The 69,402-nt window shown below is 58.1% G+C and overlaps 2 protein-coding genes across 2 annotated transcripts; both read left to right on the plus strand.

Moving 5' to 3' along the window:
- The first annotated feature begins 20,580 nt into the window (after positions 1 to 20,580).
- On the plus strand, positions 20,581 to 26,643 carry FGF3 (fibroblast growth factor 3). Its single transcript, XM_008147008.3, has 3 exons — positions 20,581 to 20,797; positions 22,853 to 22,956; positions 26,281 to 26,643. Exons 1-3 carry the CDS (start codon positions 20,581 to 20,583, stop codon positions 26,641 to 26,643), a joined length of 684 nt encoding a protein of 227 aa, XP_008145230.3.
- Positions 26,644 to 45,877: 19,234 nt separating this feature from the next.
- FGF4 (fibroblast growth factor 4) lies at positions 45,878 to 47,611 on the plus strand. Its single transcript, XM_008147010.3, has 3 exons — positions 45,878 to 46,217; positions 46,801 to 46,904; positions 47,435 to 47,611. Exons 1-3 carry the CDS (start codon positions 45,878 to 45,880, stop codon positions 47,609 to 47,611), a joined length of 621 nt encoding a protein of 206 aa, XP_008145232.2.
- The last annotated feature ends 21,791 nt before the right edge of the window (positions 47,612 to 69,402 follow it).

Here is a 69,402-nt window from a genome sequence, read left to right on the forward strand (position 1 = left end):
TCTGCTGGCTGTTTGCAATTCTTGGTTCCAATCCCTGCCTCCCTGGTCATGTGGCTTCCTACTCCTCTCCGTCTCTCCTCCGTGTGTCTCTCTTCTAAGAACGTGTGTGATTGCACTTAGGGCACACCCAGAAAACCCAGGATAAACGCCTCATCACAAGATCCTTAACTGCATCATACTTTTACCATATAAGGTAATTCTCACATTCCAGGAACATAAGCATATATTTTGGGAGGTCATATTCAACTCCATGCACACTCCAATTTTCACACACAACCTTAGTTCCCTGACTCCTGGTTGTTCCTCAAACATATGAAGCACATTTTTGAGGCCCTTCTCCCCTCCAATAGACTGCCCTTCTCCAACCCCACCTCTAGTGGCTTGCTCTAGCCCTTTTTGCAGGACTTAGAACTCACCTCTACTACTTCATCCTTTTTTATGTCTTTATCACCTCCTGACTTGAACACATTTGCATGTTTACTGTTTTATTTCCTGTCTCCCTCAACCAGCATGAATGCTCCACAGGACTGGGGCACAGGTGAGCATTTTTTGCAGCACAGGTGGGCATTTGGCACTGATGTGATGGTCTGTGGTCATCAGCAACCCTGGTCCTTTCTACCTTTCTGCTCCTCCCTCCCCAGCATGTGAATTCCTTTCTTGTGGCCTCATGATCCAAGATGGCTGCTCTAGCTCCAGCCATCCTATTGGCATCCCAGGCAGGGGAAGGAAGACAAAGGGAAGGGCAAGAAGGGTTTTCTTAAAAACCCCATCCAATAACTTCTGCTTGTGTCCCATTGGCTGCATCAACCTACAGGACTTCTGTTACTAAAGAAATGGAAAAGGGATTGAGGAGGTAACTGGCTGACTCTACACATCTGGGCATCTAAGCGCAAGTCATCTAATTCTGGATACCCATGAATCTCAGGAATCTATTTAAGAATTAGAGCAGTTCCTTCACTTCAAGGTGGTATCAAGGGGTGTGCAGTCATTGGAAAGAGCACTAGAATGGGAGTCAGGAGCCTGGGCTGCTCCGTCTGGCTCCACTACTAATTACTTTGTGACTTTGGGTTATTCCTTCCCCTTTCTGTGCCTTTAAAGAGGAAATTGGAATAGATATATTCAGCAGGAGTAGCCTCTTAATCTTCACCATCTTCATCATTGTCTTCACTATCTTCTTCTTCTCCTCCTCCTCCACCTTTATTATCATTATCATCTTCACTATTATCATCATCACCATTATCATATCAACTTCTCTATCTTTATCATCATCATCACCACCACTATCATCTTCACCATTATTGCATCTTTACCATCTTCACTGATATCATTATCTTCTTCCTCATCATAATATCCATCACCGCCATCATCATCTTCACATCGCCAGCATCATTTGTGTCACGGCTGTCATAGCTTCATCACCATCTTCACCACCACCATCCTCCCAGCTCCTCCGGAGCAGCTAGTGTAGATCAGGCATCATACTTCATATGCATCATCTCATTTCATCCTCACTGCAATGGTGTCAGGAGGCATGATTTTCTACCACCACTTCCACTTTTAAAATGAGGAAACTGAGACTCATGAAGGGTAAGTGACCTGCCACAGGAATACGGCCGGAAAGTGCCGGAGCCAACATGCAAACCAGATCTCTCTCTCTCCAAAGGCCCAATGCTGGTTTTCTCTGTGAGGCTCCATCCTCAGCCACCACCCACCCTGTGACCCGTGACCTCGAAGCCCTGACCTCGCCCAAGTGCTGACAGAGCCTCTATGCCAATTGCTTCATAGCCAATTAGCCCTTCCCCAGGCCCACTCCTTTGCTCCCCAAAGCTTGAGACAGGAGCCCCTTCCTTTCTTTCAGTTGGGATGGGAGGGCTCCCTGCTTCAAAGTCAGCCTCCTCATGCAGGGCCTGCCTATTGATGATGCCAAATTATCAAAGGGCCGCATCAAAGCCTGCCAAGGTGGCTTTCAGACGGGCAATTTACAAAACAAAAAGGGAGGCCTGGGCTGCGGTAAGTGGTGGGGGCCGGGTTGGTTGGCGAAGCCCTGCTTGAAAGTGTTGGCTAAGTTGGTTTTTGCTGCTAAAAGTGAGAGGTCACAGAACCACTCCCTCTGGCCCCGCTCAGCATAATCAACACCTTCGGACATTGGCTCCAGGCTGCTCCTGCCCAGGCAGGACTCTGGGTACCAGAAGGGGAAGCCTCTAGTTCCATGGGAGCAGGGAAACCATGTAAGGTGCAAAGCCTGCATCTCCTCTGGACCCAGAAAGGCGGCTGCAACTCCCTTGGCTCAGCTGCAAGTGCCTTGGGTGCAAGGGGCCCAGGAGTCACTAGGATAAAGGCCCTCGGCCTGTGGCTCTTTGCAGTGGTCATCAGGGTGCTACGAGGCAGCTCCTAAACTTTCTATCTCCTCTGAGCTCACAGCCGGGCCTACCACGTTCACTTGGCCCCTCCTGAACGAGGAGCCAACTGCTGCTAAGTGTAGCACCTGCACTGGGCTCCTCGTGGTGGTCCCCACCCTGAAAGTCAGGTTTGTCTTGTAGCCTGCTTTCTACTTGCATTGACAACAGCTATGATTTTCTGATAACATAAAATAGGCTGAACGCTTGAGTCATCACCTTCATCACTATCACCATCACCACTACACCTTCATCACCATCGCCATTATCACTACACCATCATCACCATCATCACATCATCATCACCATCGCCATCATCTCCATCATCAGTCTGTTATTCTTGTTATTGTTATCAACTAAGATCATGCTTGCTCTCTACCAACACTACTCTAGAGCCTTTGTATGGGTTAAGTCATTGATCCTGACTTAACGGGCCCTGGTGAGCGGCAGGGTCAGGACTGGGACTCAGGTCTGTCTGACTCCAAGCATCTGCTCTGTGGCTTTTGGACTCAAACTGATGCAGGGACTCCATGGCAGACTCGACTCTGGGTGGAAAGTTGGTAGAATGAGCAAGACGATGAAGGCTTCTATAGAACCATCCTCTTTCATCTTGAAAGTCTCAGTAGAGACTTAGCACATTGAGGACACATGGACCTGGGCTTCCTGGGACATTATGGGGGCTGCCTCTTGATGGGTCTGAGAAGTGCTGCAAAGCAGCAAAAGCATGTGTTTTTCACCAGGCTGGGAGCTGCAAGCTGGACTGTGGGAACCTGTCAGTCCAGGGGTTGTGTGCTGATCGTTCAGAAAAAATGATTGTGCTAATTAATAACCTATATAGAAATGTCAGACTATGTATAGATATAGATGAGGAAGTAGATGTAGAAGTAGATGTAGATGTAGATGTAGATGTAGAAGTAGATGAGGAAGTAGATGTAGATGTAGATGTAGATGTAGATGAGGAAGTAGATGTAGAAGTAGATGTAGATGTAGAAGTAGAAGTAGATGTAGAAGTAGATGTAGAAGTAGATGAGGAAGTAGATGTAGATGTAGATGTAGATGTAGATGTAGATGTAGAAGTAGATGAGGAAGTAGATATAGATGAGGAAGTAGATGTAGATGTAGAAGTAGATGTAGATGTAGATGTAGAAGTAGATGTAGATGAGGAAGTAGATGAGGAAGTAGATGAGGAAGTAGATGTAGAAGTAGATGTAGATGAGGAAGTAGATGTAGAAGTAGATGTAGATGAGGAAGTAGATGTAGAAGTAGATGTAGATGTAGATGTAGATGTAGATGTAGATGTAGATGTGGATGTAGATGTAGATGTAGAAGTAGATATAGAAGTAGATGTAGATGTAGAAGTAGATGTAGATGTAGAAGTAGATGAGGAAGTAGATGTAGAAGTAGATGTAGATGTAGATGAGGAAGTAGATGTAGAAGTAGATGTAGATGTAGAAGTAGATGAGGAAGTAGATGAGGAAGTAGATGTAGATGAGGAAGTAGATGAGGAAGTAGATGTAGAAGTAGATGTAGAAGTAGATGTAGATGTAGAAGTAGATGAGGAAGTAGATGTAGATGTAGATGTAGAAGTAGATGTAGATGTAGATGAGGAAGTAGATGTAGAAGTAGATGTAGATGTAGAAGTAGATGTAGATGTAGAAGTAGATGTAGATGTAGATGTAGATGTAGATGTAGATGTAGATGTAGAAGTAGATGAGGAAGTAGATGAGGAAGTAGATGTAGATGTAGATGTAGATGTAGAAGTAGATGTGGATGTAGATGTAGATGTAGATATAGATATAGAAGTAGATGTAGATGTAGATGTAGAAGTAGATGTAGATGTAGAAGTAGAAGTAGATGTAGAAGTAGATGTAGATGTAGAAGTAGATGAGGAAGTAGATGTAGATGTAGAAGTAGATGAGTAAGTAGATGTAGATGTAGATGTAGATGTAGATGTAGATACTAGAATATCCTTGATTTAGCCAAGGAACCGGCTCCTGTGATTGTGAGGCTGGCTAGCTGAGTGCCACAGGGCAGGCCACAGCTGGAGATCCCTGACTGCTTCTGCATGGGAGCCCACGGTTGGAGCACTTCTTAATGAGTCCATTTCCTGGACAGATACTTCCTGTTGGCCCTGGAGTTCAGTGATGAATGGGCACCAGATGGAGGCTCAGGGTCAGCTCTGCCCAGGACATGGCCTCCTTTGCATCCTGGACCCACCTGGCTCACCCACTTGGGAGATAGCCTGGCATCCTGGTTTGGGCACAAGCTCTGGAATCAGGTCACCTGTGTTCAAATGCCAGGTGCCCTGCATCGCAGCTGAGGGCAAGCTCCTCATCCTCTTCCGGTCTCAGTGTCCTCATCTGTGAAACAGGAAATACGGTGACAATACCACACTTTGGAGGGAATGCCTCGAGCCGAGTGTTTACAGTGAGTCTGGTATTGGGCAGATCTTTCTCGATGTTGGCCACCCTCTGCCCACACTATTCCAAGGACTTCACTTGGATCCACTCAGTGATCCTGACAACAGCCCTGCAAGGCAGGCACCTTAGCATCGCCCCTCTTACAGCTGAGGGATGGGGCTGCGGTGGCTCCTGCTGCTGCTGGCCGTGCTGCTGCTGCTGCTGCTGTTTCCCGTGCTGCTGTTGGTGTCGCTTCAGGTGTTGATGGTGTCAACATTGTTGCTGGTCGGAGGCCCGTGGCCATGTCATTTGCCTGTGGTGCCCACCCCAGAGGGGGCTGCCTCTGGGCTCTGTGTGTGACCCCACCAGCCGGCTCTTCCTCCCACTTCAGGGCTTCAGGAAAAGCCCAGGGCTGCCAGGGAGGGGCTGCCCCTGCCAGCGGGCGCTGCGGGCCGGCCTGGCACACCGTGCCGCTCAAGGTGCGCCAGACTGCAGCTGGCCCCCGCCCCCGGCCTTTCTTCTCTCCTTTTTGTTCGGGCCCTTTTGATTTGGGAACAAGGCCCCTTTATGTGGCTCCGGGCCTGGCCAGGCCTCCCCGTCCCACCCAGGGCTGGGGATTTCCTTTTCATCTGGCACGAGGAGCCCCGGGCTCGGAGCGAGATAGCAGGAGGGATTTGGTGGTGTCACAAAACCTGGGTGACTCAGCTTTCAGTGGGCATTGTGGCCTCGCGGCTTTGATATTTTAAGTGGGAATCGCAACAAAGGGGAGCCAGGACGGCTGGGCGGTAAGGCTGCTCGCAGGGGATCTTAATGGCGTGGCCCTCTCAGGCTCGCCCGCTGAAAGGAGGCCCCTCTCCCAGGAGGACTATTTCATTTCGGTGGGATGACTGGCCTGTGACCCCAGCCTCCTGAGGGTGACATTGAGCAGGGCTGTCATCTCGGGGTGGGGGGGGGTCGACTGCCAGCTCCTTGCCCCCACCCAGCCGCCTCCTCACCTGCCCTTAGTCCCTGGAGTTTCCCACGGGGAGCAGCAGGCTGCTCTGGCCAGGCGTTTTCAGGCAGAGGGCCTCTTGGCGGGCCTCTGGCCTGGTTCAGGGACCCCCTGGCCCGGTTCAGTGAGCCCCTGGCCCAGTTCACTGAGCCTCTGGCCCGGTTCAGGGACCCCCTGGCCCGGTTCAGTGAGCCCCTGGCCCAGTTCACTGAGCCTCTGGCCTGGTTCAGGGAGCCCCTGGCCCGGTTCACTGAGCCAGCCTGGAGGGCCTGGAGTCCAGGGGAGCCTGACCAGGAGGGAGGAGCCTGGTGGGAGGCGGCCAGCATGGACTCAGAGACTTACCGAGCAGACAAGACAGACAGCACAGAGGACAGCTCTTCCCCTTTGCTGTCACCCTGGCCTATGAGTAGTGCCGGGTGCGGCAGAAACAAACATAGATGGGCCTTTAGATTTTCTGTGCCTCAGTTTCCTCATCTGTAGAATGGTCTCCCAGGGCTCTGTGAGGGTGAATAGATAAGGCCCACTCGGTGTTTTACCAGACTCACGATGAGTCCGCACAGATGGACTCGTTTGGGGCTGGTCGGTTATTCCCATCCATCTTCCTGGCAGACGCCATGCCGGATGGCCTAAGGACGAAGGACCCGAGACCAGGCATCCAGGTGCAAACCCCGCCGGGGAGCCTGGGGCTTCAGAGCCGGCTCTGCTTCAGGCCCCTCCTCTGCCGGGCGGGGTGGTGATCGTACCCACCCAAGGTGGTGTGGAAGGACCACCTTGGATTCTGGGAGGAGAGTCTGGTGCGGGGCCTGGCCCCTTCGGGGCCCTTGACTAAGGTGACCAGACGTCCCGCTTTTGGCGGGACAGTCCTGATTTTTAACAATTTGTCCCGCGGCCATGTGGCTATTTAGCCAGGATATGAGTTTTACATTATTTTTGTTAATTTTATAATGTTAAACTTTAATAATAACAAATAATTGTTGAGAACTGATTATCGAGAACTGCTTGTCAAAGTTCGCATTGTTGATCAGTTGTTAGAATTCGACCACCATTGTTTGGACTTAATGAACAATGGCATTTTTTGGGATTGGCAACGACGAAGACATTTTGTAACTGTCTCTCAGACGAAACACATCGTACTGCGTGCTAGTAAGCTAGTTAAACAAGTGATGTCATTACAAATCAGCTATTCAGATAATTTAGGTAAGTAATTTATTTATTTCATAAATACAAAAATTTTCTTGAATTTAGCAGACAGTACTCGTATTATTTATATTTTATAGTGGCGGCAAAAAGTCTTGCACCGGCCTTGAAAGTGACACTTACGACTTACGTTACGGCAAATTCAGAGGAAAAATAATACAAGTTAGTATTGTTATTATTTAGAAAGAAATATAGGATTAAAATAATTTTTAAAATATAGTTACTTTATAACAATCTAATTTATAAACTAACAATAAAATATGTTCATGTAATTATGTACCTACTTACTGTGTTTTTAAGCAATATGTATATAATAATTTATAATATAATTTTAAATTATTTTTTTTAGATTTTTAACATAATGAGTAAGAAAAGAGGATGCAAATTCAACGATGATCTAAGAAGTGAATTTCCTTTTATTAAAAAAACCAAAAGCGACTACAATATAGACCAAATTTTTAATCAAGAACCCCCCCCCCCCCCCGCCCCGGGGCCGAAACCGGTTTGGCTCAGTGGATAGAGCGTCAGCCTTCGGACTCAAGGGTCCCAGGTTCGATTCCGGTCAAGGGCATATATCTTGGTTGCGGGCACATCCCCAGTAGGGGGTGTGTAAGAGGCAGCTGATCGATGTTTCTCTCTCATCGATGTTTCTAACTCTCTATCCCTCTCTCTTCCTCTCTGTAAAAAAATCAATAAAATATATTAAAAAAAAAAAAAGAACCCCCACCCCTCCCCCCGGTCAATGGTGTCCCAATTTACCAATGTTAAAATCTGGTCACCTTACCCTTGACCCACAGGGCTATTTCAATGATGATAGTTTTGACGGCCTGTCCAGAGGGCTGTGGGCTGACGTGTGGTTGGTTGGAGGCCACGAGTTGGTAGGCAGGACCGCCCGGGGCCATGCAGCTAGCAAGCACAGAACGGAACTGGAACTCTGGCTGTGGGGCTCCTAGAGACCTCCCCCATCCCCTGCCCCCCCCTCCCGTGCCACAACGTAACGGGGAGAGGGCAATGGGCTTGCCTCACTCCAGGCCAGGCAGCTAGGGTGTCCTTTCCTCTCGCCCATGGCTGCCCCCTGACAGGGAGGCACCGGGGAGTGGGCAGCTGTGTGTTTGGTGTTTGGGAGGAACACGGTTCCCCGGAGCTGGGACCCAGTCTGTGCTGTTCACCTTCGTGAATGCACAGCGCAAATGGGGCGCCGTGTGATGTGGTAGGCAGCACCGGGTCATGGGAGCAGACAGCCGTGGGCTGCCAGGGCGCAGGGTGTGTCCCCTCTGGGGAGGGGGTCACAGTCCCTTCTCATGTGGTCCAGGTGCCAGGACTAGCGAGCACCGGCAGGGCTCTAGGCCTCGATTTCTCCATCTGAAAAATGGGAACGACGGAGACAATGATGGTGTGCCTCCCTCACCGGGGACTGCTTGGGACTAGCCGCCGTGGACATCATGTGAGAGTGTAGGAACTGTACCCCCCAAAAGATGTCTCTAAGCCCCAATCCCAGAACCTGTGAATGGGATCTTACTTGGAAATAGGGCCAGAATGGTTCAGTGGTTGACCATTGATTGACCTATGAATCAGGAGGTCACGGTTTGATTCCCCAATCAGGGCACATGCCCGGATTGCAGGTTCGACCCCCAGGAGGGGGCGTGCAGAAGGCAGCCAATCAGTGATTGTCTCTCACCATTGATATTTCTATCTCTCCCTCTCCATTCCTCTCTGAAATCAATACAAATATTTTTTAAAAGAAAAAGAAATAGGGTCTTTGCAGATGCAATCAAATTAAGATGAGGTCACGCTGGAGAAGGGTGGCCCTAATCCGATGACTGGTGTCCTTTATTTAAACTACTGACACTATTACATATGCTCCCCATTTCCCTTCCTTTGCCCCCCTTCCACCCAGCCTGCCCCGGCCCCCCATCCTTTGGCCATCACCACACTGTTGTCTAAGTCCATGGTTATGCATATGTTCTTTGGCTAATCCCTTCACCTTCTTTCATCCCCCCAATTCCCCACCTTCGACTGGTGTCCTTAGGAAAAGAGATCATAGAGGTCTAGACCCACACGGGACAGAAGGCCATGTGATGATGGGGACAGGGACTGGAGGGATGTGGCCATGAGCCAAGGAACACCGGAGCCCCAGATGCTGAGAGAGACAAGGAGGGCTCCTCCCCCAGAGCCTTCTGACACCTTGATTTCAGACATCAGCCTCTGGAACTGTGAGAGAATGAATTCCTGTCGTTTTAAGTCCCCGGTCTGTGGAGCTTTGTTACAGCCGCCCCAGACACTATGACCAACAGTTACTAGCAGCCGTCACTAGTCCAGGCCCCAGGTGCAGGCCCAGGAGCAGCCCCACAGGTCGATCCACACCTGAGGGTCGGATGTAGGCAGTGGACGCTGCTGAGCTGAGCTGTTGGGAGGGGACACAGTTCCAGGTGCCGCCTGCCTGCCCAGTCCCTCCACCCCCTACCCTACCCACCCCCCCACCCCCAGACTGGATCAGCTCCTCCAGTTACGGTGTCCCAGTGCCACCAACTCCTTGAAAGTGGTCACAGGGCTGCTATTAGTCATCATTTCAGGTACCTACACAAAGTCCTCCCAGCCACTCACTGTGCCTGCTCTGCCCTTCCACAGCCTTTTCTTTTCCCGACTTTGAACATGAATGAATTTTAAAGACTACAGTGTCCCTTTAAAACCAGACGAATGGGAGTGGGGATGGTTGGGGGTCCAGAATGCTCTGAAGGAGGAGTGTCCTCTACCTGCCCTGATCTCCCAGGACTGGAGGGCAGGCCCGGGGAGGACAGCAGCTTGGGACCTGGGCCTGGGTTCCAGGGTTCCAGTGCCAGGAAGAAAAGTCCCCACAACTTATGGCTATAAAAACCAGTAGGAATTGAGGCCGAGGGAGATGGAGGCTGCTGGAGTTCCAGGCAGTTCCTCTTAAAGGGCCCATGCACCGACTTCCTCAGATTCACTCCTTCTGAGTTCTAGCGCTGGTGCAGCAGCTCGAAAGGCACCAGGGACACACGGAGGGGAACTGAATTGTGCGGCACCAGGCTGAGGGCTGGAGGGACAGCTTTCTCCAGACAGAAGTGCAGTCAGAGGCCATTGTTTCTCTTCTGAGCCTCCTCCCCACAGAGCCAGCAGGATCTCAGTCTCCATCAACCTGGCTCATGCAAATAGCATGGGATACCCTAGGGATACCCTGAGACCCCGCCCCATGCAACGTTCCCACCCACCCAAGCTGTTTCCAGTGTCTCCTCAGGAGGGACCTCACAGGGGAGACATTTTTCACAATTTTTGTCCGCCACAAGTGGGTATGAGACCAGCCAATTCTGCATTTCTGCCCCTCCTACCAGTCTCCATGCGGCTTCTTCTTGATATCCTTAATCGTAGAACTTCTATTCAGCTCGATTTCAGGTGGTTCTGAATAATGGCTGTTCTGTAGCTTCGTCGTAATTTTGACGTGGTCGTGGGGCGATGCGAGGACTGCATTTACATACACCGCCACTTAACTGGAACGCCCTTGCTGAGTTTATTTTTAAAGTTACATTGTAATTAGGGCGAGTGATGCTGCTCTCTATTCTTGATAAAGGTGTAAAGTTTCCTTTGAAATAAATTTAAGTAAAAAATAAAAATCAATTATTTTGTTCTTTTCATTGTCTCGGGGTCTGGTGGGACTCTCAGCTGCTTCGAGTCCCACGGGGATGAGCCTGCCGCACCCCCCGGACCTGGGATCCAAGGATGACGGTTCTTGAGGGAGGCGGTGTTAATCCAGGAACGGGCCCAAACAAATATGAAGCCGCCGCCCCACGACCCTGGGCCTCTTACTTCCCTTCTCACCTGCAAAGGAGGACCAGAAGGCCCCTCACAGGGCTGCTGTCAGGGGTGAAGAGTCATAGCTCATGACATCGTTCCCATACTCAGTACCTGTGGGGCCATACTAAGGGGTTTGTCGTCCCAAAAACCCTATGACACATAGTGTTACTATGTGTCCATTTTATAGATATAGAAACTGAGGCACAGAGCAGTCAGGTCACAGAATGGGCTGGTCTGAGGGCAGAGGCTGACTGCACTGAGCACACTGTGTCAAGACCCACATGGCAGGTGGGCACTCGTCCGTGGGAGCAAGTAGCTTTCCGTGAGCGAGCCCACGCCATGCACCTCCGCTGTGACAGAAGTGGCCCCAAACTCTGCAAACCCATGTCAACAGCACCAGTGGCTGCAGAATGTCTGCAGGTTTCCAATCTATAGAGACCGAGCCTCAGCCCCCCACCCCCCTCGAACCACAGCTGCTGGCCCGACCCCTCGACAAAGCCAGTGCCTGGTAGGTTTGGAGTTGGAGAAATGTCCGCAGAGCTGGAGCCTGCGGAGCCGCCGAGCGTCTGGCCTCGCACACGGAGCGGCGTACCTGGGGTCTGGTTACCTGGGACGCTCCCGTGTGCCTAGTGAAATGCCATTTTTCTTTCAGGCCCTGCCCTCTGAGCCTCAAAGCCCAGCGCAGGCAGGTGGGACTCCTGTCCCTCTGTCCTGAGCCCGGATGATGGACCCCCTTCCTCTCATTCTAGGCACCTGAGCGAGCCCGGAGAATCCAAATGGAATTCTAAGGTGACACTTGAAAGAAACCCATTCACCGGCACGTGAGTTATTTTTGTTGTGAAGACAATGGCGAGTGGCAGGAGAGGAAACAGAGGGAGGCCCCTCCCACCCCATTCCTCCACGCTAGTCACTCTGGTGTCTGGTGTTTTGTGTCTGCCCCCTGCCAGGACCTGGCCTCCGGTAACAGACCCAGAGCAGGTTTTTCAAAATATAAAATACGTCTATATTTTTCTCCTGTTTGCAAACAAGATAGTATGTGTGCAATGTTGAATGCTGCTTTTCACTCTTTTTTTTTATCATGAGCTTTCCCCACAGAGCACTTCATCTTCATCGTCTCCTTAAAGCTGCAGGGTGGACACCGGAGGGGAGGAGGAGCCGGCGGTTCAGTGCAGACTACGGAGCTGGAGCCCTGCCCCTGAATCCCGGCCCTGCCCCTGAATCACCGCTCTGCCCCTGGGCCGCTGAACACCTATAGGCCAGTTGCTTGGCCTCTCTGTGCCTTTGTGGGTTGTTGGTTTTTTTAGAAATCTTTGAAATTAGGCTACTCATAGCCCATACCCACTAGGGCTGTGAAGAGGATTAAATGAATTAATACTTAGAAGATGCTTAGAAGGACACATTGTGTGTAGGGAACGCTATATCGGTCCTATCTGATAAGTAGATTTTCACCTATTGTCAGTGTCTGGGTGTGTTCATCCCCTGTTGGCTACAAATCACAACCTGAGGACTAGCACTGTCTGGCTCTCTCTTGTTTTGTTGTTGTTGACAGTATTACAGATGCCCCCTAATTCCACCCCCCTTTACTCCCCTCTTCCCAGCCCCTCTCCCCCCAGGCCCTCACCACACCACCATCTGTGCCCATTGGCTCTTTCTCGGTGCTGGATTCATCCGCTCCTGAGCCCAGGGCTTCCTTTCTGGGCCTCAGTGTCCTCATCTGTGAAATGGAACATAGTCTCCACCTTGTCTGTGCACAGAACTCAGGTGTGATACAGCGGAGAGTGTGCGTGAAAGGGAAGGTTTGGCCCAAACCTGGGGCAGTTTGGGGGGATAAAATTTGAGAGACTTGGAGCAGAGGAGGAGCCCACGATGCTTGCTGAGCGGTTAAGTGAGGGTCCAAAGGAAGCCAGCATCGGGGGGCAGGGGACTGCTCCCCGGCCCCACCCAGGCAGAGTTTGTGCCCCCTGCCCGTGCCCAGATAGCCTACAGGTGCCACTCACCTTTGTCACCCACCTTCTCCCTGGCGGTAATGGTTGCTGCCTGCCCTCCCGGCCTCCCCCAAGAAAACAATGTGTTCGTCTGTGTCCTTAGCTCCCGGCCTGGCACGAAGCTGGAACTCAGGACACTGGTGGATGAATGAGTGAGTATTTGAAGGAGCAGGTGAGTGAAGGACAACATGTGAATGGAGGAGCTGGCTGTCTTTTCATCTCACAGGTGGTCTCAGACAGCGATTCCCGTGCAGGTGGGCGTCCGATCGGCCTGGAGAATCGAGTCAGATATTGGAAGCAGCCGAAGCCTGGGGTGCTCATCATGAAGACGGCAGCGGCTCCTCAGTGCTCTCACCGTACCCCTTCAGAGGGCCCTGCAGGAAGTGGGGTCTCCAGGTGGGTTCAGTGGCCTCTGGGGGAGGTGGGCAGGGGGCGGGCAGTGGCCTCCGGGTGTGGTCTGTCTGCTCTCAATCACACAGGTGAGCCACCGGCGTTTGAACAAACACTCCCGCGCCCACCTGGACAGGCGGCCCCTGCAGAGTCATCCCAGTGGAGACGCAGAGACACAAACTCACTTGCTCTCCACACACTCCCTGTTGGGAAGGAATGACAGCCGGTTCTGAGGACACCTTTGCAGAGAGTGCGTGATGAGAAAGCCACTTCCTTTCCCGGTGTCTAGCCTTGCACCTCTGGTCCCTCGGGGGGGCAGGTCCCGGGAACTGGGTCTCCCCTGGCTTCTGTGGCTTTCCCGTCCTTCCCCCGCCCCAGGGCCAGCGATGGGCTACATCCCAGGCCAGAGATGGCGGTCAGAGGCTCAGGCCACTCCCGGCATTCACAATGCAGGTGAGCCAATCCAAGTTTGGCGAATGCGGCCGCAGAGCCCCCAGAAAGGACAGCAGCCATGGGAGGGGTGCCCCTCTTCTACCTTTTATCAGGGGCTCTGTTTTAGGGGACCCATGCTCCCCAAACTCTTCAGCAGGCCCCACATTCATAGTGGGGGGTGGGGTGGGGAGAGGCCTAGCACTCTGGGCAGAGTTCGTTCCTAGTCCTGGTTTGATTGGGCCCAGAGCCCCCCACCCAGTGCCCTGGCTCCTGCACCCTGGAGCAGCGATGGGGCGGGCCTGCCGGAAAGGGGTAAGAGCCGTGCAGGCGTGCCTTGGGGGACAATGGCTGCTGATTTGTACACTGGTGGGGACAGGCAGGTGAAATCAAAAGCTTCAGGGACAAGAGGGACCAAAGGCAGGAGCTGGAAGAGAAGCAGCTATCGTCGCCCGTCCCCCTCACCCCCCACAGGAGCCCTGGAGGCCGGGACCGCAGGGCAGAGGGCAGAGGGCAGAGGTGTGGGACCTGGGCTGGGGTGCCTCTTTTCACCCCGAGCAAGAGCAAGGAGCGAGCTAGGGACCTCAGGAGTGTGGGCGCCAACCCAGCTGTCATCGTGGCTCAGAGGCACTCTTTCCATCTGCGGCATGTCCCCAGGAGAGACACAGGGCACCCCAATAACCCAGGCAGCGCTTCCCTAGCCTAATGATGGCCCCTGAACTCAGCCCATTGTCCCACATAATCTGCTGCTAAAAGGATTTAAAATTCAAGAGAGAAAACTGTTGAAGCCAATTAGCTCCATTGTGCAGGCTTCAAACAGCCAGAGGCCACGGCTCCTGGGCCCCAACTTCCCCTCTGAGTCAAGCGGAGCAGCTCCACTCAAGCCCGTCCCTCAGTCCGTCAGTCTGTCTCGCAGCCAGAGTTGGACCTGCTTTCATCTTGTTGAGTCAGTGTTTTGAGTGTAAGCTGGGAGAGCGGGTCTAGGGCCCAAGGCCTACCCATGAGGTCATTACTTCCCGGGCTGGGCTGGGCTGGGGAGCAAAGGCACTTGTCTGAGCTGCGCTGTCCACCTGAGGTCACCTGTAGGGGACACTGAGACGCGCTGACTCTGCTCACAGGTCTCGTTGATGAGTAGCGTCTGAATCCAGCCCCAGGGCGCACACCTGATGTGATCGAGCCACCTGGCTCCCACCAGCTGCTCGCAGGAAAGAGCCGGTGACCAGGGCGCAGGGTAGGAACCCGCTGCCCCTGCCCGCTTCCTTCCCTCTCACCTGCAGATGTGAGTCCTGATCCTCACACCTGTCCCAGCTGGAGGGCCCCCCAATGACTCCCCAGCACAATACCCAGGCAGTGAAAATCAAAACAAGAGCGAAATCAACACGAAGGGCAGAGCAGAACAGTCCTCCTCCCTCTCCTCCCTTACATGCCTCCTCCTCTCCCAGACATCACTACCAACCCTACAGTTTCTCCGCTTTTTTCACTCAAACGACCAACATTATCAGGTCAAGGGATGCTGGGGACCTACCTTCCTTCCTTCCTTTCTCTCTCTCTCTCTTTCTCTCTCTCTCTCTCTCTCTCTCTCTTTCCCTCTCTCTCTCTCTCTCTCTCTCTCTCTCTCTCTTTCATGATCTAGGAATGATGATTGACTCAGGCCAAGCTCCGGGAGTGGGCACTGAGAAACCAGAGAAAAGCAGAGATGGATGGAGGGACCCCTCCCCCCGCCAAGGAGTCTCGGAGGGAATGGCATGCAGAGACACCCCCTTCCAGGAGGGACTCTCTCAGCTGGATCACCAAGAACAAGAAGAATCTAAACAAGCCCAAAATGGGCGCAGGGGAGGGGAGGGGGTGCTGCCAGGGTGGGGACAAGCAGCACAGAGACCCTGAGGTGAGCGGAGCTCCAGGAGGACCCGGACTGGTCAAGGCCCTGGGTGGGGGAGGAGGAGACGGAGACGGAGACGGAGAGGTAGCCGGAACCAGACCAAGTCCAAGTCCAAGTGAGGGATGTGGCCTTCACCCCAAAGGTGAGGGGGTGCCGCACAGGCAAAGAACTGGGGGGAGGGGAGGGGGTGCACAGCAGGTTTGAGGACGACAGTGGCAGTTGGCCTGGCAGCTGGCAGTGACAGAGACGGAGGCCCCGAGCCCTGGGACCTGCCGGGTGGGTGAGGGGGCCATCAGCTCGGGCCGTGGGCGGTGAGCGTCTCTCTGGCCTCTTGAAGTGGGGGGATGAGAAACGCTTCTCATGAACAGAAGCAAGCGTGCACCCTGCCAGCTGCTTCCTGGCTCGGCCCCTCACTGTCTTGGCTGGACCGGGGCTCAGGAAGGGAGGGGGACCCGCTCTGTGAGGAGGTGGGAGCGTCCAGGTGTGCTGCACAGGGTCTTGCAGGAACAGCAGCTGTTTCTAGAAGGGAAGGGCAACCTGTGCCCCAGGTGGAGTGAGCAGCATGTGCAAAGGCCAGGCAGGCTGGGGGCAGGGGGCGATCTCGCCGCTGGGGCTCACTTCGATAGTCCTCATCAGGACTGCCAGGCCCTAATCCGGGGGTGCTCCTGGTCGGCGACCCCATTCTGGAGCTGGACGCAGCCCAAGGTTCTGCTGACATCAAGGAGGGGGGTCCTTGTTCCTCTCTGCACCCAGCAGCCCTCACTGTCCTTGGGCACAGGCAGTGGTCAAGCCCTGGGTTCCTGAGACATTGGGCACTAAAGGAGCCCCTCACTGGTGCCATCTGGGAGCCTAAGAGAGAGCTGTGCCCCCCTAACCGGTCGGCTCCTGTCGGCGCTGGGACTAGGCTCTGCCCTTGGGAGTGGGTGGCCTTGCTGGGGAGGGCAGCCAGCTGGTCTACCCACAGGCAGAGAACTAGGCCGGCTGTGTGTGGAGATGCTGCTTCCAGTCCCACACCTGGTGCTCATGGCTTCTCACTTCGCCAGAAGCAAAGGCAGAGACAGAAAAAAGCCTGCTGCGCGGCCCGGGCCCATCCACGGCCTGTTGGGGATGAAGTTATCAGGTGGCAGAGGTGAGCCGACAGGTGGAGGTCCCCGCGGCCTTGCCTCACCTCCCAGCTGGGGAGCCCTGGACAAGTCTCATCAGGTCTCTGAGCCTTCGTTTCTCATCCGAAAGGCAGGGCTGCCTCAGGGTTTCAGGGCCGGCTGGCTCCAGGTGGCGCTAGAGGCCGGGGCTCTCTCCCACTGCTCTGGGGGGCACAATTAGACAGAGTTTGGGGCCTGAAGCCAGCACCCCATCTGGCAGTCACCCTGTGGGCAGGCTGGGGCCCGGTCACAGGACACTGCTCTGTTCCGTCCCCTCCCTTGGCTCCCTTTCCAGGGGAAGGCTCTGGAGAGCTGAAGTCTGAACCCGAGGGTGGGGTCACAGGATGTCACACAAGTACCAGATAGGCTGGGAGGGGGTTTGGGGGTGGGGGCCCCCAGAGCAGAGATCTAGGGAATCCTGGTGAGGTGGGCTGGGGCCAGGCCTGGGGGTGTCCAGGCCGGGGTCTGGAAGAGACCAATTAGTCAAATGGCTACAGTGACCATTTGGAAGCAATTAGCAGGGTCGCTATTACCACATTACACCCCCCACCTGGTTCCGCATTGGAGGGGAGGGGCGGAGGTCGCCGTGGGGCGGGTTGCGTGGTGCCTCAGCCCAGCCAGCCCAGCAGGGCTTTGTGAATGAGATCCATGCCCGGCCAGGAAGATGCCCCGAAACCAGGTGCCCCTCCCTTGGCTGCGCCTCAGCCCTGTGATGTCCGGAGCCCAGCCAAGGCCCTCGGGGGTGCCGGGGGCTTCCTGGGCCAGGAAAGACAGGGGTCAGGGAGATTGAGATCAAGAGGAAGGTGAGCAAAGCCTGGAGCCAGAGGGAGAGGCTATGGGCAGTGGGTTGGGGGTGCAGGCAGGTGGGCGAGTGCCCCCCAATGCTAGCCCAGGATGGGGTTGCTGCAGGGCCTCAGACAGCACCCTCTGACCTCAGGGTGCTCCAGAGCAGAGGAGCCAACACGGTCCAGCGAGCTTGGCTGTCTTGGCAAAGTCACACTGGAAGGGACCGCAAGCCGTGGGTGCCCACTGTCCCCGCAGAACCGTGACTAGTGCTCTGTTCCTCTCTCAAAGGCGTCACGGTTCCATGGGAAACTGGTCCCCTGGAGACGGGCCTGCTCTGTGCCGATCTTTCTACGGAGTCTCTCGCTGTCTCTGAGGCATTTTATGCCCGAGGAACCAGCATCTCAGAGGAGCTACATGGCCAAGTCCACTCGGCAAGGAAGTGGCTGCTGGGCCATTCGTTCTTTTGTTCCTTCCTTCCTTCTCCCCTTCATTCAGGGAGTAGGCACTGAGGGGCTGCCACCCAGGAACTGTGGGCACAACAGTGAACCAAGGCAGCAGACCTCCCGGCCTCCCGCCACCCTGCTCCACAGAAGCCCCTCTCCCAGTTCCGGGGGTCCACACGGCTGACCACAACGGGCAGGGCGCCACTGGGGCGGCGTGAAGAGGAGCGAAGCTGCAAACCCTGAGCTTCTTCCATAGAATTTTTCTGGCTCCTCCCCATCTTCCCGAGGGGAGTCCAGGGGAGGAGGCTGAGGCCTATACAGCAAAGGGGGTCGGGAATCCTGCCCTCCCCCTGACCCAGCAGGCCTTGCCTGCTTCACCCTCTGAAATTGATTCTCTCTCTGGATCCCAGGCCCATTCTCCCTCTCTTCTCGCTTCTTGACACCGCCACCGCCTCAGGAGGTACCTGCCTGACTCCGGAGCAGAGCAGAGCTGATGGCCTGGAGGGCGCCCCCAGCCCTCACCGTGTCCCTCGGTGCTCTCACAGGAAATCCAGGCTCAGGCCAGCTCTGTGGGTGGATGGGCAAGTCCCCTGCCAGCTCTGTCCCCAGGGGCTGTCCTCTGTCCCCAGTAAAACAGGCTCCTGGAGTCTGGGGCTCTAGCGATCGGTGGCCTGGTCTTTAGACTCTTCTGGTGGCAGACAGAGCCTGGCCTGGAACAACCTCCCCAGGAACTGAGGTACCGGGTGGCACCCCCAGGGCCCTTGGCACTGACCATCCAGGGTGGGCTCACTGAGGGCACATTGTGTGAGGCCACACTGTGAGAAATGTGGGGTGTGGCAGCTCCTGCAGCTCAGGGGGTCCCCTTGCCCTGCATGCCTGCCCCTCCCTTGGGCAGGGCCAAGATCCCAAATCCTGATGCAGGTGGATGAGATGGGTCATTCCAGAAGCCCTGAACCGGGAGCTAAGACTGTGGCTAGACCACGAGATCTCACAGGGTCTGTCCCCATCCCTGCCTGTCCCGTCCCCCTTGCCATGGAACAAGCCCCTTGCTTGAGCTTCTGTGTCAGTATCTGCTGTCCGCTGGCCAGGGCCTATGGGGGAACAGAGGCCAGGGAGCTGTGGGGGGACAGAGACCAGGGGATTATGGGGGGACAGAGGCCAGGGGGCTGTGGGGGGACAGAGGCCAGGGGGCTGTGGGGGGACAGAGGCCAGGGCCTATGGGGGAACAGAGGCCAGGGGACTGTGGGGGACAGAGGCCAGGGCGCTATGGAGGGACAGAGGCCAAGGGGTTGAGTGAGGACAGAGGCCAGGGAGCTGTGTGGGGGGGGGGGGTGGGGGGGGGGGAGAGGCCAGGGGAACTGAGAAGGGTGTGAGGTGTGGCTTTGCCCAGCACTCTATCCACAGCCCCTCCTCACTGGGGTCCCAAGGGGCGAGAGTCCCACACGCAGTCTAAGGGCCATCCAGGGGCATCTACCCTGCTGCCCCTGACACACCAGGCAGGGGCTTCCATACCCCCTCCTCTGGCCACCCCTCTCTCCTCTCCTCTCCCTTCTCTGAGGCCACTGCACCTCCCCTGCTTTTCTCTGGGGATCACGCCCTGGTCTCAGTCTCCATTTCTGCTTCTTGGTCTCGGTCACTCTCTCCTGTTCTCTCTGTCTTTCTCTCTGTGCCTGTCTCTCTTGCTCTCTGCCTCCTTGCCCCTTTCTCTGGCTCTCCGCTCTCCTTCCCAGCCCCCTCTCTGGCCCGTCACTGGGACCAGACCCTCTGAGACCCCCCACCCCCACCCCCACCCCACGTGTGAAAACCTTCGCTTCCGGATCTGACGGTTGGGGTGCGAGACAGGATAAAGCATTTCTCCGCCGGTCCGCCTCCCGTGGGCCGCCTAAGACAGCGCCGCGGCTCCAGCAGGGACTCCCGGACGCAGACACCAGCCCGGGGTTCCCCACGCGCGCCCCAGCCCCCCGCCCTCCCCCGCACCGTTCTCCGCGGCCCCCTCATTATGCGCCGCCTCTAATGGGCGTTTGTCAGCGCGACTTCCCCGCAAGTTGTTTTCGCGGACATCAGTCATAGGCGGCGTCCCCATTGTGCCCGGGATTGATGGGGGACGGGAGGGGGTGACAGGGCCTGGGGCGGCCGCCTCGAGGCCTCGGTCTATAATTTTCGGAGGCATAATTGGTCTGGGGGCGGGGGCGGGGGAGGGACCTTTCAGAGCCCAGAGGGCGCAGCGGGGGCGCGGGGCGCGCGGCGAAGCGGAGCCGAGGCTCGACGGCGGTGCGCGGGGGCGAGTGTGCGCGGGCGGCGCTGGCCCGAACCCCGCGCCCGCCGGGCTCCCCACCCGCCCGGTCTCCCGCCCCTCCCGCGCCTCCGCCGGGGGACCACGTCGCCCTTTTGTTGCCGAACCGTCTTTTCTTACAGCGTTTTGCGCAGCAACGGAAATTTCACCCGATCCTGGGTGAAAATTAAAGGAGATTCATTCTCTCTCCCTCCCTCCTCCCTCCCTCCCTCTCTCCCTCTCTCTCTCCCTCTCTCTCTCCCTCTCCCCCACGACCCCCCCCCCTCTCTCACCACCCCTCCCGCTTCTCCTCTCCCCTCCCTCCCCTTGCTGCGGAGCCCGAGTCCGCAGCGCCGGGCGCGGGAGCCGGCTCCGCGCGCCCAGCCCGGCTCCGTCGCCGCCCCTTCCATGGGAGCCGCGCTCGCCTGCAGCCGCCGCCGCGGGGCGGGCGCGATGCCACGATGGGCCTGATCTGGCTCCTGCTGCTCAGCCTGCTGGAGCCCAGCTGGCCGGCGGGTCCCGGCGCGCGGCTGCGGCGCGATGCGGGCGGCCGCGGCGGCGTCTACGAGCACCTCGGCGGGGCCCCCCGGCGCCGCAAGCTCTACTGCGCCACGAAGTACCACCTCCAGCTGCACCCGAGCGGCCGCGTCAACGGCAGCCTGGAGAACAGCGCCTACAGTGAGTGGCGGGCCCGCGGGGCCGCGGCCCGGCCCCGGGGAGGAGCGGCGCGCCGCAGGGTCGGCGCTCGAAGGGTGCCGGAAAGGGACCGCTCCTCGCGGCCGGAGCCCCCCCACCCCCACCCCCGCCGCCGGGCCCGGAAGAAGGGCGTGAGGGGCGCTGGGGGTGGGGTGGGGCTCGCGACCTCCGAGGACGAGGGCGGCTGCCGTTCGCTGACCAGCTCTGTCGCCCGGCCCGCCCGCTGGTCGGAGGGGCGCGCGGGGGGCGGCCCAGGGCTCCCCGCTTGGCTGAATTCGGTGGCCCGGGCAAGTTTGAGCTCTTTGAGTTTTTCGGAGAAAATGCGCTGGACAAGACATTTCTGTCCTCTGTATGATTTTGACGACTTCTCCTCCTCCTGCCGAACCCGGGGCGCGCATCCTCCCCTCCGCCCTACGGGAGGCTCGCGGCCGCCCAGGTAGCGGGTTCCCGGGCCGCCCCTGCTGGACCATTTCCCCGGTGGAACCTGCAGCCTTCGAGCCTCCATCCTTGACCACCGAGCGGCCGCCAGGGTGGGGGCCTCGGGATCCGGGTTAGGAGCCCCGAGGGTCATCCGCCTGGGTCTGGAGGCGCTGGACCGCAGCCGGAACCCGCGGCCCGGGCTGCGCTGGAGCCGCAGCGGGCGAGGCTGCCGTGCTGGGCCCCTCGGGCCGCCGGGACCGAGCCCGTGCGGAGCCCCTCCCGCGAGGAGCGCAAAGCCACGGACTCGCCGCGGCCCGCCCGGTGGGGAGCCTGAGACCCCAGCCCGGGGCCTAGTCGGGCCGCAGTGGGGAGCGTGGGAGTGTGGCCAAGGCCTCGGGCTCCTCCGAGGCGACGCGCGCGCTCGGCCTCCTGCCGGGCGTGGGGGGCGGAGGGAGCGGTTCCGTGGATTCGGGCGGCGGCGGAAAACCGCTGCTTCCTCGGGAAAGCCGCAGCCCTGCGAGGGCGTTTTCGGGGGGACGCCTCGCCCCCGGAGCCGCGCGGTGGAGACCAACTGTCGCGTCGCCTGTCCTGTGCGCAGGGCCCCGCCACGGGGGTGCCGTGCTCGCCTCGCAGGGACACCCCAGTTCTCGCTAAGCCCAGGCTCCCCTTCCGAGTCTCAGAGCATCCAACTTCTTGGGGTACCTAAGCGGGCAGCGCTCCTGTCCGGCATCCAGGCGTGCGTTTCTCTGGTCCCAGCGCAGCCTGCACAGCGGAGCGCTCCCACTCATGGCTCCGGCGGCCCAGGGCTGCTCTGGGATCCCTGCTGGGGGCCGGGCGCGGAGCCAGGAGCTGGGCCCCCTGGAGAGGGTACCCTCTGCACCCCAGCCCCCTTGGAGCCGTTCGGGACAATGTACCCCCCACCCCCTCCCCCGCCTTTGCTGCCCCTCCCCCCAAGGAAAAGCGCTCTTGTGTCCAGAAGAGCGCTCAGGAGAGATTTAAACTTCCTTACACACCGTGGGCAGTGGGGAGCCAGCCTGGGTCCCTTTGTCAGCTCCCGGGTCTAACCCGGCCTCGGTGTCCCTCTGACCACATGGGACAGTTACTGCCGCCGGGTCCAAGGCCAGCGGGTTTAGGCGACACCCTTACTGTGCTGTCGGGATTATATGATGAACCAGCTTCACCCAAGGCCCCCGCTTTCCCACTTCGGGACCTCACGGCACTGCGGTCCAGGCAGGGGAGCTGCGTCTGCAGCCCCAGTTTGAATTCGGGCTCAGACACGTGTGTGCGTCTTGGGCAGGTCACCGGGCTCAGCAGTCCTAGGGAACCAGCTGGCAGGGTTGTTCCGCCGCCTTGGAGGCCTGGAGTCAGTGTGTAGCGATGGTAGCTTTTGTTCTCCCCCCAGGTCCCCTCTCCAGGTTTGAATTCTTCTCCTTGGAGCCTCTTCCCTGGTGCGCTCCCCTTTCACCTCCTGCCCAGTCATTTCTCTCCCCTGAACTTCCAAAGTCACCCTCCTTGGGGGGGCTGCTTCAGCTTCGGGCAAGGCTAGCGACCCTCGCCCCTCACCTCTGGGCTCCGTGGGAGGCGGTGGGAGTGCTGAGCCTTCCCAACTCCTCCCAGGCATCCTGGAGATCACGGCGGTGGAGGTGGGCATCGTGGCCATCAAGGGGCTCTTCTCCGGACGGTACCTGGCCATGAACAAGAGGGGACGGCTCTACGCATCGGTGAGTCCGATCACCCCCGGCGGGGGGGGGGGGCGGGGTGGGTCCGGAGGGAGCTGCCGTCCACTGGTGTGGAGGCCAGTTCTCCCCAAAGGTGGAAGGCTGAGCTGCTAGCTCTTCGGAGGGAGCCCAGAGGAAGGGAGACGGGACCCATGTCCCAGGCACACCTGCTGGGACCCCGTCTGTCCACCGCCTGGGACTCTGGGCCTCGGCGTGCCCTCCCCAAGGGCGGGGGCGGGGGGTACATGGAGTAAAGTACATGGAACTAGGAGATTTGCTCCCTCCAACTAGTCATTACATGCAATTCGGCCCATACCTTCTTGGGCAATGAGAGGTTTTCCGTCCACACGTCACCTAGGCGACGCAGCCCCAGGGCCATCTCCCTGCAGTTGTCTCCCTCCATCGGCGGCGCTTGCAAGGGAAACACACCACCACTTCCTGCCCCTTCCGCAGTCAGGCAAAGCGCCGTCCAGAAGGATGGCAGGAAAACCCGCCTGTAGGCCGGTTATTTCATCGCACATGTGCCCCTGTTCTGCCGAGGGAAAGGCAGAAGCCGGGACGCTCTGGCCCAGCGGGCGCGGGCTAGAGGCGTGTCTGGGAGGAGGTCCTGTGGTGCCCCGCCCTTCTCACACAGCAGCTGCGGTTTACAGGACATGCCCCTGGCCCGGCTGCGTTTTCCCTGAGGGAGTGCGGCTAACCGGGCCCTTGGGCACGGTGCCCCTGGTGAGTGGGACTGACTTTCTGTTCTTGAAAGGACTCAGACCTGCACCTTACAGAGCGGGGACGCCAGGGAGGAGGTCTCGCTGGCCTGCAGTGATGGTGCAGGTCTGACCTCTGAGGGCCTCCGTCCACGCTGGTGACATCCACGGAGTGGGGCAGGGAAGACTGAGCTGAGAGGGGAACCCTAAGGCTACTGCCGTCTCTTTCGAGGGCAACCCAGGCCCTGGGGCTTTGGGGGCCGAACCAAGCCTGGCCTGAGTGATCCCAGTGGGTCAGAGCCCACTGTGGCTTCTGTCCGCACGTGTCATGGCGTCGGCTTTGGGAGAGGAGGAAGAGAGGGTCGCCTCGTGGGCACAGCCGGGAGGTCCAGTGGAAGCGGGCGGGGCTTTGCAGAGCACCGGCAGGAGAGGTCTCGCCGTCCTGCAGAAACCTGGGGGGAGGCAGCCAGGTGCCGCCCTGGGACCGCCACCGCGTGTCCCCATCCTAGGCGCCGCCAGCTAGCCCGCGGTGCTGTTCCCACCGCCCTGCCTGTCTGTCCGGGTCCCCTCGTCGTTGCCATCAGCCGGCCGGTCACCTCCCCAGGCCAGCTCAGCCACGTCCCTGGCTCAGCGGCCACTGCGCCCCGACAGCTCCCAATCCCAGCCCTGACTCCCTCTGAGTTAGAGGTCTCCCCGGAAGCCCTGGTGGCTCAGAGGCCCCGGCAGAGGGCAGCACACCCCAGCTGGACACCGCAGCTCCCCTAACTCCCCTACGAGCCACCCTCTCAAGCCCAGTATCGGCTGGGAGTCATGGGGGATGCCTTTCTCTCTCAGCCCCGCCTCCAGTCCCCTCCAAGTCCTAGACGAGACCTCCTGACCTCTCTCTTCCATCCATCCCCCTCTCCTCCCCTGCCTGTGCCACTGCCCTCATGTCTCAGGCCCTCATCACCTCCCACCTGGACCATCACAACCTTGGGACGGGGCGACTGGCCTCCAGCCTCGCCCCCTCTTCCAGTCCTCTGTCCATCTACCCATCTATTCGTCTGTCCACATCCACCCACTTAACCTATCCATTCATCCATTCATCTGCCTGCCCCCCCTCCCCGCTCCCTCCATCTAGCATTCATCCCTTCACGCACAGGCACTTGCCGTAGGTCACACTGTCCGGTCCTGCTGAGGGTCTTTCTGCAATGCAGCTGCACTCACGCAGCTGTACAGTGTGGAGGTTGTCATTGAGCTTCTGAGCCCTGAGCCCCCACTTGTAGGTGGAAGAACAGCGGGGCTGGGCTTATGGGGAGAGGTGCCCTCCCTCTCCCCCCCGCCCCGATTCAGCCACACCGCTCTACCCCCTCCCCCCCATCTCCAAGCCATTGGGAAAGAGGCGTTGATGCTTAAACATCTTGCTTCCCAAGTCCTTCTGGCCCCCACCAGCCCGTGGCCCCTGAGAATGGGCTTGCGGGTCACCTGCTCTCAGAGGTAGACCCCAAGGCTCTCTTGCTCCTGCTGAGTGGCCAGTCTCAGGGGAGAGGCCAGGTCCTTCTGCCCACCTTTGCCTACCCCCAGCCCTGCCCCTTGGCACAGTTCAGGGAGGGAAGCCCTGGTGGGGGGGGGGGGGTGGCCCTTCGCACGCCCACCCGCCTGCAGGTGGGACGGAAGCCTCCACTGAGGCAGCATGAGGCACACACACACCCCTTCCCCCGACCTGGGAGACCCCGCAAGGTGCCCTGGGGGACACTGGTGATGGCTCCTTCAATCCCGAGTTTTCCCCTCCGACCCTCCAGATGCCTGCCTCCCAGAGGGCAGGGACTCCCACCCCACACCCCCACCCTGTCCCACGCTGACGTGGGTCCATGCACCCCGCTGACAAAGTCAACCTCCTTCCCACCCCTGCTGTTGGGGCAGCGCCTCCACGCCGCCCTGAGAGCAGCACCTGCCCCTGCGAGCAGGAGCGTGACCCCGCTGGGCTCCTGGCTTCCGCTCCAAGCATGTCGTCCCTCCTTCCACCTGTGGGGCAGGGACAGAGGCCAAGCCCGCGGCTTTCTGAGGCCCAGGCCCAGGGCTGGGGTCCAGGCTCAGCCTTGAAGGGGAAACCTGGCTCTGCTCCCTTCCCTTCCCGTCTCAAGGTGCTCTTCCTTCTTTCTCATTCATGCTGTTCCTTCTGGGGCGCCCTCCCCTTCCCCGGTCCAGAGGGTCAGTCCTGCTCACATCCATGCTGCCAGCAGACAGTTAGGGCGGCTGGGTCGGGCAGGCCCTGTCCCTGCTGGCCCTGTGCTGGGGACACCCTCCAGGGTTTGTACCGTGGAGGCCGTGGGAGGCTGGGGCCCAGGAGGGGAGACAGGGAGAGCCCCTCCTCCCAAGGTGCTCAGGAAACCTTGGCCGAGGAAGAGGCCCTGAGCCGATCCCGAAGGCCACGTTCACCAGACACAGGTGGGAGGAAGGGCACGCCGGGCGGAGGGCACAGCCTCGGCAAAGGTGTGGAGGGCCACCGTGCGCGGGCCTGGGCAGGCTAAGCGGCCAGATTTGGCAGGAGCCGACGGGGGAGGGAGGCATTGCGAAGAAGAAGAAGCTGTCCCTGGGACCCTGACCCCGTCCCGGGCCGCTGACCCAGGCATCTTGCCCAAACCCGCAGGAGAACTACAACGCGGAGTGCGAGTTTGTGGAGCGGATCCACGAGCTGGGCTATAACACGTACGCCTCCCGGCTCTACCGGACGGTGCCCAGCGGGCCGGGGGCCCGGCGCCAGCCCAGCGCCGAGAGACTGTGGTATGTGTCGGTCAACGGCAAGGGCCGGCCCCGCAGGGGCTTCAAGACGCGCCGCACACAGAAGTCCTCACTGTTCCTGCCCCGCGTGCTGGACCACAAGGACCACGAGATGGTGCGGCTGCTCCAGAGCGGGGCCGGGCTGCACGGTGGCCTGCCGAGGCCTCCCGGCAAGGGCACCCAGCCCCCGCGGCGGCGGCAGCGGCAGAGGAGCCGGGGAGGCCTCGCTTAGCTGCCGGGCGGGCGGAGTGGAGGCCCCACGGCTGGGCGCCAAGCTCACGGCCGGCCCGGCCCGGCAGGTGTGGACCAGCCAGTGGCTGAGCGTCTGCCGTCCATCGTCGTTGGCCATCCCGGCCGGGCAGGTTTCCGTAAGTGATTGTCCCCGCTCCTGCTGAGCCTCTCAAACAAGCGCCCGTCCAGTTGGGGCGATGGGGCCGAGCCGGGACTCAGAAGAGGAACTGCTGTGAAGAAGACACTCGTGGGTCTGTGCTGACCAGGGGCCCCCACCCACCAGGGGCCCCCACCGGCCGGGAAGACCAGCTGTGGGATCAGGCGGGGGGATGTGTAATTGGAACATTAAAGTATTTTATTCTACCTGTTATTTAATAGGTTACAAGGCAGTTTTTGCATGAACATGTTTGCTTGTGACGACGGCAGGGTCCGTGCCGAGTCGCTGCATAAGGTGTGAGATTGTGCTGAGCAACTGGGCTCGAGATGCACTCAGTCCCCTGGCCCTGAGAGCTGTTAGACCTAAAAGGCACAAGATGGATGGACAGAAAGGTTAACGCACCTGGGAAGCCTGTGTGTGGGCACGTGTCCGTGAACTCGGTGACTGTCTGCAGACATCCGTGTGTGCACGCACGAGGGTACGTGTGTCTGTGTGATCCTGGTTGTATGTGAATGTATTGTGCATGCATGTGAGAAAGAGAAAGAGGGGTGTGCTTTGTTTAAAATCCCAATAAAACCCTCCGTAGCAAGGACAGCTGTGAGCGCCTGCGCAGTCAGGTGCGCTCCAGGACGCTCCTCGAAACCTCCCCGGGCCTCGATCGTTTCTGTCTTTGCCTAGAGAGGCAGCAGCTGCTGGAGTCCTGCAGGCGTGTGCGCGCCCAGGTGCATAGCAGTGCTGTTCCCAAGAATCAGACCAAGTCCACCCGTGGGTGAATGGATGAGCACAATGTGGTCCGTGCACACAATGGCACGTTACCCAGCCTTAAAAAGGAAGGGAACGCGGACCTGCTGCAAGGTGGATGAACCGTGAGGACATTTGACGTGAAATAAGCCAGTCACGAAGGGCAAATCCTGTCTGAGTCCACTCATAGGAGGTCCCTGGAGGAGTCAAGTTCATAGACAGGGGCTGAGGCAGGGGAGGGGAGCGTGTGTTCAATGGGGACGGAGTGTCCGTTTGGGAAGATGGAGAAGTCCGGAGACGGGTGGTGGTGACTGATGGTTGCACAACAAAAAAAAAACCACTGTAACATCTCGATTCCGCGAGTCGAGTGCCTTCTGCATAGAAGTAGTGAGATCGAAGGGTCAAAGGTGCTCAATAAACAGTGCTGAATAAAAAAAAAAAAAAAAAACAGAGCCCCTCAGGACTGGCCAGCCGCCACCCCTGTCTTCGCAGAGCTGACGAGGACAGGCGGCCAGGAGGGCCACCCTGCTCGCCCTGACCTGGTCCACTCCCCACCTGTCCCCCGGAAAGGGCGGCCCCGCCTGTGTGAAGCCAGGACCCAGGGCCCAGCCCCGGAGCCCCAGCCCGGGCGGCCCTCTGATGAGGAAGGAAGACCGGCCTGGGTGACGGGGCTTCAGCTGCTCTGCGAGGGCCTTTGAACCCCTCAGCGGGTTCAGAGGCCTCCTGCCTCCCTGGGGCCTGAAGGACCCGGAAAGATGAGCAAGCAGGTCTATAATTAGCGCCCACCCATTGGAGGGTGACCTTGCCGGGGTCGCATTCCAGGGCCGAGCCAGATATAGTGCCTGGGGCTGACCCCGTCCCCCGCTCAGGCTGCAACAGCTGGACGACCAGGGCGGCCCACACGGAGCCCGAGCCCCCCGCCAGGCTGCGGTCCACACCTCGGAACCGGATCTGGGGAGCGGGGCTGCCTGGTGGGAAGAGAGGCAGCCCAGTGCTGGACTCAGACACAGCCTCGGCCACCTCTGTTCTGTCACAATTGATCGCGAGAGCCCAGGACCGGCCTCTGTCTCTCCTCAGCCTCAGTTTCCCCATCTGTCAATGGGTTCCCGCAGTGGTCGCCAGGATCCGCTGAGAGACTCAGTCATGGAATGGTCCATAAGAATAGCTTTACAGCCCGGAGTGGACGGGGGGAGGGCAGGCATTGCTCTTCCCAGAAAGGTCTGGGACGTGCCACGGAGCAGTGTGCACCCCAAGGTCCCTGTCCGGCGGTGCTCTCACCTGAGGAGCTCAGAGGTGGAGTGAGCGGAAAGTCATGGGGGCACACAGGGCGCACCGAAGGCACGCTGGGAATTTCTCAGAAATCGCATGCCTTGGGAAGGTTATTTTCAAGTTAGATATTTCAAAAATTCATGTATTGTCATTGATAAAATAAATACATTTATCTGCTTTTTGTACAATTCAGGAGAATGGCACTGTAATTCCCCATCCATCCATCCATCCATCCATCCATCCATCTCTATCATCTATCCATCCACTCAACCATCTATCCATCTATCCATCCATCCATCCATCCATCCATCATCCATCCATCTCTATCATCTATCCATCCACTCAACCATCTATCCATCCATCCATCCATCCATCCATCCATCCATCCATCATCCATCCATCTCTATCATCTATCCATCCACTCAACCATCTATCCATCTATCCATCCATCCATCCATCCATCCATCCATCCATCCATCCATCTCTATCATCTATCCATCCACTCAACCATCTATCCATCTACCCATCCATCCATCCATCCATCCATCCATCCATCCATCTCTATCATCTATCCATCCACTCAACCATCTATCCATCTATCATCCATCCATCCATCCATCCATCCATCCATCCATCCATCATCCATCCATCTCTATCATCTATCCATCCACTCAACCATCTATCCATCCATCCATCCATCCATTCATCCATCCATCCATCATCCATCCATCTCTATCATCTATCCATCCACTCAACCATCTATCCATCTACCCATCCATCCATCCATCTGTCCATCCATCCATCTATCCATCTATCGTCCACCCACCCAGCCATCCTCTACCCTCTACCAGACCTTCTGCTGGGCAGGTGGCTGCACAGGTAAAGCAGCTTAGCCTTGCCTCTGAGGAGCTCGCAGCCTCCGGGGGCACAGCTCTAAAAGCGTAGGTTGGGAGCAATGACCTGGAGAAATTCAGGAAAAACTAGGCCAGCTCCCTGTTAATGAGGACAAAGGGGACATCGGCAGTCAAGACCCTGACCTTTATTTTATTTTAAAAATACATTTGTATTGCTATCAGAGGGGAAGGCAGAGAGAGAGAGAGGAAGAGAGAGAGAGAGAGAGATAGAAACATCAATGCTGAGAGAGAATCGTTGATCAGCTGCCTCCTATACAACCCCTACTGGTGATCGAAGCCGAAACCTGGGCATGTGCCCTGACTGGGAATCAGACCATGACTTCCTGGTTCCCTGGTTGATAGGTTGACGCTCAACCACTGAGCCACACTGGCTGGGCTCAAGACCCTGTTCTTGAGAACCAGTGCCTGTGGCCAGCCAGCCCCCATCCCGATGACAATCTGACAACATCCTCATCTGCATTCAGAGCCGACCTGGGACATGGGACGGGCCAGACTGAAGGGCTGGGGACAGGGTGAGGGGAGATGGGGCAGAGAAAGAACTGGCTTCGAGGTGAGAGGTGTTTAGGATCACAGGCCTTGGAGTTGGGGTCTCCGTCAGGCTGGCGCAGGCTTGATGGCCCCTCGCCCACCATGCCCTCAGAGAGCAGAGCACCTCGCCAGGCCAGGCCGCCCAGACCCAGCGAGATGGACCTCCTGGGCTCTCCCAGGAAGACAGGGCCCTTCCTGAGCCCCTGGGGCCGCTGGCTGAGTATGTGAAGAGGAGGGACTGTCAGGGAACCCTGCCCTGGCTGTTTGGTCCTTAGGATGGGGGTTCCTGTTTCTTTACAAGACCTTCCTCTCTGACCTCCTTCCTCCATGCATCTCACCCCAAGTTCATGTGAACGCTCCGATTCTTGTCTCCGGAGAGCAGGCAGGCCCTCCAAGCACCTGGCCAGCCTCAGTGATTTTTCCAGGAGTGGCCTCTCCGCCAGGCACCCCTGCCTCCCCCTCCCAAGCCCTGCTCTGCCCCAGGACCTCTGCACATGCCCCTCCTGGGCCATTCTGCCCTCTACTCGTCACCGGGCCTCCGCTTCTCCACCTCCACTTCTCGGTGCCCCTCCTCAGAGAGACCTGTGACCGTCCTATCAAAATCGGGTCCCCTCTATTTTTCCTCACCATGCCTTGTTATTTTGTTCGCAGATCCCTACACGATCTATAATTATCTGGTTAATTGTACAGTCCCTGCAGGTCCCCACCTATCACCCTCCTTGGGGCGGGGGGAGGCACCTGGCCTATTTACCCTCCAAACCACATCTGCCTTGGGTGGAGGGTTGCTCATAGAGGCAGGCCCTCCTCGAACTCCGGGCCCACTCCCCTGGGGCAAAAATGGGCACTGTGGTGGGAAGCTCCGGGGTCCACGTGCACTGGACCGCGAGGGCCCCGGGATGTGGGCAGATGCATGGAGGGCATCTGCGACTTTCTGCCATTACCTTTTACAGGTGAGAAAGCAGGCTCAGAGAGACTAAACCGTTTTCTTAAGGTCTCACAGCCAACGAGGGGCATGTCAGGGTTGGTCCCAAGGTCACTCGGGCTCCAACACTTGCACCACCACCCTCCATGGTACCCAGGACAGGCGGGACATGGGGACGGGGGAGGGGGAGGCCCACACAATGGTGCAGCCGTTTCGGGAAACGGTCTGGCAGTTTTGCAAAATGTTACCCAGCAATGCCACGCCTGGGCATATGCCCACGAGAACGGAAACCATGTCCACGCAGAAACCTGCGCACACGTGCTCATGGCAGCCGTGCACAGCGGCCCGAGGGTGAAGACAACTGTCCATCAACCGGCGAGCAGCGCAGCAGCGGGCTCCCTCCATGCAACACAACATTCCTCGGCCACAAGCGTGCAGGCGTGCCAGTGCATCCTGCAGCACGGTGAACCCTGAAAGCATGATGCTGATGGAAGCACGTCCGGCACCAAAGGCCTCATGCTTAATGACTCCGTTTCCATAAAACGTCCAGAATTGGGAAATCCGTGGAGACAGAAAGGGTCTGACGGCTGCCAGGGGCTGCAGGGAGACTGACAGTGGCGACGGGGCTCCTCTTTGGGGGGATGAGAATGTTCTAACACTGATATGATGCTGCTGTATGAGGCTCTGAATTTAAACCCAATGAGTTGTACACCCTCAGTGGGTGAACTGTATGGTCGGAAGATTATATCTCAATGCGTGTCCTTGTCACAGCCATGTCTGAAAGTCTTTCTTTGGGTGTGAAACTGGTCGCACTTCTCCCCTCCCCTCTCCTCCTTCCCCCCTCCCACCCCATCCCCAGGCTTTGGGGACACGTGGGAGACAGGAGGTGGGGGCTGGGTCGTCCCAAAGGGTCTGGAAGGGAACCCCTGCCTGCAATACCCAGTCCTACCAGCAGATGGCAGTGACCTCAGGGACAAGCCCCAGGTGGACCTCGCTGACTGAGGACCTGGTCTTCCCAATCCAGGTGGGTGGTGGGTGGTGGCATGCTCACAGCGCCTGCTGGGTCACCTTGGGCCAGGCAGGTGGAGAGGAGCCGGCCATCAGTTCAGGACTGACTAAACCTGAGGGGACAGGACCATGACGACCACCCCAACCTTCCCGCCTAGGGTGCCGCATGGAGGGCAGAGGGCTCTCTCCCAGGCACAGGGGCCGGTGCGTGGCAAGGCCTGGGTATGCAGCAGGCTCCCGCTCTCGCTGATGGGCCAGGAGACGAAGAGCTGCTTCCCCTGCTGAGAACGTGTTTATCTGTGACAGTGAGGATGGGAGGGGAAGGGGAAGACGAGAAATGGGTTGGGCCCTTGCCCAGCTCGCACCCGGCCACCGTGACCACTCTCCCCCTCAGCAACCTGGGTTGGGTTCCAATCCCCCCGTGTGATCGATGAGGACCCAGGGCTCAGAGAAGGAAGGCATCTTGTCCAAGGTCACACAGCTTCCGAGGAGTGGAGCCCACATTCAGACCCAGCCACCTGGCTCTGGGGCCCTGCTGGCCTTGGGCTCAGGTTGTCTTAAGGGGGAGATCGCATCATGGTTTGGTCTCAGGGCCCTTGATTTAAACCCGTGGTTCTCACAATGTGCTAACCTGACCTGGGACTGGGCTAAAAGTGTGTTCCCGGGCCCCCCTGCACATCTGCCGAACCAGAACCCCCAGGGGGAAGGGCCCAGCCATCTGTGCGCTAACAAGCCCTCCAGGTGAGCCCATGCATGAACATTTTGAGCCCTGCCTTAAAGGGACATCCTCCTAAGTGACTCACACTAAGTTAGCACATAATGCACTTTGCTTTTCACCCATCATCACTCTGGATTCTCCCAGTCCCTCTGCAAGCCTGGCCATTATGATCCCCATTTTGCAGATGGGGAGACTGAGGCTCAGGTCCCTTGTGGTAAGGCATGAGCAGGGGGCACAGGGAGGGTCCTGGCACTGACAGTGGTGCTTCCCCCCTAACAGGGGTCACCTCCTTCCTCTTCAACCAGGACCGCAATCCCAGCCTCATCCTCTCAGCAGCGCCTCCTACAGGACCCCAGGCTCCCAGAAGCCGACCTGGCCCTTCCCTTCTCGCCCGAGTGTCTCACAGGGTTCTCTGTGAGGGGGTGGCACACAAATGGGCACCTCCTACTAAGCCCCGGCACCCATCTACTCACAAGCACATCAGCAAGTACCGTGACGCGATACCCGCATGAGAGGGAGAATGTGTGTATGAAGCGGGCTCATGCTGACAGTGGCCGTCACTGGGACTTCTAGGAAAGCCGGCAGGACCCTGTGAGATGCCGGGGCCTTGGGGAGAAGCCACTCAGCCACTCATGGAGACATGGTCGGCCCTGGAGGTCATCAGAGGCACGGGAATCAAAACCCACAATCAAAACTCATCAAAACAGGGCAAGCGGGAGAAACTGTCACAGCAAGCGGAGCCTCAGGGGACAGGACAGCTAAATGTGGTTCCGATGGGGTCTTGGCACAGGGTGAACACGAAAAGGGACAGTCGCCCTAAAGTAAGGAAATCTGCTTAAAGCACAGCCATTGGTTCACAATAATATAGGCTCACTGGTTGGAACAAATGTCCCACGCTCATGCAAGGTGTTACTAACAGGGGAGAGGGAGTGTGGGGTACACATGACTCTGTACTATTCCGTAACTTCTCTGTAAATCTAAAACCATGATAACATGAAGAGTTTACTCATGGCCCTAGCCGGTTTGGCTCAGTGGATAGAGCATCAGCTTGCAGACTGAAGGGTCCTGGGTTCAATTCTGGTCAAGGACACGTGCCCGGGTTGTGGGCTCGATCCCCATTGGGGAGCGTGCAGCTGATCCATGATTCTCTCTCATCGTTGATGTTTCTATCTCTGTCTCCCTCTCTCTTCCTCTCTGAAACCAATAAAAATATATTTTTTAAAAGAGTTTATTAATGAATGAAATCCAAGCCCGGTATCATTGCTTGCCTCTCAGATTCGTACTGCAGGAAAGGAACAAAACAAAACGCCAGCTGCCCCAGAGCTGGTGAGGACGTGGTTAAATGGACAGCCCCAGCGTATTGCTGTCAGCACACACTGGCCGGTTTACGGCCCGAACTCTTGGCCTGAATGCAGAGGGTCTGCTCCTGAAGGCCAACCACATCCCAAATACACAAACCAGTGTTTATGCACAAAGATGTCCCTCGCCGCGTTGTTTATAATGGGAAGGGAAAACCCGGAGGCCACCTAACGTTGGAGACAGAGCCGAGTGGTTAAGTAAACCTCAGAAGTCACGCCAGCTCCAAAGGCCACGTGACGGTGTGGGAAAATGGCGGGGTGTGCTTCCTCAATGAAAACAAAAATTGTCTTTTTGCAAATGATTCATTCATTCATCTGTTCGTTCAGCAAATGAATATTCATTGAGGGCTTGCCCCTGCACTTAGGAGCTGCTGTTGTGCCCGGGGGCAGGGTGCAGAAGGAGGTGCCCACATGGGACCCTGGGGCTGGGTAGGGGCTTCTAATGCCAACGGGGGCGGGGGCCGGGGCGCTGGACAGCTTCCGAAATGGGCTGCCTCTGAGCCGACCTCCGCCTCACAGAGAAGGTGCCATGTGCTTTGCAGGGGAGCACAGAGGAGAGGAAGTCCTACAAGCCAGGCCGGCCGGCCCTTCGGTGGGGACAGTGCAGGGAAACCAGGTCTGGAGGCCCAGCCGAGGCCAGCGGAGCTCTTCCGTGGGGCGCGGGGAGCCGGGGAGGGTTACAGAGGCCACGGCCAGATCAGATTGCTTCCCTGCGTCTCTCAGGAGCCACCGCCTGGGCCCAGGCCCCCGGCCCTCCCTCCCGCATTGTGGCGGGCCCACTCACCGTGACCGCGCCCTGGGCCAGAGGAAGTGGCCCCTCCCCTCGGGGCCTATCGAGGCCTCCATCTCAGGGGGCCTTACTGCTGCCGGATTCCTGGCCTGGGTGAGCGAGATGGACAGAGGCCGGGCCCCTCCCGAGTGCCGCGGTCACTGCTTCTGGTGTATCCACTTCCCCTGCCCCCTGGGACCACAAGGGCCCGTGAGAATCCAAACATCCCGGGGCTGCCTGGACAGCCGTCCGCGGCCCAGCCCTGGGTTCTGGGAAGCAGCGTCACACAGCGAGGGGGCCTGGGGCCTGACCGAGGACGGCAAGACGCCAGCTCCCCCTGCCACAGAGCTTCGGAGCTTCGCGCTGAAGAGGACCCCGGGCCCTGCCACCAGCAAACGCCACGCCGTGCCCCAAAGTGCCCGGCGAGGGGATCAGACCACCAGCCACCCTTCCACAGGGGTCTTGCCTTCCTCGCCCAGGTTCTGTGGGACCCCCACCACGAGGGCTGGAGGAGCTGGAGGCTCAGAGAGGGTGCTTGACTTGCCCTTGGTCACACAGCAAGGGATTAGCAGGGCGGAGCTTTCCAGAGGTCTCCCATTAGTTTGCTCACATGCCCTCTCGGCCACAGTCGGCTGAGTTTGTTCGAAAGCTAGCCTGGATCCATGGCCCTTGTCAGGGCAACTGGATGTTTTTAAAAGAGTTTATTAATGAATGAAATCAAAGTCGGGTATCATTGCTGGCCTCTCATTAAGCAAGCTGCAAAACACACCGACAGAACACGATGCAAAATGAAGCTGGTGCGCCCACGAAAAGGAAAGATTCGGCCAAGAGGACTCACTGAAAAGTAATGCCGTCAGATTAGGGATGGGCGGGCCCCAGGAGCCCCCGAGGGAAAGTTCACGTAGGAGTCGGAGCTCCCATTTCTCGGTGACATCTGACAGTGGTTTGCCCTCCACTCACTAGAGGGTGGCGCCTGGTTCCGGGGTCCCTCTCTGAGGTTGGGTCATTTACACAGTCTGAGGGGATGTCTGTTATGTTGATGGCACACTGCCCGATTTCCAGGAGGATTCGCAAGGCCACCTCGGCTCCTTGGATGGCATGGGATCATCCCGGTGTGCATAGGACTGACCGCATTGCCTCCGTTTCCTCCTCTGCCCCCAGGACCTGTGAGGTCTACATGAGACAAGCGAACGCCCGTGGGGTGTGTCCGTGGCAACCGCGATGGGGACCTGTGCCTGTTGTTCCTGGGGCTACAGAGGCAGAATGGCCGCCCACGCAGATTCGGGGAGGCTGGCGTGGGCAGGGGTGAAATGAGGCCACGTGACCGCTCTGTCCGCCACGGCCCTGCACACCCGTGGGCTCCCGCCTGTTCCTGGACGTGGAGTTTTCCAGGTGCGCAGCCACACCTGGCCTTTATAGGGACCAAGGCTGGGCGGCCTCACAGGCTACACATCCCTTACCGGCTCCTTCCAGCTCCTCCGAGGCAGCAAGGTCTAGATGGGTGGACCTTCTGCAATTTCCAATCGCTTCCCTTTGCTCCCCAGATAAGGCCTCTCCCAGGCTCACGAGATCCCCGTGGCCTCCCTTTCCCACTGGGTGGCCACACGGCCACCTTCCAGTTCCTCCAACACACCCCAGAGCGGCAGGCCCAGGCTGGCCACTGGCCAAGGACCAGCCCGAGGCCCAGCCTGACCTGTGGGACACTCAGACCTAGGGCCACGTCAGCACCAGAGGGAGGAGACAGGACGACGACCACCAGGGGACCGGAACCCCCTGCAGGTTTGGTTTAAGGTCGGATGAAAGGGTGAGACCTTTTCCGCTGCCCCCAGGCCTGGCCCGGTGCTAGGAGCCGGGCGGGAGCCTTTGCCCCATGTGGAGGCGCTCATAGCAGCCAGAGAGCCCTTCCTTTAACACAAACCACGTGCCCCCCCAAGCCCACCCAGCAGCCTTGCAAAGCCCCGCGGTGCCCCTGGGTTGCCTGCCCTTCCCCCCCGGGCTTTGCACAATCTCTGCCCAGGTCACCCTCCCACCCACGCCAGCCTTAGCTTCGGGGTGACCAGATGCCTAGCCCCCCTCAGACCTCTGATTCCCCTTCTAAACCCTCTCGCTGTGGGCACCCCTCGCTGGGTGTCTGCATGTCCCTTTGGCAGGGCAGCTCCATCGCTGTTGGAGCCCTCTGCCTGCAACAGGGCCATGGTAACGACCCAGGGCAGAATATGGGGAGGGGGCGGCCGAGACGGGTGAAATATTCCGGGAAAGCCCTCCCGCTGAAGGAAGGGGTCCTACTGAGTTTAGTGGGTGTCCAGCGTTTCAGGTACGGGGGGGGGGGGGGGCAAGCGACACACCTGAGCCGTGTTCCAATTCAATGTCTTTGTTTTACTCTCCACCCGAGGATATTTTTTCCCACTGATTTTTAGAAAGAGCAGAAGGGAGGGGGAAAGACAGAGAGAAAAACATTGATGTGAGAGAGACACACCGATTGTTTGCCTCCTGCGCATGCACCCCGACCAGGGCAGGGGTTGGAGCCTGCAAGCGAGGTACGTGCCCTTGACCGGACTAGGGGTTGGCGCTCTAACCACTGAGCAAAACTGCTAGCGTGCAATTCGATGTCTTTGGAAGGCGGTCTCACATCTTTAGTCAAAGGTCAAGTAGCACCAGAATTCCTAATGCGTATGATATTGAAGGACACAAATGATTCAGGTGAGCAAGGCCTTGCTCCGCTGGCCATGGGGACCCAGGTGACGTGGCTCATTGATCAGAGCTGGTGTTCAGGAGCTGGGCCGAGGGGAGGGCGCCTGGGACTCAGGGCCATTCTCCGGCACAGTCCTGAGCGGAGACTTTTCTCCCCGGAGGCACGTGCATGGACGGGCCTGCAGGGAGCTGGCCTGGCCATCGCTGCTTCTAATTCACTCAGGCCTCCTGGCCACGCCCCCAAGTCGGCCCTGTGATTTCACAATGAAAGTAAGAAGGTCTGTGAACCTGACCTTGGTGGGTGGGCGGGTTTTATTTTGGTTCCGGCCCCACGTTTGCCGTGGGTACCTCAGCGGGGCCCTCGTCACAGCCACGCATGCCGGATCTGGGTTTGACTTGGATGAGTTGCTGGAAAGGAGCCTGGCCAGTCAGACCTGGTCCTCCAGGAATGACCTCTGGGCTGGGAGCATCTATTTTAAAGGACGCTGCCATTTGGTCTTTGCCAAAATAGTTGAAAGAAGACCCCAGAATAGCAGGCAGGGTCTGCCCCGGCTTACAGCCGCATCTCGGGCTTAGAGGCAGGCGTGTGGGACGTCAACGAGCAGGCAGCCGGGGCAGAGGCAGGCCTCTTGTCCCGAGGCCAGAGGCCCAGGATTGGCCTTGTTCCTCCTCGGAAGGCCAGCATCCCTGGTCTTGAAGTGGTAGGAGGGTCCCACGGGGTGATGTCAGAGGTGGGACTGGCTCAGAAGAGCAAAGGCAGATGGGTGCCAGCTCCTTTAGGCTTTATCTCCTGTAATCCTCTCAGTGCCACCCATTTCAGAGATGGGAAGACTGAGGGTAAGAATCTGCCCGAGGCCTCACAGCCAGGGTACGGGGTAGAGCCAGCCGGTCCTCACAGCCCCTCTCTGCCCAGAGCTGCCCAGGTGTGCACCATGGGGCCCAGTGTCCCCCAGAGCGTCCCCTTTCTGGATCAGAAGGCCTGTCCTGGGTCCTGTAGTCACCCTGTGATGGCCGCTGGACTGGAGAGTCAGGCAAGGCTTCCACAAAGGTCAAGGCTGGGCTGAGGTCTGCAAGGCGAGTAGCTAACTAGGCAAGAAGGGAAGGGATGCCTCCAAACCATCTCTGCTCCATCCCCAGGTCACACCTGTGAACAGAAGGGACAGATGACCCGAGGCCAAATATGTGCTGACCCAGGACAGACCCCTCCCTGAGAGCTTCAGGCCCCAGGGTCCCCTCCCCTGGCCCACCTTCCTTCACAGCGGCCTTTCTCCCACTTTGCAAAAGAAAGACTGAGCTCTGCACCCTGCTCAGACCTCACCCAGAACTCGCCTTAGTCACACGAGCCTCCAGGCAGCAAACGAGAAGACTCGGTGACTTTCCTTCCAGCACTCCCAGACCAGGAGGCAGCCGCCTGCTTGGGGAGGCGCTGCAGAGAGAGGGCAGCCTGGCCCGTGCTGGATGTGCCTGACCGGGGATTGAACCGGTGACCTCTTGGTGCATGGGACGATGCTCAATCCACTGAGCCACACTGGCCAGGCTTAAGGAATTTTGGTGGTTGGTCATTCATTATTTTTTAAAAATAAAAGTTAGCAGATATTGAATTGTTATTGTTCTAGACATCATTGGATACGTTTAAAAGAGTAACAAATTTTATTTTAAAATGTCAATCTTTAGAACACACTAGAGATTACATTCTTTGCAACTACTTATGACAAACTTTGGATGTCAGCTTGAAAAAGGACAAGGGAGGCAGCTCATCCACGCACAGGAGAAGGAAGCTGACCCTGAGGAGGGGGGGCCCGTACAGAAAGGAGCTGGGGTCCCGGTCGGACACCTGCCGCCTGTGCAGGAAAGGAGCCTGGGCTGAGCGAGGCCACCCAGCCGGGGTGATGAGGCCGGAGACGCCCTGTCCCCCCTCCCACGTCCTCTCCCCTGACCTCCTGGTCTCTGGAACAAAGAAACGCGTGCCTCCTCAGGAAAAAAGATTCTTCACACCGAGGTCAATCTAAGACCAAATTTGGGGGTGTATTTATCCCCTCCTTCAAGGGTACACTCCCGTGGCTCCTAACCAGACTGAAGCATCCGGGGCTGGTGACCACACGGAGGTCCGACTGCGCAGGAGCAGAGGAAACCTGGCTCCTGTGTGAGCAAGGTGGGGGAGGGGTCAGCCCCAGAGACCACCTGAGCCTCCCCCCGCCCCCCGGGGGGAAAGGCCCAGCCTCAGCAAAGTGCAGACCCTTCCCTGGGGTTTCCTCCCACGTCTGGGTCCCAGGCAGCACCTCTCCCGAGGAGGGGGACTGAACCCCAGCGGGGGGAGGCCGAGAAGCCCCAGCCCCACAGCCACAGGCCAGTGCAGGGATGAGCTGCGGCCAGGGGTTCGGGTTCGGCCTGAGAAGCTGGGGCCTGGCTGTGGAACCCGCCTTCGCCGAGAACGCAGGCCCCTGCAGTTTTGTTCAGACAGAAGTTTCACCTGCATGTTTCCGTTCAGTTTCCTAAGGTCCCCGGGTGGCAAACAGGGTCAGGGCCACGAACTCTGTTTATCAGAAAAGGAAACTGAGGCAGGGAGCCGAGCGGCTGGGAGCCTGGGCGTGGCATCCAAGGCTGGGTGGGGCTTGAGTTCTGGCTCTACTTGCTGGCTCCGTGACCTTGAGTAAGCGGCTCCAGGCTGAGCTCTGGTTAATTCTTCTGTAAAATAGTGATGGTAAGCTGGGCCCCACCTTCCAGCGCCGGGAAGGAGCAGGCAACGGGCGTGTGCCCAGCCCCGCATCACGCCTGGCTCCCCGCAGCGCTCCGTAATCGCCCTGGCCTGGCCTTTGTCAGGAGAGGTGTTGCAATCCCCGGGGGTTCCCCGTCCTGGGTCACACACCCACACTTTACACCTCTAATTCTTCTAATTCTCTGCACCGAGATACGGGGCTGAGCCTGCGCCTGCAGCGAACCGCCCCTGATCGAACAGCCCTGTGTGGCTGTGTCCTGTCCTAACCGAGTGAACACCGATCAGCTCACTCATTCTCCCAGGTGCCCTCCCAGGTGAGCTGAGTCCTCCGTTTACAGATGAGGAAACTGAGGCACGGTTTCAGCAACGCTCCCAGGCTCGCTGGGTGTAGAGAGCTGCACGTGAACTGCTGTATCGACGTGCGGTTTGTGAAAATTGTCCCTCGCCTGTCACTCAGACCTGACTGGGTCAGCTTCTGGGTGAGAGAGAAGCCAGAAAAATGCCAAGAGAGGGGACCCTCCAGCGGGCACAGAGCCACCTCTGGGCAGGCTTCTGTCTCCCCAGGACACCTCGGTGAGCCAGGAAGGACCTGCTGCCCCATCTCCTTGATGCCCCACGGTCTAGGCGACTTCAAAAAAAAATCTGCAGAAAACATGTGGCGGTTCCTCAAAAAATGAAACATAGAACTACCATATGACCCGGCAATCCCGCTCCTGGGTATAGACCCAAACGAATTGAAAGCAGGGACTTAACGAGACACATGCACACCCACGTTCGTGGCAGTGTTCCTCACAGTAGCTAAGAGGCGGGAGCAGCCCAGTGTCCATCCATGATGAATGGATGAGCAGCATGTGCAGTATACAGGGTGGGGCAACAGGAGGTTTACAGTCGTCCGTATGGGAAAAAAATACAATAATTAAAACGTGATACTACAAGAATAAACCCTGTGCTTCAAGGGCTCACAGCTGTAACCCCACTGTTACCTCACCCTGTACACACTGTGGAATCCCGCTCAGCCTCCAAGAGGAGGGGATCCTGACCCCTGCTACAGGGATGGACCTTGCGGACATGGTGCTGAGTGAGTAACAGCAGGACATATCCTGTGGGATCCCGCTCAGGAGGACCCTAGAGGAGTCAGATTCATAGAGACGGGAAGTAGGGGGGTAGGTGCCAGGAGCTGGGGCAGGGGTGGGGCTTAGTGTTTAATGGAGACAGAGCTTCAGTTTGGGAAGATGGAAAGTTCTAGAGATGATGGCGGGGACAGCCGCACAGCGATGTGAATGTGCTTCACGCCGCTGAGCTGTGCACTTAGAGATGGCTATGTGATTAAACTATGGGCGTGTAGTTTACCACAATAAAAAAAAAAAGCTGCAGAGCCCTGACTGGTGTGGCTCAGTGGATAGAGCGTTGGCCTGTGGACTGAAGGGTCCCAGGTTCGATTCCGGTCGGGGGCATGTGCCTTGGTTGCAGGCACATCCCCAGTGGGGAGTGTGCGGGAGGCAGCTGATCGGTGTTTCTCCCTCATCGATGTTTCTGACTCTCTTTCCCTCTCCCTTCCTCTCTGCAAAAATCAATAAAATATATTTTAAAAAAAAACTGCAGAAAAGTGGCTGAATCACCTCTTTCTTTGGGTGTTCTAAAGGAAAAAGTATATAAAGGAAAAAAATGATTTACTAGGGTGCTTTGGCGCGGTGGGGATGGTCTAGACCAGGGGTGGGGGACACCCCGCCCTCAGGCCGTATAAGGCCCGAGAGATCATTTGGCCTGGCCCTGCCAAGGCATTAAGGGTGAGGTAATTAAATGACCAAATATAGCGGGCTGATTTTTAAGTTGATGATTTTGTATGGCCCTTGAATGATGTTATAAATATCCAAATGGCCCTGGGCAGACAAAGGTTCCCACCCCTGCTCTACACCAATGGTCTCCCCGCCCTTGACTTTGCAGGAAGACGCTATTGTGAGGATCTGCTGGCCTCCGCCAAGAAAAGGAAGTGAAGCCCAGAAGACAGTTCAGGCCTTTGCAAAGTCCCCGCACGGGAACCTGCCCCAGGCTCCGCGGGTCACTCCGCCCGGAGGGTTACAATGGAATTTTTATGCAGCAGCACTCTGCAATTAGCGCTATTACCATTAAGCCCAGTAAGTTCTTAACAGCTGGGCTGCTGGTTCTGAGAAGCCCTGTCACTCCTTCATGGGACGAGGAACCACTGGTGGGTGGAAAGGACACTGCGATTTTCTTTGTAGGTTAAGAAAGGTCACAGTTCGGAGTGTGTCGGCCCCCACTGGCCAGCTTCCGTCTGAGCCTTTGTTCTGGGTTTGCTCATTTCACAAATGCCCAGCATCTGCTGTTAGCCGGCCGGTCAGGAGTACCCCCAAAGAGGCTAGCCGTCTGAAGGGTTGACCCCGGTCAGCCTTTCCTACCACCAGCAGTGGTGTTAAGGTCGCCATCAATCCCTAAAAGTAGTTGCTGTTCTGCCCATTTTATAGATGGAGAAACTGAGTGTGATCAGTCCTGCAGCTCTCAGGGACAGAGCCTGGATGTGAGCCCTCGGCTTGGAGACTAGACCCCACAGGCTTCTTGCACCCCAGTTCTTGGTAAACCAAGCTCCCGGGGTGCAGCAGGGCCCGCTGGAAGTCCTCAGGGGAGCTGGATCTGGAAAAACGAGTCACCTTAGTCCAACTAACCTTTCAAATGAAAGGAATAAGACAAAACACAACACCAGTGTGGCACTTCTGGTGGGGAGCTGGCTGCTGGAACCTGCAGCCTCTGCAGGCGCCTGACCCCCACCCAGGCACAGTGAGGGCTTGGCACTGCACCCTGAATTGGAGGTTCTGCAGGTGAGGAGCTCCGAGCTGCGCCGCCCCCCCCCCCCCCCCCCCCCCCCCCCCGCCAGGCAGCATTTACTCTCCAACACCCACCCAGCGCCTCCTGTGTGCCAGGCACTGTTGAAGGCGCAGGGGATACAGCTGGCAACGAGAGAACTGAGTGGGCTCCGTGGAGGTGACCGTCTAATGGCTGGAGGGTCAGCAAATGCATGAAGACGGGTCCTTGAGGTCTGTGAGGAAGCTATGACCAGAGGGACTGGTGGGGGACACCTGCCTCGGTGTGTGTGTGGGGGGGGGGGGCGGGGGGACACAGGAGGTCTGTTATCTGCCTGGGGAGAACTCTAAGGGAGCATTTTCCAGTGAGAAGGTCGGAGGGAGGAAAGAAGGTGTGTGGCTGGTACACAACGGCCGAGGTTGGGGGAAGGGCAGGGGGAGCGTTCAGCAGCTCCAGGTGCTCCCCCTGGCATCCTTCACCTTCCATGGCTGCCTTGACCCTCACTGTGCTTTTGTGGGCTCCACTGGACAGTTGAGGAGATGAGGCCTACAGAGGTCAGGACAGGCTCAGGTCGGTGTACCCCATCATCCCCAGCTCCTAACATCCCTGCTGGCTGCCAGCCCTTTCAAGGCCAGGCACTAAGAGCACCTACTGTGTGGGGGTGGGTGGGAGTTCTGGGACATGAGCCAGCACCAGGGTCCTTCAATGAACTTACCAGCAAATAGGAGAGACAGGGAGGGAGGTCCCTGTGGGGTTCTGCAGAGAGAGGAGCCACACCCTGCCAGGAGCTGGAGAAGACATCGGAGGGGCCCGCCTGGACCCGGACTGAGGTGAGGGAACCCACCTTTCATGCTGTTTAGCAAATGGGGAGCCCGGGGTCCAGAGATGGAGAGGACTTGCTAGGGCCGCACAGAGAGACGGCAGGGCTGGGGCAGGGTCTAGGTCTCCTGTGTTTGACCTTGGCCAGAATTTTCTTCCTGGCTCCAGATACACAGACCCATCTGGGGTGCCCAGGGTCCCAGCAGCAGCTGTGAAGTGACAGCCCATAGCCCAGGAAGGCCCTGGCCTGGGCGGGCCTTGCTCAGGTGGCTGCAGACCCCGGGTGAGCAGAGCCCCATGGAGTAGTCCAGAGACCACGTGGTCCTGCCAAGGCCACTGACCCCCAAGGTCCCCTCTCTCTGGGCCTTAGGACAGAGATCTCAAACCTCCCTGGTCCCCTCCAGGATTCAGAGGTAGAGTTCAAGGGCTCCTCAGGCAGGAATGGGTGGGAGGTGGGGAGGCTGAAATGGCTTGGGACATCTCCAGTCACAGGTACTGACGGCAGCAGGACGTGGGGTGTGCTCCCAGCCCCCTGCAGCTGTGGCTGGGAGGGGCAGGAGGCTCCTCAGGGACCAGAGAACAGGGATTTTCACACCTAGGTGAGCCAGCAGCTCGCTGGGCCTCTGGCCAGTCCTGCCCCCATCAGGCCATTATGGGCACAGTGGGAGCGGGGACAGCAGGTGGGGGAGGGGAGCCATCCGGGTCCAGGCCTGGGGTCTCCATGGGTTGGCGGCTCTGACCAGAGCACTTGATTCTTCCTGCTGTGGAATCGGAGGCTAGGAGGGCAGTGAATGTCCCCTGAGGCCTTGTGCCTGACACCTGTGCCTGCAGGGAGCTGGGTGTGTGTAGGGGTGCAGGGGTGTGGGTGGGTACACCCCTAGCAAGACCCGCACGAGGGCCCCAGTTAAGGTGATGCCTCTACCTGGTGGACAAAAATCTATTCCTGAATCACCTTCAGCACAGGGGCCCAGCACAGGGGGCAAGGCCAGGGCCTGGCCTCCCTCCAGTCCCAGCCCCCAGCTCTTCCCTCCCACGCCTGCCCTCCTGTCACTGACGGCCTGTCCCACCCCCCATCCCCAGGTGGTCTGCAGGGTCCTAAAGGAATCAGACTCCAGGGAGCCCCTGAGAGGCAGGGCGCAAGGAGTGGCTGCTGGGAGCTGGGGGTGCCGGGATAGGGCGGCACCCGGGCTGCTCAGTGTCGGAGAAGGGACAGACAGAGAGGGGACACACGGAGACGGGACAGGCAGGGACAGGGAAAGAGGCAAAAGTGACTGGCGGCAGGAGTGGAGGAGACTTGAGGGGCAGGACAAACAGGCTCGTGGGCCGGGCGAGGCCAGGGGTGGGGGACCCTCCAGGGGTGGGGAACCCTCCAGGTGGCACTCGCGCCGCTCGTCGCTGAACGCCTCCCCTCCCCCATTCCTGATTGGCAGGCGGCCTGCGACCAGCCTGGAGCACCACAGCGCCCCGGGCGCCCAGGCGGACATGGACGGCCCCCCGCGGGAGTAGGAGGGGGCGCCGGGCTATATATAGCGGCTCGGCCCAGGGCCGGCCCAGCGCGCAGCTAGGCGCGCACCACTCCGCAAGGTCCCGGCCCCGCCGCGCGTCCCTCAGCGCTGCCCTCCCCTCCATGCAGCCCGGATAGCTCCCGCGCCCGGGGGCCTCGCCGCTCGCCTCCCGCTCCTCCTGCGGCCGTGCACTCCCTTCCCAGGCCTGGGTCGTGAGCTCCCGCGGGCCACCACAGGCGCAGTTCGGTCCCCCGCTGCCCGGGCGCACGGACCGCCGGACGGACGCACGGCCCGAGGGCGGGGATGCCGGGGCCCGCGGCGGCCACGGCGGCGCTGCTCCCGGCGGTCCTGCTGGCCGTGCTGGCGCCCTGGGCCAGCCGAGGGAGCGCCGCCGCGCCCACCGCACCCAACGGCACCCTGGAGGCCGAGCTGGAGCGCCGCTGGGAGAGCCTGGTGGCGCGTTCGCTGGCGCGCCTGCCCGTGGCCTCGCAGCCCAAGGAGGCCGCCGTCCAGAGCGGCGCCGGCGACTACCTGCTGGGCATCAAGCGGCTTCGGAGGCTCTACTGCAACGTGGGCATCGGCTTCCACCTCCAGGTGCTCCGCGACGGCCGCATCGGCGGCGTGCACGCTGACACGAGCGACAGTGAGTGGGGCGGCCGGGCAGGAAGGGCGGGAGCCGGGTGCAGCGGCCACCCCTTCCAACTCGTCCAGCCGCACGGAGGCCCCTGGCAGACACCTGCCTCGGGCTCTGGGAACCCGGGGGGAGGAGAGGGGGAGAGACTGAGGTTCTGGTTCCTCTGGCGCGGGGTCGTGGGGGCGCAAACACTCTTGGCTCCTGTGTCGCCGCAGGGACCAGCTTTGCGCACCCGGCGGCCGAGCCCCGCCCCCCCGCCCTCGGCAGCCTGGGCTCCCTGTGCGGAATTCCAGCGCCTTCGCCCGTGGGCACGGGGCGCGCGGCGCCGCCACCGGGGATTCGCGCCCTGGTCGGGGCCTGGCTCGGGGGCCGCCGGGACTGGGCGCGGCCGCCGCGGGGCCCCGGGAGGAGGAAAGCGAGTCCAAACCCGCGCACGCCGGGCTCTGGGGCCCTTTGGGGACGGCCTGCGCCGGGGAGCCCGAGCCCTGTACACCCATCCCAGAAATGGGGGTCCCAGAGAGGCGCAGGCAGAGGAGGAGCGGTGCAGGCAAAGGGTCCCCTTTCCCCGCAATGACCCGCGCCCTTCCCCCAGGCCTGCTGGAGCTCTCGCCGGTGGAGCGGGGCGTGGTGAGCATCTTCGGCGTGGCCAGCCGGTTCTTCGTGGCCATGAGTAACAAGGGCAAGCTGTACGGCTCGGTGAGTACCGCAGGGGCCCGCCGAGCACCGGCTGAGGAGCACGGGCAGGATCCTGACCCTCCGGGCCGACGGAAATGCGGGGCGGGGTCACAGGACCGGCGGCCCCTCACCCCCAATGCCCGGGGACAGCGCCCGCCCACGACCAGGGCCAGCCAAGGAGTGCAGCCTCAAGACAGTAATACTGAGGTTTGTGCCATCCCTGAGTGGGCGCCTCCCAGTCCATCCAAGGGTGCCATTGGGAGCCCCTCTCTGAGCCCTTGGGCTGTGTCCCAAGGGCCGGACGGGAGCCTTGAAGGTGGACACAGTGGAGATGAATCCTCTGGCTGCCAGGTGCTGGGCAGGTGGCTGGGGCACCAGCTGCTGTGACTGGCCGTGTCCCTCTTCTCACCCGGGAGGGCCTTGGCCCCTGACTTCCCAGGAGAGACCTGTCAGCCTAGTGGGACTGCCAGAAAGAGGAGGCCCTGACCCCAGGCCCCAGGGTCCCTCCGCCAAGGGGAGGCCCGACCTCACACTGTTCCTCCTTCCTCCAGCCTTTCTTCACGGAGGAGTGCAAGTTCAAGGAGATACTCCTCCCCAACAACTACAACGCCTACGAGTGCTACAGGTACCCCGGCATGTTCATCGCCCTGAGCAAGAACGGGAAAACCAAGAAGGGGAACCGAGTGTCCCCCACCATGAAGGTCACCCACTTCCTCCCCAGGCTGTGACCATCAGAGCCCTGCCTCAGCCTCGGAGGGGCCCCCGGGGAGGGGAGCGCCCAGGGCCACCTCGGTGCACTTTCTTCCGATGGACACGTCGAATGCAAGAGTAGGTGTACGATATTTAAATTAATTATTTAAATATGTATATATGGCCACCAAATTATTTATGGTTCTGTGGGTGTGTTTTGTATTTTTCTGGAGAAAAAAAAAAAAAAAAGGACAAAGGACAAAAAAAAAAAAATACCCTGACTTTTCTGGTAAAACACTGGAGACCCCTCCACTGGATTTATTTAACTTCAGAAACTTGTCACAAGTGTGCTGCTATTCTGTGTTTGTAAAAGCCAGTGATATCGGACTCAGATATCCGCTTGCTTTGCACCCTCCGGTGGCCCTGCGTCCAGCAAGGCCCTCCCGGGGCTCGGGGCTCCGGAGACCAGCCCCGGAGGCTCCCAGCAGGCTTCCTCCCCCAGCACCCTCAGCGCCCCGCTCCCTTTGTGCCCTGTTGCTATTAATTGGGGCGGATCGGTTTACTTCGGGGACAGAGAGTACGCTGTGGAGCCCACCACTGCCGCTCTGTTTTTAGATCTGCTGAGACTGACCTTTGAACTTTGCTGTAGTCAATCTTCCTCCATCTACCAGATGGGAGAGACCTTTAGACAACGTGATAAACTCGTTTTCCTTTTTTGGACCAGCCACAGCCACGGCCACGGTTCTGTGGCCACTGGGGGGAAAAGGCGGAAAACACACACACACACAGCTATTTTGTAAATCCAACGGAAAGGCGTCTTGGCTCTCCCACTGCGAGGCTGGAAACGGACAAGACCTGAGTGATGAAATACAACTTCTGATAGCAGAGACTTCTGGTGGGTAGTTGCCCGGGTACACATTTAAAAGCACACGTCCCTGGGTTCGGGAAGCTTCGGGCTAGGACTGGCTATTAGGTTTCGGCGGAATCTCCCGTAATTGTACGAAACACTTAATGCAGAGTCTGCATGGATGAGGCGCTGCTTCTCTCAGCTGCATTCCCTGGGTAAGTGGCTTTGACATCTACCTCGAAAGCCTTTACACCACTCACCTGGCGGGAACCTGCAGGAAGCTCATGCCGCATGCGTGCGAGTTGGCCATCCCAAGTGGCTGTGTTTTTTTTTTCCCTTATGTAGCCAAAAAGGACTGCAGATAGCGTCGGTGCGACCCATTCGAACCTTGTCACGTTTGAGCTATCTTTACCCCGTGATTTACTTTTAGTAAGGATAATCATGGTGAAAATATTTGCAGACAGCTGTTACAGTGCACTATATGGTCACCAAGTAACCTTATATTTTTCTTTATATATTTTACAAATGTCACCCCTGTCGTTGAAGCAAAGACGGAAGAGGCAGGCTTGGGGATGGTTAAAAAAAGTCCCGAGGTGATGGCAAACATTTAATTTTAATGAATGACTTTTTAGGGGTTTATGCAAAATGCCCTTAGCTTGCTACCAGAGATGCCCGGCTGTCTCCCAGACTCGAATACTCTCGCCTGGATGTTTCTGAACTGTCTCCCGAATTAACTTTATGGGAGTCTACAGGCGGCTGGGCTGGGCCATCTGATTGGCGTTTTTTGTCTTTCACATTCCTCCTTAAAACTCTTTGTTCGAATGCAAATCATCTCTTTAAAATACTATTCTTAAACCGAGGAGACCCGGAAGAAAGAAGCCATTTGTAAGCCAGGACCACACATCCTAAACTGCTATTCATGCACTGGAATAAAAATGTTTTGTTTTGTTTTTTTTATTTTAAACCACGCCCTGGACTCCTGGAGTGTTTGAGGAGAGGTGATGCTCCCAGATCGCCTGTGGATTGCAGGACGGGGCGGCGTGGAATTTGTGGTCATTCTGTATTTAATGTAGTCGCCTAGTAACAAACCACGTGGGTCTTAGGTGCCTTAAATTATTGCACGACGTCTTGTCTCGGAGCCCAATCCAATGTTAGGAGTGAAGATGGCTGAAGTGCAGAACCGGTCACCCTTGACCTCTGGTATATGTTCATCGAATCACGAGGGGAGCGTATAGGGATGTGATGGGCACATTTGTCAAGTGTTTCTATTGCTGTGATGGGGGCTGAGGGGCCTGCAGGTGCCGCTGTTTTCAGACTGTAGTTTTATACAGGTGCCGACCGTCTTGTGATGTATGTGCTGTGCACACCGAGATGCCGAATAAACGGAGAACATTTGTCATGTAAAAGAGAGCCCCACCGGGCTGGATGTAAATAATTGGGGAAGGTATTGAAAACCATTAAAACCTGCCTTGAAATGCCAAGACGTGGCTCCCTCCCCCTGTCTCCCAATGTCTATTTGAGGCCTTGAGCCCCACGTGGCTGGGGGTGGGGCTGGGGTCGGGGGAGATGAATTTTAGCCAGCTGTGTCCACACAAATGTGGCCTTGAAGACAGGAGCCTGGGGGGCGGGGAGGGGGGGGCGGTGTTAGTGTCACCAAGTTTCCCCGATGACTCTGAATGTTGCAGTTTATTCTCATGATGGGCTAATTCACGCCATTCCCACCGGAGCTCACCAACCCTGGCCCCTGGCCTTGGCACTTGCCTGGGAGTGGGGGTGAAGGCCCCGTGGCTGGCCTTCAGAAGACTGACTTGACACTTTTGGGTGTTCCCCGCCGATGAATCTAGAAATCGTTATCATGAACACCGACTAGCCTCCCGTCAAAGGGAAGCAGAGTAAAATCCTGCAGAAGAGAGGCCAGCGAGGAAGAGGTGGTCCGTGGACCACGGGTGGTCAGTGAGGTCCGAAAGGTCGGTGGCCGCTGGTCCAGTGGACATTTCCCATGCTCTGAGGCTGTGTCTATAGATGCGATGTGGCGTGTGTTTGTGAGTGTGGATTGCAATGAAAGCGATGACCTAATGGGCCTAGAGTCTGGGTCTCCCCCTCCACAAGATCTAGCCAATCACTTGACGAGAAGACCCAGAGAAGGCATGCACCTGTTTTTCTCTCCAAGACCTCACCTTGCCCTTCCCTTCTCTGATACCACCATCTAGGGATGGCAAATACATGGGCAGTGCTATGGGTTCCATCTTGGGCCCCCCAAAAAGATGTTGGCATTCCAAGCCCCAGTACCTAAAATACAGGGACTTTATAGAGGTGACCAAGTGGGAAGGAGGTCACCAGGGTGGGCTCTATGCTGCTATGCTCCTAAAGGAAGGTTCTGGAAACAGAGAGGCCCTGGGAAGGAGGATGGCGTGGTGGGTCTACAAGCCAAGGAACACCGAAGGTCTCCACGGGCCACCAGCAGCCGGGAGAGGCCTGGGCCAGAGTCTCCTGCCTCAGAAGGGCCCGGCCTGCCAACACCTTGATCTCAATTCCGGTTTGAAGCCCCCAGTCTGGGGTGCTTTGTTACTGGTGCCCCAGAGAAACTAGTGTGGGCAGCCAGTCATATTCACTGGGGGGTGGAGAGTGAAATCCTGAAGACCTCAAGCCTTGGCCTCCCCTCCTGCTGCACCCTGTGGCCCCCTGTCCAGCTTCCTCTTGGCCAGCAGGCACAGAAGGCCTCATCCAGCTCCGGCATGAAAACCGATCTCCAGCACAGACAGGTCCAAAGTGGGACTGAAAAGTCACCCCTTCCCTTAACACGTATTTATTGCCAGGCACAGTCCTAAGAGCTGGGGATCCCCCACTGAGGAAAACGAAGTCCCCGTCCACACCGGGCCTTTGTAATAAGGAGGGGGGTGGCATGCAGCGGGGACGGTGCTGGCTGCCTGAGAAAACAGAAGCAGGGTGGGGAGGCACCAGGTGTCCACCCGGGCCTCCCTGGGAAGGGGACTTTTGAGCAAAGACTTGAAGGTGCTGAAGGAGGAGGCCATGCCGGGAAAAGCATAGGGACCAGCCATTGCGGAGGTGCTGAGCTGAGAGGAGGCCGGCAGGTTGGAGGAGCCTCGAGGAGTCCAGGGAGGGAACCAGGAGGAGGTGAGGTCAGAGAGGCCTGGTCACAGGGCCGTCTCCAAGGCGTGGGGCATTGCCCTTTGGGCTGACACTAGGCGGTGGAGGAAGGTGGTGGGGGTTCGGGCTGTGCTGGTTGGGGGTGGCATGGTGGCAGCAGCAGCACCTAAGGCACCTACTGCTCTGCTCTGGTTTTCTCACATCCGCCCTCCTTAGTGAGGGCGTGCTCGGGCCCAGCCCTCCGCCTCCTGGCTGTGTGACCTTGGACAAACCCCATGACTTCTCTGTGCCTCCTGCTCCTCAGGTTCCCCACCTCCTGGGCCTGTGAAGTGTCCTCCATAGCAAACCAGAACTGGAGCCCATTGTTATTGTTATTCTCCTAAGTGACTTAATTATAGTCTTAAGGTCCAGATCCTTTTTATATTGTGCCGACTGGAGGATTGTCTGTTCCCGCTGGGAGCCACTGTCATGCAGAGCATGGGCCCTCGCCGGCTGTGGCGGGCACCTCTGAGGGCTGGGGCCCAGGGCCCTGCACTGGCTGCCCTGCCGGGTCCGGGGGACTCGGACACCCGCCCGTCCCCTTGGCCTGCTCTGCTCTGAGGCAGGATGGGTCGGGGGCTCCTGAGCTCAGTCCTCCTTCAATGCTAAGAACTTGTCATTGTTCTTGATTCATAATCTGAATTGTAAATTCTCCTTTTTTTAAGTGGGGAGCAGGAGGGGTGTCCACAATGGGCCATGTCCGGGAGGGGGCAGGACGTGCGCCAGGGCTGGGACAGCGGGCGCTGCAGGGACCCGGCCAGCCCCGACAGACCAAGCCTCGGACACCCTTGCTGGACGCTGTGGCCTCATTCCCTGCCGCCCTTGCTGAGTCCTCCCACAGCCCCCCGTCGCCATGAGGGTCAAGATCACAGTCCGCAGCACAGCCAGGGGGCTGTTCTCCTGACCTATTGCTGCCTAACAACCTACCCCAAACTAGAGGCTGAAACAGCCATTTGATTAAACCTCACCCTGCGGTGGCTTAGGAATTTGGTCGGGACCCGGCCGGGTGATTCTTCTGCCTTTCGTGATGTTGAAGGACTCAGCTGTTGGTGGACTCCTCTGGGAGGCCTAATTCTTACGTGGCCACGCAGGGCTCCCAGGGACAGTGCTCTGAGAGCCCCAAGGCTTCGTAGGGCCTGGCCTGGAAGTTCCAGAACATGACTTCTGCCGTCAGTCATGCAAACTGCCAGCCCAGCCCAGCTTCCAGGGCAGAGGGTAGCACCGGATTTGCAGGCAGCTTGAACCTGTTTGCCCTCACCTGCGCCCGTCCCACTATCCCCCCCACACCATGCCCAATGCTTGGCCCTGCTGCTCCTGTCATTCTGACCCCTTGAGGCCCAATGGCACTGTCTGCTCAACCACAGGGCCTTTGCACACACTGCCCCCCCAGCCTGGAGCGATCTTCCCTCAGCCCAGGCTCTTCGCTCAGGTGTATCAGGGCCCCGGGGCTGCCCTGGCAATGACCACAGAGCAGGCGGCTGAAGACAACACATTTGTGGTCTCACCACACGGAGGGTGGCCTGAAATCACTGTGTCCCTCCAGAGGCTCCAGCAGAGGGTCCTTCCCGCCTCGTCCAGCTTCTGGGGCTCCAGGGGCTCCTGAGCTGGTGGCTGCCTCCCTCCAGTCTCTGTCTCCGCCGTCACATGATTTCTCCTCCATGTCTCCGTCCAAATGTGCCTCTTCTTCTAGGCACATCAGTCATTGGATTTAGGGCCCGGAATTAGCAGCCCCACTCAGCTACTTGCCCCATGCCCACCTGACCCCCCCCCCCACAAAAAAAACAACAACAACCTTTTTTAACTTTGGTAAAATACCTGTAACATGAATTTACCATCTTCACCAATTTTCTATTTTTTTCTTTTAATATATTTTTATTGATTTCACAGAGGAAGGGAGAGGGAGAGAGAAACATCAATGAAGAGAGAGAATCATTGATTGGCTGCCTCCTGCACGCCCCCCACTGGGGACCCAGCACGCAGCCCAGGCATGTGCCCTTGACCGGAATCAAACCCGTGACCATTCAGTCTGCAGGCCGACGCTCTATCCACTGAGCCCAGCCGGCTAGGGCGATCTTCACCAATTTTAAAGACACCGCTCACTGGCATGAAGCACATTCACTCTGCTGTGCAGCTGTCCCACCAGCATCGCCAGAACTGTCCCTCTTGTCAAACTGAAACTGTCCCATGGCACCCTCACTCCCCCGGCCATCCTCCTCCCCCGGCCCCTGGTAACCTCTACTCTACTTTCTGTCTATAAACTCGACTCCTCTAGGGACCTCCTCTAAGTGGATCACACAGGATCTGTCCCACTGGGTCTGGCTTATGTCTCTCAGCACAATGTCCTCAAGGTCCATCTAGGCTGTCTGTCGCGTGTGTCAGAACGTCCTTCCCTCGGGGGGCGGAGTCACCTTCTGTGGCACATACGAGCCACGTCTCGGTCATCCGTTCATCCACGGAGGGACACGCAGGTTGCTCCCACCTTTTGGCTCTTGTGCGTGATGCTGCCGTGACCGTGGGTGTGCAGACCTGTCTTCACGACCCTGCTTTCAGTTCTCCCGGGTCTGCCCCCCGAAGTGATCGTATGGTGGTTCTGTTTTCAATGGGTTTTTTTTAGGAACTGTCACACTCTTCCCCACGGCGGCTGCACCATTTTACATTCCCACCAACAGTGCACCAGGGTTCTGACTTCTCCGCATCCTCACCAGCATCTGCTGTTTCCGTGTCGGGACGGGGCTGACAGTGGCCACCCTGATGGGTCTGAGGAAGTACCTCACCGTAGTTCGGTTTCCATTTCCCTAATGAGTAGTGGCGTTGAGCATTTTTTTATGTGCGCATCGGCCACGTGTATGTCTTCTTTTTGGAGAAATGTCTGTTCAAGCCCTCTGCCCATTTTTGAATCACATTGCTTGTTGTTGAGTTTTAGGAGTTCGCTCTACTGGTCTAATCTGGATCTAATCCCTTATCAGATATATGATTTAAAAATATTTTCTCCTGTTCTATGGGTTGCCTTTTAACTTTCTGCGTTAAAATGCCCACACTGGCCCTAACCGGTTAGGCTCAGTGGCTAGAGCATCGGCCTGAGGACTGAAGGGTCCCAGGTTCGATTCCAGCCAAGGGCATGTACCTTGGTTGCGGGCACATCCCCAGTGAGGGGTGTGCAGGAGGCAGCTGATCAATGTTTCTCTCTTATGGATGTTTCTAACTCTCTATTCCTCTCCCTTTCTCTCCATAAAAAAAAATCAATAAAATATATTTTTTAAAAAACGCCCAGCCGAAACTGGTTTGGCTCAGTGGATAGAGCGTCAGCCTGCGGACTGAGAGGTCCCAGGTTCGATTCCGGTCAAGGGCATGTACCTTGGTTGCGGGCACATCCCCAGTAGGGGGTGTGCAAGAGGCAGCTGATCGATGTTTCTCTCTCATCGATGTTTCTAACTCTCTATCCCTCTCTCTTCCTCTCTGTAATAAAATCAATAAAATATATTAAAAAAAAAAAACGCCCAGACTGGCGAGCCCTGGCGAGGAGCACCGGGTGCACGGGCACGGAGACCCTCCCATTCCAAGCAGAAGGAGGACGGAGAAGAGGAGGGACTCCCGTGACACCTGGGACTCATCGCAGCACCTCCTCATCCAGCAGGCGTGTGTGGCCCACACTTCGGGAGACACTGAAATAAAACCCCCAAATCAGCAAAGACATCAAGGATGCGGACTCGAGCAATCCATCAACGAGGGAAACCACTTCTCCGTGCGGTCCTCCCTCCCATGGAATATTCTGGAGGCGGGCGGGACTGTGTATGTGGCCACAAGGGAAGCTTAATAAACCCCCCGTCATAACATAACAGAACAATAAGGAAGCAATACTGAGATGAATGTTTACACTCTGCCACTCGGACGCCTTGTAAAAGCTCTGAGGTTGCTGCTGCAGTCACAGGCCCGCCTCCTTCCTTGGCTTCTCCACGTGGATATGACTTTGCGGTTCCCCCCGGAGGACTCCGCTCCTCCACTGCGTGACGCTGGGCGTGGCCGTGTGACCTGCCGTGGTCCACGGGACAGTGGCCCACGCGATGCCAGCGCAGGCTTGGGCCCCGGCCGGACCTTGCTCTTTCTTCCTACTCCTGGGACCCAGCGGCCGTCCCCATGAGGCCCAGGCAGGCCTGCGGGAGAAGGAGACATGGCCCAGCTATGCCGGCCCGGTCCTGACGGCTTGCCCACGGCCAGACGCCCACGCGTGGCAGGAGGCCATCTTCGGTCATCATCCAGGGTGAGAGGGAAGTGCGCAGGCGTCTACACAGAGGCCGGGGCCCGGGACAAGGTGCGGGCGCCGCAGGCTCCAGGCTAGGCCACGGAAGCCGGTCTTTCTCTCTGTGGGTGGTGTCCCCAAACACAGTCACACTTCCCAGGGCATCTCCTGGCCTCTTCCCAGCCACTTGACACCAGCCCAGGAGGTTGTGGGTTTCAAGAGCAGGGCAAACAGTGCCCTAGAAAGCCCCAGAGCCCACAAGCCCTGGCTCTTTGAAACCGGCTCCCGGCTGGCCTGATTTGTACTTCAGAGCTAATGTGATTAGGGGCACGTTTGTCGCCACGATATGCTAATGTCTCAAACAGCCCCCATCACCCTTCCTGGTGCTGCCCAGGGTGACCGGGGCCCAGAGCCCAGCCAGGCCGCCATCCCCAGAGCACAGGACTTTGCTGAGATCCTTGCTTTGGGGTCATCGGGAGGGACCCTGCTGCCCCATGAGGTGGGCGCAGTGGTCCCCTCATTTCACAGGTGAGAAAAGTCAGGCCAAAGGCAAGCTGCCTGTGTGAGCTCCCCCAGCAGGTGGAGGGAGCACAGTGAGCCCCAAGTCCCTGTCGTCTTAGACTCTCCTTAGGCACCGTCTCCCAGGGAGAGGCTGTCCAGGGAGGATAAGGAGGCTCACAGGTGTTTGGGCCTCATCGTCGGTGGTCACGTCAAAGAGAGGCCAGCGGTGGCGTGTGAGGTCCTGGGGCTGCTGTGACAGGTGAGGACACACTCAGCGGCTTACGGCAATAGACCTTTACTCTCTCCCAGGTCTGGAGGCCGGAGTCTGAGATCAAGGTGCAGGCAGGCCATGCTCCCCGCAAGGCTCCAGGGAAGTGTCCTTCTGCCTCTTCCAGCTTCTGGGGGCTCCAGTGGTCCTGGGTGGTGGCCCCATCCCTCCAACCTCTGCCCCGTCACCACCTGGCCTTCTCCGTTCTGTCAGCTTCTGTTTTTCCCTGTCTTCTCTGTCCAGGACACCGTCGTTAGATTTAAGGTCCATTCTAAATCCAAGATGAGCTCATCTCAATAGCCTTACTTTCGCCACATCCGCAAAGACTTTCTTTCCACGTAAGGTTTCACTCACAGGGACCAGGGGCCAGGCCTTGGGCAGATCTTTTGGGGGGCGCCATGGAATCCATTCCAGGTGGGGAGGAGCAAGCCCATCCCCAGCTTAGCCAGTCTGGCTGGGCTGAGAGCCACCCTCCTGGACTCTGACCCCATCCAGTGCCACAGCCCAGACACCAGCTGATGGGGGAGCAAGCCCAGGAGGGGCAGGGTGAGCCCCTAGAGCAGAGACAGAATTTGGAGGAAGGAAGGTCTGGCCAGCCACGGTCACTCAGCCCACAAGGTCCCTGCCCACCACCCCAGCCTCACCTCCCACCCTGTTTTCCTGAACATGCCAAACCAGCCGGCCCCAGGGCCTTTGCACTTGCTCTCCCTCAGCCTGGAGTGTTGCCCCATATCTTCATGGGCAGGCCTCTTGATATCCCCGACCCCAGCGAAATCTCCCTCCCACAGCCCGGCCTTGGTACCTTCCCAGCCCCTATTAGCAACTAAAAACATCAAGGTCACGTCTATTGTGTCACCCCCACACTCTGAGCCCCTGAGAGCCGGTCTTTGTCCATCCAGTTTGTCTCCGTCACCCTAGCACCCCCAGCGCCTAGAAGAGCGTCCATAGGTGGCAGGGACGGAACAATGCTCGTTTCTTTTTGAGTTTTCATTCTGGAATGTGAAGCTGTTTTTAAAATATAGTGGACATACAATGTTCCCTGAGTTTCAGGTGCACAACACAGTGATTGGACATTTGTTTACTTAAGAAGTGGTCACCACGAGAAGTCTAGTCCCACCTGCCACTGGACAAAGTCACTATGACACTGTCCGCTGTGTTCCCGTGCTGGACATTGTATGTTACGAATATATACCTCTTCGTCCCCTTCACCTTTCTGCCCATCCCCCACGGCCCAACCCTCTGGCCACCGTCAGTCTGTATCTATGAGTCTGTTTGCTTTGTTTTGGTTTGTTCATTTGATTCGTTTTTCAGATTCCACACCGAACGATACAGTATTTGCCTCTCTCGGACTTACTTCCCTGAGCACGATACCCTCTAGGTCCGTCCACGCTGCTGCAAATGGCAATCCCACTCTTCTCTATGGCCGAGTCACATTCCATGGTATATAGGCGCCCTTCTTTATCCACTCGTCTGTGGACGGACACGTAGGTTGCTTCCATAGCTTGGCTATTATAAATAATGCCGCCCTGAACACAGGGGTATGTATGTATATCTTTTCAAATTAGTGTTTTTGTTTTCTTCAGATAAATGCAAGGGGAGAAGGACGGTGGTTATTGAGTGAAGGAGTGAGCACAGGCCGGCCTGGTTCACCCACAGCCCCGAAGATCTGCTTGCCGGCAGCAATCCGAGAGGGCCCCCCACGCCCATCCCCTCCTATCTGCCCCGAGACACAGGGCACATTGGGGACCTCGGTATCCCGGCCTCCTGCAGGCTTGTTCCAGCCGGGTCTACCGGAGCCAGGTAGAGCCCCACGAGGGCCCAGCCCCCTCCACACCTGGGGACAGGATCAGCTTGGCTGCTTGCTGGAACCTGTGTCACCGGACCTGGAGCCTTTTGGTGAGAAATGTGCATTTTTGTGGGCAAAATGGTTTCAGGAAATCTCAACCCATTCATGTGCAAATGCTGGGGCTTTGACAAGCAGGGGTCGGTGGAAATGAGGGGCCGAGGGGCCTGAGGCCGCTCAGGGGCCAGGAGTCAAGGCCAGGCAGACACTCAGGCCAGGAGTCCAGTGGTCCGGGGCCGCAGCCCCTCCCCCATGGGGCCCTCCCTGCTGGGTGTGGGGATGAGCTGCAGGCCCTGCCTCTGGCCCCTGTCATGCTAGACCTCTGTCCACACCCACTCCAGGCGGGGGAGGGGGAGCGGGAGCTCGTGTCGAAAGAGCAGGGAGTCAGCCCACCTCCCCGGCCTCAGTTTCCTCATCCTTAAAATGAGGTCTGGTTGCTTCTGTTAGTTTCTGGCCCTGAAAATTGCAGAATTTTAGGGCCGCCATCTGTTGCATAACACAGAATCCTTGAATACTCCCAGCGATGGGGCACTCGCTCTTGAGACCAGATGGGCTGCATTCGTGAGAAAGAGCTCAGGGGCCGCGGGGAGATCAAGACTGTGCAAGATATGCTGGGCACTGTGGCAGTTCGGGGGGCAGGCAATAAACAAAACAAATAAAACGCCATGCTTCGGAGAAGGTGAGGAGGAAGATGCGGAAGGAAGCAGGAGGGCTGTGGGCAGGGCCGGGCGCGGGCAGGATCGAGTGGTGGGAAAGGCCTTGCTGAGAAGAAAGTGGCCTTTGAGCGTTGATGTGCGGGCGGAAGCCAGCGAGTGGACGAGTGAGGGTGTGCCAGGCAGGGGCCCGGCTGGGCAGAGGCCAGCAGGCCGACTGGAAGGGTAGGGAGGCCGTGGCTGCAGGAGCGGGTGAGAGAGGAGCAGGTGAGGCGGCACAGGGCCGTGGGGGCCATGGCAGGACGTGGGCTTTTACTCCGAGTGAAGTGGGAGCCACCGGGCAGTTTGGGGCGTTGCAGGCGCGGCTGTGACCTGCACTGCCAGGGGCCCACTCTGGCTGCTGGGCTGAGACCAGGCCATCCTGGGACATCACCCAGGCAGCAGGTGGGTGCCCGGACCCAGGGGAGCTGGCAGCGGGGAGAAGGGCTGGCTGAGCGGGGAGCTAGGCGCAGCCGGCCTGGCGCAGCTCCCGGGGACGGCCAGGTTGCCTCCGTGTCCCTCCCTTTGGTGACCACTGCCCTTCATTTGTTTTTCTCCTTTTCAATGAATGATTTATTTTCCGGTTTATAAAATGCACCCACCACACTTGCTCATGAGCTCACAGACCCAAAGGAAGAATGTCAGGAATTTCCTAGCAGGAGGGGGGGCAATCTCTCCCCCCACCCCACAGCCAGGCATCTCTGCCGGCCCCCTCACCCCTGCCAGGCCAGCGCCCACAGGCCTGAGCCAGTGACAGCCCTGCAGGGCCCCAGGGGCCCATGGGAGCAGATTCCAGGTCCAAAGAGCCACCCTCGCCCTCCGGAAAGGTCCCCTGCTCGCCCCTGTGGGCCAGCCGCTGGCAAGCAGAGGGCAGCACGGATGCCCAGCCCTCGGTCCGCTGGGGCTCAGGGCCCGCAGAACGAGACCCAACAAGAGGGAGATGGCAGGCAGAGGCTGGAGAGGGTCTGCCCAGCGCTGCTGTGCAGTCTTGGACAAATCACTTAATCCCTCTGTTCTGTTCCCCATCCAGCTGCAAAACAGCACTTAGGAGGCCGGGCTGGGAGCCTTAATTACCCGGCTTGCACAGGCCTCCAAACAGATGAAAGCGCCGATTGAACTACAAAGTGTGTCTCCAGTGACAATCTCAGGCCCTGGCAGGAGTGGGAACGGGGCAAGGAGAAGGGAGGGGCCCAGGTCATCTGGCCCGAACACTGACCGGGCACGCTCCCCGGGTCGGGGAGGGGTCCCTGGGCTGCAGGCCCTGAGGCCGCCCCTCTCCTGTCCTCCTGCTGCACCCACTGGGCAGCACAGCGTCCCCCGCAGGCCGTCCTGGGGCAAAGCAGCGGTAACTGAGCATATGGTGGCAGACTCCTGCCTTTGCCGGGCACTCAGGGCTCTGGCACACGGCCCCGCCGGCCTGGGCCTTCTGTCCTGGATCAGGGCCCCCTCCACACCGGCTCATCTCCTGCCCAGATGTACCTCTTCTCTCCTCCCTCCTCGTTCCTGCTCATCCTCCAGGGCCTGGTTCTGGGTGCTTGGGACCCCCTTCCTGGGCACATCAGCCCCGGCACTTCCTCCCCCCGCCCCGCCCCCGGGGTTCTCAGAAGTTAAGTCCCTGGAGCCCACCAACTGCAGAAACAGGGTGGATCCCTGACTGCTGACCCGCCGGTGCCCCCCCCCCCCCACAGGCAGACTCCAGTTTTCTCAAAGCGTCTTTCTACCCAGAAGCAACCCGTTCCCTCTGTGGGGAACACCCCAGCTCCCCTCCTCACCTCTCTGCCCCTCACTCTGGCCCAGCCCCCAGACACTGCACTTGGCATTCTGAAATGCCTGCTGGCATGACTCACCCACTGGTGGCAATGGACTCCCATCCGGTCCCTCAGTCAGCACCAGGGGGAGGGGACCCTTCCCAGCCCACAAGGATGGCCCTGGTGACAGGGGCACATCCTCTCCTCTCGGGGACCTCGGTTCAGCCTCTGGGCTCTGGGTTGGCACTGGCACATTTGGAGGCTACCTCGAGAGGCCATGTTGCTTCAGGGCACAGGCTGGGGGCCTGGAGTGAGGAGGCTGGCCTGGTCAGGGTCCCTGGGATGGGGGCGGGGAGGGCTCTCTGTGCAGAGTCTTTCTGGGCAGCCCTGGTCATACCCAGAACTTCGGTCCTTTCTAGATTTTTAATTATATAAAAAATAAAATATTAAATAAATAAATAAAATGTCCACAGCAAACTTTTGTCACCAGAAAACGTTTTGGAGATGGAAAAGAAAAAAAGCAGCAAGATTTCTCTAAAGCCCTGCCAGCCCATCACAGAATAGGGAGGTGTGGGGAGTCAGTCAGCACAAGCCAGCCCTCCCCCCAGGCCCTGTGGGCAGTCAGTGAGGACGGGGTGCGCAGGGAAGCCCCTCCCCAGCCCAACTGGCCTGTGCATCTCCCAGCCACTGTCCCTTCCTGCCCAGAACAGCCAGAAGCCGAGAGGGATTTGGAAGAAGCGGGGAGGGAAAGGTATTCCAGGGCCAGGGGAGACCAACGACTTTCCTCTGTGGACCAGTGGTCTAGCATCCATTCATTCACTCATTCATTCATTCACTCATTCATTCATTCACTCATTCATTCATTCATCATTCATTCATCCATTCATTCACTCATTTATTCATTCATTCATTCACTCACTCACTCATGCCTCTGTTGGGCCTAACACTTGCTGAGTGCCTCCTCAGGCCCCATGTGAGGGTCTGGGAAACCCAGGAGGCTGGTTGAGGCAGGGAGGATGCAGGAAGGGAAGGGGAGGACGGGAAGCCCACTTCAGCCCTTCGCACCAGCCCGCATTCCCTCCAAACGCCGGGCAGTGTTCTGACCTCCTTGGTGGCAGTGGAGCTCGGGTCTGCCCGCCTGGACTGAAAGGGGATGGTGGCTGCATCCCCTCAGAGGGAGCCCTGGGCTTCTCCCAGGTAGGGGCTGAGTCTCCTCCAAACCAGCCACATTCTGCTCCCCAAACAGCTTGGAGAACACCCCCAGGCCCATTGGTGCCCTTGCAGTGGACTTGACTTTAATTTGATTAAGTCGACAAGTGATGAAGCCCTACTGTGTGCCAGGCCCAGGGCTTGGTGCTGGGGCTTCACACAAAAGTCATACACGGGCCCTGCTAGGATTTCCCGGACTGATGGTGTTTTTCGGGAAAGCCATCTAAGAAACCAGATGCAACCCTGGCCGGTGTTTCTCAATGGTTAGAGCATTGGCCCTGGCACCAAAGGGTCGCATGTTCAATTCCCGGTCAAGGGTATAAATGTGGGTTTCAGCTTCAATCCCTGGCCCAGTCAGGGCATGTGCAGGAGGCAACCAATCAATGCATCTCTCTCTCTCTCTCTCTTTCTCTTTTTAAAATATATTTTATTGATTTTTTACAGAGAGGAAGGGAGAGGGATAGAGAGTTAGAAACATTGATGAGAGAGAAACATCGATCAGCTGCCTCCTGCACACCCCCTACTGGGGATGTGCCCGGAACCAAGGTACATGCCCTTGACCGGAATCGAACCTGGGACCCTTCAGTCCGCAGGCCGACGCTCTATCCACTAAGCCAAACTGGTCAGGGCCAATGCATCTCTCTTACATCAGTGGTTTTTTTCTCTCTCAGCCTTTCCTCTCTCTCTCTCTCAAGTCAATCAATACATTAAAAAAAATTCTTTTAAAGAGACCAGATATAGGTAATATGCATAAAATGTACATTATTCTCTAACCCCAAGCCTCCTTTGGTGCCCAACACAAAACAAGATCCACACATCCCGGTGGAATGGGGCCCTGCTGTGCTCACCAGCTCCCTGTCCCACCTGCTCCCCCTCACTCACCACCCTCTAGCCACACTGCCCTTTCAGGCTGGGTCTCCAATGCTCCAACCTCTTTCTACCCCAGGGCCTTTGCACTTGCTGTTCCCATCATCTGGCACATAGTAGCTGCTTTATAAGCATTTGTTGAATTCATGGGTGATTAGAAAAATGGGGGTTGCTGATCCCCCAATTACTGCCTGAACTCCTGCAGTGGGGATCTTATCAGGCGGCTCTCTGGGCTTGCCTGTGGGTTGTTGCTGTTTTTTAACTGTTGTGAGAACCCGCAGTAATCGCTGGGCTCAGCACTAATCCTGAATTAATGAGGCAACACTGGTTCTTTGGTGTTACTATTCTCTGAAGTTCCACTTGGAGAAAAACAAAAAGAAAGACCCCCCCCCCACCCTCCCACCCACCAAAGCAAGGCACAAGGGAGCATCCCAAAGTTTGGGGTGAATCAAAACCAAAGACAAAAGCAGAGCCTGGCCCCGAAGTTCGGCCGGGCCGCCTTTGAGGGCCAGCTGTGCCCGGCGCGTTTGTAGTGCGGTGCGCAGCCTGCCAGATGTTCCCAGAAGGACGGCCACTTCAAACGCTCCGCACAAGCCCATTACCTGCGCAGCCTTTGTGTATTTCAAAGGCGAAGCCCGTTGAACTTTCCCTGTAATCATTAGGGCCCAGCGTGCCTTTCATGGACCATTAGGGAACGCGGCAAGGAGACTCCCCGATCATTACCAGTTTTTGATGGCCTTGGAGCCCACCTGGAGAGGCCGCCGGCAGCCACCTGCAGGGTGAGCTTACAGCACCCTCTCTGGGGAAGGCCGGGTCCCCACCCAGCCACCGCGTGGACGGGGAGCGCAGAGGTTGCCCGGATCCTGTGCATGGGCGGGAGGTCCCGCTCCTGGGGCAAGAAGCCCGACTCTTCCACCTGCTGGCTGGACACCAGGGACGGGTCCCTGAGCCAGGCCGTCTCACAAATGTAGGTTCAACTAATACTAGAACCTAGCTTGCAGGTTTGCCGGGAAGTGCCGGCATTTATGATAACAATACAGCAAACAAATATGTAGATGGTTGAATAGCGTCCCTCCTCCCCCCGCCAATGCATGTCCTAGATTAGGGTGAGCCCGCAAGCCAATGGCAGCGTCCTTACAAGAGACAGAGAGAAGACACAGAGATACGTCCATGTGACGATGGAGGATGGAGGGATGTGGCCACAGCCTGGGAGCCCCAGGAGATGGAAGAGGCAGGAAGGACCCGCCCCAGAGCCTTTGACGACACGGATTTCAGGCTCTGCCCTCTAGAACAGGGAGAGAATGCACCCCTGGTTTTTAAGCCTCCAAGTTTGCAGTAGTTTGATAGGGTGGCCCCGGGAAACAAATAAAAACTGTAAGTTATTGTCGTTGTTTATACGCTAAGAAATTCTCTGTGCAGCTGTAATGTCTCACCAGAGACCCAAGCCTGACATCAGCAATGGCCTCTGTGGATGGGCAGGGAGGAAGGAGGGGGCGGAGCCTAAGGGAAAGAGATTTGGAGTTGACAGGTCTGGGTTTGCAGTGTAGCTCCATGCCTCTGCCTGGCTGTGGGCCTTTGACAAGTCACTACCCCTCTCTGAACCTCAGTCTCTTCATCTATGAAATGGGGACCATTATATTCACCTCCGGGGCCTCCATGATGATGACACTATGTCAGGATGTAAAGCATTCTGCACGTAGTAGGTGTTCAGTAAATAGAAAGAGTGTCTATTAGTTATTTATGCTGCATGGCAAACTATCCCAAGGCTGTCTACTGTTCACAGTGAACAGGAGCTCTGTGTCGGAATGTGGGAGAAGCTGAGCTATTTCTGGCTCCAGGCCTCACGAGAAGTGGGAGCCAAACCATCGGCTGGGGCTGCAGTCTCATCTGAAGACCTGGCTGTGGCTGGAGGCTGTGCCTCCGAGGTGGTTCGCTCACCTGGCTGTCGGCTCGTGGACCTTTCCGTGGGGCTACTTAGGTGGCCTCACAACACGGCGCCCACTTCTCCTAGAGCACGTGGTCTGAGAGAGAACAGGCTGGAGCAGCCATGCCTTGAGAGTCATACACTGTCACTCCTGCCACGTTCTGCTGGTCACTCAGGTTACTGTGCTCCGATGTGGAAGGAGACAATACAAGGGCACAGAGCTCAGGAAATGGGGACACTGGGGACCATCTTGGAGGCTGGTTACCATGGTGCCTAAGAAGACCAAGATGTCCTTGGGGACACTGGACACTCACAGAGGCTTCACTCTGCAGAATTGCCTTTGAGTCCAGCCTCCTGAAGCTGGGCTGTACTTTGGTTTGTCTAACTCTTCTTCATTTCTTGATGTGTCCCCCTCAGAGGGCCACGCAGGGCCAGCATTTCCCCCCCCCCCCTTTTCCTAGGGTCACGGAGCTCATTATTGCAGGACTGCTGGCCCTGGGCCCTAGTCAGCAGGCACCCGGGAGGCCTTACCCCTGCTCATGGGAGCTCGGCCTAAAGACTGGAGCTGCACCAGGCGCAGGGCCCCAAGATCCGAGACATCCCGGGGCATCAGGCAGGCCTGAAGGCCCGACAGCAGTGCCCCTGGAGTGTCTGTGTGCGTGCATGGTATGCACACGTGCACGCGGTCAACATGTGCGCAGGTGCCAGTGTGCAGGTGGGATTGCTACATAGGCAACCGGAACCTGAGTTCCATGTGACCCAGGCCTGGCCAACCACGGTGTCCCATTCCCCTGGCCACACCGATTGGTTTAGAGATGACACGTGACCTGAGTTTGTCCAATCAGGGGGAACCCCAGGACTTGGAATGGTTTGTCATGTAGTGAGAGACCACTGGAATGTCAGCCAGCCCGTGAACACCCCAAAGGTTTGGTCAAGAAATCAAAGAAGCTGTGATTTCGTCCTGCCCTGGACGCCCGTGAAGTATACTTGGAACCACCCCCTACCCCACAACTGTTCAAGTACACGGGCCCGATCCCCGTGAGCGCTGCCCCTGGACAGCGCGGGGTTCAACTCCAAGGGGGAGACCTGAGAGGGTCCCCAGGATGTGCCCCAGCCCAGGAGTCCCCAAACAGAGGCCTTTCCTCCCCAGGCATTCCAACGGGAGGAAAAGGAAGTGGCTCCAGGGAAACCCCTGGAAAAGCCGGGGAGAGCAGCAGAGCCTTGGGCGGCGAGAAGGGAGAATTTCTCCTGCAAAAGGTCACCGTCTTGTGCATTCCTGCCCTGCGTTTGCAGCCGCCAGGGAATCTATGAAAGTGCTCATTCTTCTTCCCCGGCCCCACCCGAACAGTCCCGGCCGCAGCGGAGGGTGGACTCCGGGCGCGGGGGGAGAGACCCAGCTTTGCTTTCTCTTCCTTTTGCTGATGGGTTTGATGTTTGTACAGGGTTCAGTGGGCACCAGGGTCAGGGTGTCACTCTGCTGAGAATGTCTCGGAAGGTCCACTGGTCCCCTGCCCCAGAGCCTGGAGGGGGTGGGGACCCATGGGTGGGGCCTGGACACCCCCTCTCCTCCACTAAAGTCAGGGCTCCTCCCAGGGCTCAGATGACCTGCCTGGGCGGTGGCCCTGCTTCTGACAGGTCTGGTCAAACCCCCCCCCCACCACCACACCCCCACCACACACACACTTCACAGCCTCTTCTCACACTCTGCTCCCCATTCCCTTTGGAGCTGAGAAGATAGGGAGATGCTTGGGCTGACAGATCCGGCCAGCGAGCCATGAGCCCGAGTCCCCTGGACGGCTCTGAGGCTGACGCCGCTGGGCACACACCTGACACATGGGCTCATGGGCTCGTGGTGGAGTCAGGGGTACCCAGACCCTGCTTCAAGACCAGGTGGCTTCCATTCACTCTCAGGTGACCTGGGCAGGTCCTCTTACTTCTCCGAGCCTCAGTTTCCTTATCTGTGAAGTGGGCACAAATTACTGTTGCTAAGAAGACTCAGAAGACACACCCTGGGCTCCAATTATCAGGCATCAGGTGTCTGACACTCCAGCCTTCATTTAACATAGAAAGTTTACTGCTGCCTGCCGGGTCTCAGGCCTGCCCTAACGGACACGGCCTGGGGGGTGGGGGTGGGGGTGGGAGGCCTGCCCTTTGAAGAGGGTCTTTATGGTAATTGATGGTAATGGTGAGTGGCCTTGGGGGACAGGGAGGAAGCCCCCCAGGGGATAACTGAATTAGCCTAGAAAACAAATGACTTTCAGCCAAAACACATTCAAGCACAGAGCAAAGGATTGGGGAACCCTGGGCCAAGTCCAAGTGGTGTTTTCCTGGCCAAGCTGTGGTTCAAGTGTCGACTGAGGGGTCCTCTCTGTGGATAGGGATGGACTGAGGGTGTTCCTCTCTGTGTGGAGGTAGATGTTTCCAGAACACTCAGGCCCAGCCCTGGGCGGGGCCCTGACCCCCTGGATGGTGACGGGAGAGCAATGAACCTCAATGGCTGTGTCACAAATAGGGCGACTAACTCACCCTGGTCTTAGGAGTGGAAGTCCTGTGTCCTGGGGACCCCTCTGGTCGCCCGAGACAAAGTCACACAACTACAGAGTGGCAGAGCTGGGACAGGTCTACTCCCTCTAAAACCAAGCCTACCTCTCCCCTGCCTTTCATTCATTCATTCACTCACTCACTCACTCACTCACTCATTCACTCATTCGTTCATTCACTCAGGAGGCACCCAGCGCACACACTGTGTGCAAAGCCCGGTGCCAGGCGAGGCTGGATGGGTCAGCACCACATGGCTCCTGCCCCCGGGACCCCGATGAGTGCAGGAGGGTCCGTGTGGCCCGAGCTGAGCCCCTGATCAGCTCTGCCGCGGCGCTTCGTCTCTGCTTCATCTGTCTCTCCGGCTCATCTTCGGCTTCTCTGACTCTCAAATGGTCCCTTAATTGGCCATTTGGCCCCTAAATTAGGGGCGATTAGGATCACCCCCCCCCCCCAAGCAGCATTTCAGATGGCAGCCAGGGGGCTGCAGCCTCGTGTCGGGTCCCAGGGTCCTCCGAGTTGGTCACGTAAAGGTCAGCCCTCTGGCCTGGCACGGGTGCCTGGGCAACCTCTGACCTGCGGCTCTTACACCTGCCCCTGGCGATCAGACCCGAGGCCCCAGTACTGACAGCGGGGTCGTCAGGGTGTGTGATGCAATGTGCAGGGGGCCCGCAGGAGCCTGCAGCTTCCAGAACATCCCACGTGGCCAGCAGTCTGCTGGGTACCCATCGGGGTTTCCATTTGCACCCTTACAAACGTCAGCCCCGGGCATACAGAAACCCACCTATGCACGTGCCCCACCATGGCCATGAGGCCCTCTGCCATGGGCGTGAGGCTCGGCTGGCAGGAGCCGCCTCTCCCCAGCTACCTAGACCTGGACACGTTTGCCAACCCCTCCACGCCTCGGTCTCCTTGTCTGAGAAACGAGGGCAGCCCCCGTGCCCCCAGTTCTGTCTTGTTCTCGCTACAGGCAGGAGAGGTCGGCGACACAGCGGCTGGGGAGGCCACGTGGGCTCAGGGAGCTGCCAGCCGCATCGCTCTCACAGTCCTGTCATGAGGTCACAGACCCCGCTGAGGGTCTGATGAAAATGACGAGCGCGCACACGCGAGGGAACGGTCCGAGCACCAGTCCGGGCAGGTCGGCCTCGATCTCATAGCCAGGCGGGTCGTGCCCAGGACGAGGGCTCCTCCCGAAGCCCCCCCGCCGCGGAGCAGGGCCAGGGGTGCCATTGCGGCCAGGGCTGCTGGCCGTGGCGGAGGAGGGGCAGCCCCACTCAGCCACAGCGTGGACACAGCCTTGGGCGAGCCAGGCTTGCTCTCTGGGCCTCAGTTTCCCCCCTCAGAACACGAGCTCGCGAGGCTCCCTCTGTGCCTTAGCCAGCAGGACGGCCGGCACGCAGCGCACCCAGGTGTCGGACAGCGCCCGGTGTCTCTGGCCACTCAACAGGCAGGCAGGGCAGGTGTCAGCGGAGCCCGCTCGGTTACCTCAGACACAACGACACGATGCTCCTGCTAGCTCACCACACCTGGGAGGGCAGGTGCCTGATGTGGGCTCTGATGTGTGAATCTAAGCCCCTTTGCTGCGGCCTCAGGAGCTGGCTCGAGCATCCAGGAAGGGCCCGCCCTGGAGGTTCGGGGCCACAGCGCTGGGTCCTGCAGCACCTCAAGGCCCTCCCAGAGCCAGAGCCGAGAGGCATCCCTGTGGAATGCTGCACCTCTGAGAGTTGCAGCCCCCAGTGAACTGGCCACCATTGTTCCCGGCCTCCCAGCTGCCTCTCACCTGGGGCAATTTATGGGGTCACGAACCATCTCGAGGGTGCAATTCCCTGCCCTGGTACCAACTGGCCCCAAAGTGCTTTACAACCTGCTTATAGCACCAAGGAAGGGAGCAGGCCCCCCGGGGACGGCTTCAGCCCTGGTGGCCTGCCATTTGGCACCCAGGTGGGGGCAGGCAGGGACGCCCAGGTCCTGCCACCTGGAGCCCCAGCCCAGCCGGGCCACAGGCCAC

The sequence above is a fragment of the Eptesicus fuscus genome, chromosome 13 (genome assembly GCF_027574615.1).
Source record: "Eptesicus fuscus isolate TK198812 chromosome 13, DD_ASM_mEF_20220401, whole genome shotgun sequence".
In the NCBI taxonomy this organism is placed as follows: Eukaryota; Metazoa; Chordata; class Mammalia; order Chiroptera; family Vespertilionidae; genus Eptesicus; species Eptesicus fuscus.

Bases quoted from the DNA above. Each gene is read 5' to 3' on its own strand.
- FGF3 (XM_008147008.3), top strand. From the start codon at position 20,581: ATGGGCCTGATCTGGCTCCTGCTGCTCAGCCTGCTGGAGCCCAGCTGG. The intron at 20,798-22,852 runs GTGAGTGGCGGG...AACTCCTCCCAG, and splicing joins CCTGGAGAACAGCGCCTACA to GCATCCTGGAGATCACGGCG. The intron at 22,957-26,280 runs GTGAGTCCGATC...CCAAACCCGCAG, and splicing joins GGGGACGGCTCTACGCATCG to GAGAACTACAACGCGGAGTG.
- FGF4 (XM_008147010.3), top strand. From the start codon at position 45,878: ATGCCGGGGCCCGCGGCGGCCACGGCGGCGCTGCTCCCGGCGGTCCTG. The intron at 46,218-46,800 runs GTGAGTGGGGCG...CCCTTCCCCCAG, and splicing joins GCACGCTGACACGAGCGACA to GCCTGCTGGAGCTCTCGCCG. The intron at 46,905-47,434 runs GTGAGTACCGCA...TCCTTCCTCCAG, and splicing joins AGGGCAAGCTGTACGGCTCG to CCTTTCTTCACGGAGGAGTG.